This window comes from Ambystoma mexicanum, chromosome 10, assembly GCF_040938575.1.
Source record: "Ambystoma mexicanum isolate Mex_15411 chromosome 10, UKY_AmexF1_1, whole genome shotgun sequence".
NCBI classification, from domain to species: domain Eukaryota; kingdom Metazoa; phylum Chordata; class Amphibia; order Caudata; family Ambystomatidae; genus Ambystoma; species Ambystoma mexicanum.
Genome location: NC_090932.1, coordinates 1,580,689,987 through 1,580,762,075, shown reverse-complemented (window position 1 = coordinate 1,580,762,075; position 72,089 = coordinate 1,580,689,987). Strand labels below are relative to the sequence as shown.

At 45.8% G+C, this 72,089-nt stretch overlaps 1 pseudogene; it reads left to right on the top strand.

Moving 5' to 3' along the window:
• Window positions 1–30,023: 30,023 nt before the first annotated feature.
• LOC138492625 (aminoacyl tRNA synthase complex-interacting multifunctional protein 1 pseudogene) lies at window positions 30,024–30,973 on the top strand (annotated as a pseudogene).
• Window positions 30,974–72,089: the final 41,116 nt, after the last annotated feature.

Genomic DNA, 72,089 nt, shown 5'->3' with positions numbered 1-72,089 from the left:
GGACTACAACCAAAAGAACCGTGGCTATATCCCCCTAAGCCCCCCCATAGCAACGCCTCTGAAGCAGAGTATTGTTGAATGCCAGACCTGGGGGTGAGGAGGGGAAATTATGAGAGGGCAAGTAAGTCCTGAGTAGTTTCCCACAATGTGGTAAGAGAGTTTGCAATCCTGGACACTGGTGCAGTTATTTTCCCATGATTGTTGATGCTTTTCAGCACACTTTCTTCCAAGGGAAAGGTCAAATGAACTACATTTGTATATTTCATTTTAAGATATATGTTCACTTACTGTGCATATATTCATCGTTGCCCGCTTTTGATTTTCCCTATGGGTTCAGATGGTACCTGGGCATATGTTATTCTTGCAGCTGGTCATTTTTGTCCTGTTTCTGTGCTGCTTAAATTTGGTTAGTTGGGGTAGTGTGATGTATCACAACAGTCACCAAGAGACCGGCCACAAAACAAGGGGCTTGGAGCACACTGCTTAACCAAAGTGTAGGGTCCATGGCAAATAATTTTATCTCACTGCGCATTGCCTAAAAAAGCCTGTAATCTTTTATACATAACAATACCACTGTCAAAACAGGACAACATCAGTTTGTGATTGATGAATGTCTTTGAGCGATGGATTGCAAGTGTTTTAAAATATAGAGTGGAAATGCCAATCGGCCATGGCCCAAGGCCATGGCTAGTGGTTTGGTAGTGTTCGGCCGTGGCCACCAGCCATGGCCAAAGGCCATGAGTAGTGGTCTGGTAGCGCTTTAAAATGAAGAAGGGCACAGCCAAAGGCCGTCCTCACTGACCATGGCCGAAGACCAGGCTAGTGGTCTGGAAGCATTCTAAAAATCTATGGAATAACAAAACCCTTTAAATTCAAGGAGAAATCTTTAGTTGCAGGGACATTAAGGTAAGCAATACATTGTAATAAAACTCTTGAAATTCAAGGAAAACAATTTAGGTGTAGGGACGTTAAGGTGAGCACGTAACACAACAAAACCCCTGAAATTCAGCTAAAGCCACCTTAACCTCATGCCCCCTGATGCACAGCCTATGACCGCAATGATGACATTGCAGATCACATCACTGATGACATCACTAATGACATGTTGTATGAGAACACTGATGACATTACAAATCACATCACTGATGCCATTACTAGTGACAACACTAATTACATTGACTATAACGGATTAAATCAATAATGGAATTAGACATAACATCATTTATAAGTTAGCCCATGAAAACTTTGATTAACTTAATAGCAATTTAGGCAATAGACTTGGCCATGACAAAGGCTGGGTTCACTGGCCAGCACCAAAGGCCATAGCTAGTGGTTGGTTAGTGTTAAAAAAAACAATATGCATAGTTGAAAGCCATGCCTAGTAGCCCATCACTGTTTTAAAATATACAGTGGGCAATGATGAAAACTGTAGTCAGGGCCATCGCTAGTGCCCATTAATATGTTACAAGCTAGTATGGTGTTGAATACCATGGATAGTGGCTGGTTAGTGTATATAATATCTAGTGGGCACAGCCGAAGGCCATCGCTTATTGCATTTTATTATTTTAAAATATACAGTGGACATGGCCAAACGATGTACAAACTGCTCAAGGTCAAAGGCCTTGGCTAGTGGCCTATTTATATGTTAGAATATGTAGTGGGCACAGCCAAACATTGTGGCCACTGGCCAGTCATGTGCTTAAGACCATGGCTAGTCCCTGATCAGTGCATATAATATACAGTGGACTCGGTTGAAAGCTGTATTCACTGGTGAAGGACAAAATCTACGGTTGGTAGCCTGTTAGTGTTTTAAAATATTCAGTGCACATGGGTGAAGGTTGTGACCACTGTCCATAACCGAAGGCCATGACTAGAACCCATTCATGTGTTAAAATATATTTGGCCGTGCACACTGACCATGGCTGAAGGCCATGCTTAAAGCCAGTTGTTGTACTGTAATTAGTGATGTCATCAGTGATGTGATCTGTGAAGTCATCATTGTGGTCATATGCTGCGCAACAGGGGGCATGAAGTAAAGGTGGCGTTAGCTGAATTTCAGGGGTTTTGTTGTATAAAGTTCTCACCTTAATGTCCCTGCAACAAAAGTTTTTTCCTTTAATATATACATACATGCCTCATTACAGTTCATTCGATAACTGTAAAATCAATGATTGTTCCAAATCGTTTTATTTAATACTGCCTATTGTGAGCGGTCAGTAATGCGAGGCGGACAACTGCTTGTGTTTTTCTCAAAATCACACATTTTATAGAGCAACAAATTGGCTAATCCTTCTCTATCAGGGAATTCCCTACCTGGTCTAAAGGCTAATGAAATAGCCCGCACGAAACAACAAAACATTCAAACAAAATCATAAACAACATAAAAAGATGAACAGTATTCATCTAGTATTTCGGATGACCTTCACCTGTCCTGGGTAAATCCCTTTCTCCAGGGTTTTTCAGTCAACTCTCCAAATGTTCGAAGGAAAAGAAACGTCTGAACCAGTCCTTATGAGTTTCAAGTCAATACAAAAGTTCATCATGCAAAAATCCACTGACAACAATCATTCAGCTTCCAGTTGAAAATATCCCCAATGGTAATCCTGGATGTACTCTTTACAAGATTAATAACCACAGTTCAAATGACCACTCCTTTCCTGATGCTCATCTGCTGGGAATCCTCTGACAGCGTTCTCAACCGGAGTCGGACCCGCCTTGTATTGTTTTCGGATCATGCATTGGGTGTCCTTCCCGCTCAGCAGACAGTCAGAGCAGTGGTCCTTCCCCCATTCCGTGAGTTGCCCTTCGTCTACTGCTGATCTTGGTACCTCCCTTCAGTCCTCACCCATCCTGGGTCCCGACGGGGAGGCGACAGCTCTGAGTGCCTCCACCCTGCCTCCGGAGCACTCCTCCTCCTCACCGGCTCCTTCTGTCCTGGCGGATTCGCGGCGGTCCGGGGAGCCGACATCTTGACTCGCCTGCTGCAGCTCTTGGAGCCTCCCCTCGGCTCTCACCCATCCTGTTTCCTGGCGGGGACGTGGGGGCTCTGCGTGCCTCCACGCTGACTCCAGTGCACTCCGCCTACACATTGGCTCTTGTTGTCCTGGCGGGATCGCGGCGGTCCTGGGAGCCGCCATCTTGTCTTTAGCCTGCCTCCTGCGGTCCTGTTCGCTCAGCAGCGGGTCCAGCCTCACACGCCCACCGGTTCCAGCCCTGCTCCTGAGTTTGCTCCTCCGGTTTGGGACCAATTGAGGCAGCGGACTGCTCTTCCTGTCTCCTTGGATCGCTCGGCGCTGGGTGCTGGTCCTGTTGGCCCGACGCCACTCTTCGTCCTCTTGGCCTCAGACGTGACTTTGACCTCGCTCTTTATTCTCCCGAGATCGGATGTGGCTGGTTGTGGTCCCGGTGGATTGCAGCTCTGCAGGGCGCCTCTGCGCGGTCTCCAGGCCGCCCCGTCCCCTCGCTGCACTTGCAGTCCCTACAGCGATCCTGCCCGGTTGGGAACAAGAGCCCACATCCAGGAACGCCTTCTCCAGCCTGGCTCCTCCTGCATTCCTTCCCCCTGTGGCCGTGACAGCCGCGGGGCAGCGGTGTACTCTTCTCGCCTATCTTCCTGATGCACTCCTTGCAACACTCCTTGACAGCTGCCGAGGCAGGGGTTTACTCTTCTTGCCTATCTTCCTGGTGCACTCTTTGCAACACTCCTTGCCTTTGCCTTGTGTGACTGTTCGAGATCCTCACCACTACCTGACTGTTCTTGCTGCAAGGTGTCCTGCCTGAAATCCATATTGCCTGTGACAGCGGCGTTTTGTTTCCTCTTGCCACCTGGAGCATTGCTCGCGGCCTCCCTGCCTTTGGCCAACGTGGCTGGCCAGGATCCCCACTACAGCCTTCTGCCTCTGCCGCTTTGTGTCCTCCTGCCGGTACCTCCACACCATCTTCTACGGCTGCCGGCAATCCTCCCCACCCAGGGGTGAACGAAGTCACAGAACTTCACCGCATTGACTCTCCAACTTGACTATCTTATTTTTCCTGGTGCCACTACTCTGATCCCATAACCATTTTCTGTCGCCCCCCCTTGTTCAAACATGTCCGCAGCTTTCTAGGATCCTTCTACTCTTCCCCATACCCTGGCAGCGCCTTCATATTGCACCTTGTGCCACTGCCCTCCCCGTTCAATTGGGGTCGCAGCTGCCTGCGTTCCCTGCTTTTCACCATTCACCTGCCTGCTTGATCCCATCCGCTGACGCCTCCATACTGCACCTATTGCTGCTGCCTACGCCCTCATTTCTTCTTGCTGGTGCGTCCCGAAACCACCGCCCGCCACCCTTCCCTCCCAAGATCTGATACAACAGCTCTAGCTTGCTATTTCTACCCTCCCTCCTTAATTACCTGGTTCTCTTGAGCCTCCTTATTTTGTTGTAATAATCCCACCCACACTCACCCTCTCCCTCTCTCGGGGCGTGATTACTCTGGCCATATCCGTCCAAGAATAAGGGCTGCAGCCCAGCACCCCGTCACCAATTCCTACTTCCTTCACCCGGGTCCCATACCCCTGTGATTCCTTCCAAGTACTAATACCTGCAGCTTCCCCCTACTCAAAACCAGGTGCAGCAGCCCAGAATTGGTACCTCATTCTTCCTGTCTCAACCACCTGATTACCTCTGATTCCAGTTTCGAGTGCCTACTCCCTCTGACTGGCGCCTCCCCACGTTACTCCTATCATGTTACTATCCTCTCCCCATCCCTCACTTAGGTCCGTCCATTGCACACTCCCCTTCTCGTAACTATCACACTGGTCCTATCCCCGCCATCTCTAACACCTTCAGCTACGGCCCTTCTCTACTCGTCCTTTATCTGATACCTCTGTTATGCGATCTTCCAAAACTCTTTTCCACCACCCTCTCCCCCCTCTCTCCACCCTTCCACCTTTCCCTCCTACTCTCCTTTGTCCTACTAATGCCCACTCCTCTCCACTATCCTCGCCCCCACTCCTCCAGTCACACTCCTACCTTCTCTCACCGCCCTAATCTTCTTCACCCCCCTACCGCCAGCCACTCCGCCCTCATGAACATGGCTCTCTGGAACGCCAGATCCATCTGTAATAAAACCACAGCTGTTCTTGACTTATTCTTTCGCCTTAATCTTCACTTCCTCTGCCTAACTGAAACCTGGATTCCCCCTCATAACACCTCTGTCCCTGCTTCTTTAACGACCTCCTCTTCCTCCTTCTTTCACACCCCCTGCCCCTCTGGCCACGGTGAAGGCGTTGGACTCCTCTACCATCCCAAATACATCTCCTTCTCCTCCTCTCCAACTCTCCCTTCTTTCCCTTCCTTTGAATTCCTTTACAAGTCTTTCTCCTCTGCCCACCCTATTTCCTTCCTGATCATCTATCGTCCCCCCGGCCCTCTCTCTACCTTCTATGAAGACCTTGATCACCTCCTCTCACTTATCTCTCCCTCCCCCTCTCCTCTATCAGTACTAGGTGACTTCATTATTCATCTTCCTTCTCGTCTTCAATCTTCTCCCCACTTCTCCATCCTTGACTCCTACCTCCTCTCCACCCTAACTTCCTCCCCCACTCACTCCTCTGGCTCCACCCTTGAACTCATCTTCAATCCTTCCTATCCCTCTTCCCTCGTCTCCTCTCTTCCTGTTTATCTCTCTGATCATGCCTTACTCTGATTCTCCCTTTCCCCTCTCTCCCACTCCTCTTCTGCTAATCTCTCCCCTCCAATCTACTCTCGACGCGACTTTCATAACTTTGACGCTACCCTCTTTTTCGATACTTGCTCTTTTTCTCTTCCATCTCTCCAAGACTTCGCCTTACTCTCTGTGAATGATGCTCTAACCTCCCTTTCCTCCTCTATCTCCTCTGCCCTTGATCAACTTCACCCCCCTTCTCTCTTCCGTCCAACCCGGAAGCTCTCTCAACCTTGGCTTACTCCCCATCTCCGCTCTATGCGGCGCCTTCTCCGACGCCTGGAGAGACTCTGGCTCAAAACTCCCTCACTTTCTAATCGAACCTCTTCTCTTACCACGCACTATATAACTCCTACCTGGCCTCGGCCAAATCTTCCTACTACTCTAATCTTCTCCATTCTCAAGCCTCCCACCCTCGTCGTATCTTCCAACCTCTCTCTCGTCTTCTCTCTCCTCCCACTCCTGATCCCTCATCTAACTCCACACTCTCTCCTTCTGACTTTGCTAACTTCTTCTTCTCCAAAATCCTCACCCTTTGGCAAAAAATCAACTCCCTCTCTGATTCCCCTTCTCCTCCTCCCCTCTCTCCTTCCTCATCCTTCATGTCCATCTTCTCACCCGTTTCCCCTTCCGAAGTTTCCTCCTTTCTATCCAAAGCTCACCCCACGTCCTCCCCATCTGACCCTCTCCCTTCCCTTCTTATCCCTAAGGTCTACCCTCTTCTTATCCCCTACCTTACCTCTTTCTTCAACATCTGCCTCTCCTCATCAACATTTCCCTCTGCGTTCAAGCATGCTACGATTATTTCCATTCTGAAGAAACCCTCTGCTGATCCACTTCTCACTGCTAACTTTAGACCTATCTCTCTTCTACCATTCCTCTGCAAGCTTCTTGAGTGCCTTGCCTACTCTCAGCTCTCATCCTTTGTCAATACTTCCTCTCTCCTTCCTCCCTTCCAATCTGGTTTCCGTCCCAAACATTCCACAGAAACAGCTCTCACCTCTGTCCTTAACTCCCTCCTCTCTGCTCGCCATGCCAAGCAATCCTCTATCCTTATTCTCTTTGATCTCTCGGCAGCCTTTGACACTGTTGATCATCCTCTCCTTCTACATACTCTTTCCTCCTTTGGGTTTCAAGGCCCTGTTCTCAAATGGCTGTCCTCTTATCTCTCTTCCCGTTCCTTAGCTGTATCATGGGGTGGCCGGACCTCTCCTTCCTTTCCTCTTGAATACGGTGTTCCCCAAGGTTCTGTACTTGGTCCTTTCCTCTTCTCTCTTTACACCTCCCTCATTGCCCCTGTTATCTCCTCGTTTGGCATCTCCCACCATTTCTATGCCGACGACACTCAACTCTTTCTCTCTTTCTCCTCCTTCTCACCTGACCTTCACCTAAAACTCTCCTCCTGCCTTACTGCCATTAAGAACCTCCCTCCAATCTCCCCATCTCTCCCCAAGCTTGTTACTTAGGCGTTCTCTTTGACTCCTCTCTCTCCTTCTCCCAGCACATTTCACTCACCTCTCGCACTTGCCGATATCACCTCTACAATATTCGCAAAATCTGTCCCTCCCTCACTTTCCACGCTACCAAACTCCTAATCATCCCTCTCATCTTTTCTCGCCTCTTCTATTGCTCCTCTCTACTCTTTGGACTACCAGCATCTCATCTTGCCCCCCTTAAATCCATCTACCACTCTGCTGTTCGTACCCTCTGTCTCCTCAGCTCCCGTGACTCCATCTCTACTTCACTCTCTTACCTTGGCTGGCTACCATTTCACTCACAGCTAAAATTTTACTTTCTCTGCCTTGTCTTCAAATCCCTCCATGGTCTTGCTCCTCCTTATCTCTCCTCCCTTCTCTCCTTCTACTCCCCCTCCCGGTCCCTTCGTTCCACTGACCACTTCCTTCTCACTGTACCTCCATCCCCCTGTCCTTCCTCCCGTTTCTGCTCCTTCCAACTCCTTGCACCCTTACACTGGAACTCACTCCCTCTCACAATCCACTCCACCACGACCTTCCCCTCTTTCCGCACTTCCCTTAAATCCCTCCTTCTCCATTCTCCTCCTTGAAACCTCCCCCTCTACCCTCTCTGCTTCCCCTCCCCCCTCATTCTTCACCTTGATTTTCTCTCTCCACTCTCCTACCCTCCTCTCCCTCCCTTCAATGCCCTCTTCCAACTCTCCACCACCCCTGCCCCGCCCACCTAATCTCACTCCCCTTTTCCCCCTCCCCTTCAGTTAATTGCTCTTTTCACTGTTTTATCGAATGATTCATGATGTCATTTTGCTTCATCTGTTACACTGTTGATGTTGTTATGTATTATGTTGTTCCACTGTACAGCGCCTTGGTGTAAAGAGCTCTATAAATCAATAAATCAAATCAAAATCAAATCAAATATGCTAACAACTTCTTCTTCGACAACTTTACAATTGATTAAAACCTCTGCAGTACATCAGGCTGCTTCATTTGGGTTGCTGCTTTTCCCTTGACAACCACCCTTCTACTGCTGTTACCATGGGAATGGTCTCCTTTGTTCCACAGTATACTACTACTTCAACCAACTTCATTATGACATCCACTGACAGTTTATACACCACCACAGTTCAGGTACTTCTTCTTCTTCTTATACAATGTAGTACTTCAGAATTATTAGGCATATAAAGACAAGATTCTATGACCGCTACAGGTAGGCAAGGCACTCTTCTTTCCTATACTCCAAGAAAAGGTCAGCCTATTTTCTTCTTCTGTCTGCCTTACTGCCACAAGTATAACCTGCCTCTGCTTCAAGACTGACTTTAACTCAACTTCAGCAGCCTTCAGCATTAGAGATTTTCTTCTTCTGCACAATTCTTTTACAATCACCCAGCTCTCATCCCCAGCTTTGTTCACACCTTCTTGGTTCCAGTAATTACCGGACGCTGTATAGCCAGTCTTCCAACTTCAGGTAACAATGCCACACTTGTATCAGAGGACACTGGCCCTTTAACAACCTTGCCGATCAGATGGATAGTTCTTAATACGACTGGTTTCACCATGGAAAGGGTTCGCCTCTTGGCTTGGGTAATGCTTGTTCTCAGTGCTCCAGATAAGATTTGGCAGTGGGAGTATTTTACTGCCTATTTTTTTAAAGTTGGGAGTAAAAATGTAAGTCCAATTACCAATGGGAGGATTTTAACTGGAAAACAGAAATATTTTTGTCATCATTATTTCTTTGCACCGAGTTATTCATGTACATTAAAAAGATATACAATCAAGTTATAATAGTAGTTTTGTCCTGTGGTCGCACATGCACTAATGGTCCAAACATGTCCACAGAGTTGTGTACGTGAAAACAGGAGCACAAGGTTCTGTGTGTCTGTTTCCTATTTTTTTGTAGGCAGTATTTTTACTCCCTGTTTTTATATTTTGGGAGTATTTTCCTATTTCTAGGGAGTAAAGGTTTCTGATACTCCCCTTATCTGTGGAGCTGCTTGTTCTATTAGTCAGTACAACAACTTCTAGACTTAAAGAATAAATGTTTTGAATACTACAAGGTTCAGTCTTCAAAGGTAAACAGTTTTAAGTATACGCGATCACTCTTTCAGATAGATTTTTAACTTTGAAGAGATGCCAGTGATTGTATTCCTGTTCAATATCACAGAGATGGTTTTAGACGCCTTTAAGGAAATACACTTGGTCACATGCAACCTTCCTTTGATGCTGCATTTCTTGGAACACTTGTGGAAGTCAACGTTATGTTTTCGGAATGGTTTCTATCAGGCGTTCCCCTTTAATGAGAGACAGGTGACCACTCCGGCAACAGCAAACTACTGGACAATGGAAATAATAGGCTTTTCTTCTTACGCAAGTACTATCGCCCTTACTAATAGTTTGTGTGTTACATTTCCATTATTAAAGGGAACTTCCAGAATGCCAAACAGTTCATACTCACTTTTGAACTTACGCAAGTTACTTCTGAGCCCATAAGAGTAACCGGCAAGGCTTTCTGAGTGAACTTGAACGCCGAGCTTCACTCACTGGCTCCAGGAACACTGTGGTTGCCGGCTGCTTCACTTTCCCGACTTTTTCAACAGCTACTACTACTTCGGGAACTCTTGGGACCAACACCCTTCTGCAGTACAGGAATCTCCGGTCTGGCCACGCTATTTGGGAGTCTCTGTCACTCCTCAGTGCCTCAGGTTGCCTTCTTCTATGGGCCTCATGCTTCAGCAGGGTCATAACTCTGCAATCAATGCCACTATCAGAACGTCTTCCTCAGTGCAGCCACGGCAATCCAGGCTTTGAGACCACAGGACCTTCTCAGAACTTGCAGGTGTACTCTGCGGTATCCATGCTCTGGCGTCCTTTCTTTGATCACTTTTCCTTGTCAATTGCCAGCTTTGTGCTCCTCTACTACTGCTTCTACTGCCAGCCTTCCAAGTCCTGTTCCAGCTCCCTCCTTTTCTCCTCTCCTGCTGCAGCCTTTTATGCCTCCCAGGTTTGGCAATTGGCTTCAGGTGTGAGCCATTGGTTTCAATTGCCTGACCTGGGCAAAGGCAGTTAGGCTTACTACATCTACATGCCTCTTCATTCCTCTTCTTCGTCTCAGTCACTATTGAATTCTGGGACATGTAGTTAACTTTATCAAAGTTAAGTTTTTCTACTTCTTTAGGCTGGCCACAAACCATGAAAAGGTCAGGATGATGGGGAAAGTTAAAAAGGGGTTCATCCCCGTCTTCCTGGTCTGTTTCCCCAATCCCCCATGTGATCCTCCCGCAGTACACCACCCCCAGGGTCGGGATCAGAGAGCGCCTGCCTTTCCCGGGCTACATGAGGAGGGCCCCAGATCAGGTTTCTGTGGAGAATCCCATCAGATTCTTCGCACTATTCATACACAGATGAAGACTTACTATCGATATAGCAATAAGCTACTTTTACAGCTTGTGATAAATACAAAGTTGTCATGCTTTATGTATTATGACGATTATAACGTGTGACGTCATCTAGTCTTTAACGCATTGCTCATGATACGATTCACTAGAATACTACAGGTGTTTTGACAGTTGGGAAAATAACATCGCTCAACAACTGGTGGTTCAAACATGACAGTTGAGTATGCACTTGGTGCTCCACCATTGACATGGTAAAATACTAGTATGACGCTTCATTACAAACTTCAATTCTATTTACTTTGATCATCATGATGCTAGCAACAAGTGACGTCATCGTGCCATGCTGATAAATTTGCATTTAAAAAAAGGCAGCGGATCCGTACACATGCGAAATGCCGCTATTTTGAAAAAACAGAGATTCACATGAAAACTGCTGCTATAAGGTTAGTGTGCTGTACAGGCAACATTGGAGCATTTCCCAGAGTACATTTTACAGCGTAATTACGCAATATTTACATAAAAGGACCCATTAGAACTATACCCATAATCCTCTCTTCATAGGAAAATCGCCCAGGAGTATTTGAGAGAAACAATCAGCTTTGATCCAGTCCACCAAGGAAGACAACTATTATCCCTAGCAAAATCACTGCAGACTTTAGGGAACAACATTTAAATAGTAATAAAACCCATATATTTTTCTTCAGATTCAATCGATTGTTCAGTCGACTACATGGGATAACATACTCAAGTACTAAACTTTCTAAACTTTGAACATTGATATAGCATCATTGATAAGGCAGTAACTCGCTCATGGATATCAAACCTACTGACAGCAGAACTCATGTTAATTTCAGTTTTTTCTTCTTCTGTTCCCCTGTTGCTTTCTCCCTGCTTTCCTCAAATGGACATAACTACGCACAGTATCGAAGTTGATCATTTAATTGTATGATACATGCAGAATGTTTCAATTGACATGGTGTTTGAATATCAAAAGTGTTCAGTGATGGTAACTAAGAGCAGTTTTGCCTTGACAAAGCCCACTCATGGCGGAAACATAAGCACGTGCCCCAATTGGTATATGTTGGCATTTTAGCACTATGATTTTTGTGTGATGATTAAAATTCACATTTATTTGTGTGAAAATCACATCAAATTCAGAATCAAAAATACAGTATGTGGTTCTCTCTTACTTGATTCAGTGGAATTATCAATCATAATTAGCTAAATTCAGCGCAATTTGCCTAAATATCTTGCAATACTTTAAGGAATTTCATTTATACTGTCTAATGCAGGGGTCTGAAACCTTTGGCTCTCCAGATGTTTTGGACTACAACTCCCATAATCCTGCACCATTCCTAATGCTGGTGAAGGCTGATGGGAGACGTAGTCCAAAACATCTGGAGAGCCAAAGGTTGCAGACCCCTGGTCCAGTGGAAAACAGTCTCATTTAGGCACCCGCAGCAGGATCTGGACGCTGTATTAAAGAAAAAATAGGCTATAATATTGATTAATGAATTCATGGGTAGGCGCACGGCTTAATATTCAGTTGACTTCCCTTTCACAAAGCAGTCATTTCCCTGCTGCATCCCTCTCTCCCTGTGTTTGTAGCATCTATTTCCCACTTTTCCATCCTCTTCATTTCTCCTCACTCATTTTCTTTCTTCTAGCAGACTAAGGTCTGGATACCCTTGGGCGGGGGGAGGGGTAGTGGGATGGGGGTGGGAAGAGGAACAGTACACCACTCCACGGACAAGCCTAGATGCGCTGAGACTACTACGGTGTTGACTTGGCATGGCATAAAAGAATATTAACATAACATAACATCAAAGTTGCTAGTTTAAAAGGCTTACAACTTTATTTTATTTGTGGAGTTATCCAAAATATAGGTGCCATGTAGGCACAATCATGCTCCATGGCACTCAGAGACACAGCATTCTAGCCCACAGCTTTTCTTTATTAAGTCATTGTATTTGTATATGTCAGGCCTACTGACGTTACCTAGAACTGCAACTCCCAGAATGCATGGGTTTGTTAATTGAAATCCGGGAATGGAAATTCGCTGTCCAAGAGACATGGTGTAGCCTGGTCTAACTATACATCCTCCCAGAGCTGCCAGGAGCTACCTACATTTCCTCATCTCAGTTCCTCTTCCCTCCTTTTGGGAAAACTCTGACGTGATGGCAAGAGTACTCCACATTACCAACTGCTGCTCACAAAGAGTTCCAGCAGCCCTGTGCCCATGCCAGTGAGAGGGATGGTGAAGGCAGGTCCCACTTTCACATGCCCGGGGATGTGATACCACCACAAGCCAACTCGAGTCCAAAATGCTGCTTTGATGTGATATATGACATTTATAACGCTCCTGTTCACAAGTATTTCTAGGCGCTTTCCATTATGATGTCATAAACGCCTGCATGACACATGTTATCTGGGAGAGGTGGTGTTGTATATAGGTTGTGCTCTTTGAATGTATATCTGTGAAAGCCTGTTTCTATATTTATGTTAGTGCCACTTTGGCCTGCTATAGAACTGCATCATTTCATGCTAGAACTTATCTATGTCATCGCCTTCTGAGATGCCAGTGCATTGGAATGTTGTTCTTTGAGTGTGGTCAGTTGGACCCTGGACATTGTTGTGCTGGGGGTCTCTTACTTTCATGCTTAAAATAAAGCTGACATGATACATCGATGGTGTGACTTGTTATCATCTTTACAATGGCGACGAGGATGGGATGAAGTATGAACATTTGTTTGAAGCAGAGACCCCCAGGCTGCAGGATTAGAAGTTTGTCTGCAGGTCCAGTGGAGCCAAAGGAAGGAAGATCGGAGATTCAGAAGGCGGCCGTTTAGGTCGCTGTCGACCACTCTGTAAGCCGTGGTTTTTTTTCGCTTACGGAAAAGTGAAACGCATTAGCTCACGGCCGCAAGTGGGTGCTGGCACCGTTCGTTTCGAGGACTGCATCGCAGAAAAAGGTCCTGAAAGCGGTGAGGAATAACCCTGCACTACGCGGATCAAACCGCGACGCAGGAGACTCTCTGAGACCCATTCCGGAGGGTATGTGCGAAGCGGAACCCGCGGAATCGACGGCGGCTGCAAGGGCGAGTTTCGGCTGCTCCCGAGTGTGCAGTAAGAGGTGCTCTTCCTCCTCATCACGTGGAAGCGGCGTGATTTAACGCGGAGGCAGGCCCCTCAGATCGAAGGCTACTGATAGGGCAGGAAAGGAACACACCACTCCCCACTGTCACGTGGTCGCAACGTAGTAGACAAGGAAATGCGATCCCTCAACGCGGCCTTGGTGCTGAGCTGCTTTCAAGTTTGACGTGATAATTGCTGTCTGGGAAATGAGTTTTTAAATTTGCCCAGGGCCCTTGCGGGAAGGCAAATTAGGCTTGGATCACATAGGTACCACAGGTGAGGAACGCCACATTACCTGGGTGTCAACTGGTCATACGAATATTCAATTACAGGGTGTTGTTACTGTAACCCTGCTCAATATTGCGGCAATATTGTACTTTAGCATTTTGGGAGCGACTTACCTGCTGATATACGTACTATTGTGAAAGAAAGGGGATAGAAACAATGGCACTATCTGGGGTTCCAGGTCCACAGGTGTTCATGCCCTCACCAGGTTCCCCAAGAATTAAATGGGTGCCTTGGAAAAGGGGTTTTCTGCATTACGTTAAGGCTACATGCGGAAATGGCATGTCTGTTGAGCGGAAAGTAGCAATGTTGATGCATTTTCTGGGTTATGAAGGGCAGAGGATATACGACACGTTGCCCGACATTTCGGAATTGGATATGGAAGAAGGCGTAAATGACTTTGATCTTGCTCTGATCAAACTTGATAAACATTTTGAGGCTAAGACAAGTACGGTGTTAGAAAGATATCATTTTGGTATGAGATGCCAACATGAGGGAGAATCTGTTGAGGACTATATAACTGCCTTGAGACATTTATCTTTACATTGTAAATTTGGGAGTGGTTTAGATGAACACATAAGGGATCAGTTTATGATACACTGTGCAAACGATAAGATACGTGAAGAAGTATGGTTGAAAGATGATCCCAATTTAGATGAAGTTATCAGCATTGCAAAGAAAATTGAACACACACTACAATGTGTGGCAAAGCTGACTGTAAAGGAAAATAAGTCGGCGGTAGGAACTGAAGTGTTAAGGGTGAATGAAAGAAAAGATAGAAACAGGCTTTCACAGATATACATTCAAAGAGCACAACCTATATACAACACACCTCCCTCCCCTAAAAAAAAAAACCACGGCTTACAGAGTGGTCGACAGCGACCTAAACGGCCGCCTTCTGAATCTCTGATCTTCCTTCCTTTGGGCGATCGGAGATTCAGAAGGCGGCCGTGAAGGCGATCATGAGGGAGAATCCCTGGTTGGGTAAGGCGAACATAAAAGTACACCCTTATATTATCCGCAAGCTAATGGAATGGTTGAGAGAGTCAACAGATCCATCATGGATGCTATTCGAGGAGCGAGTGTAAGTGGACTTGACAGGAAGGTAGCTGTGAGAGATAGATTGTACGCATTAAGGATGGCTCCGAGGATTGAGACAGGAGTCCGTGCATTTGAGTTGATGAGAGGACGGAAAGCTAATACCTGTGTATCTCCCGCCTGGTTGGGTAAGGCGAGAGATACAGATACAGTGGTGAATGAGGTAAGGAAAAGGATGGATGCCGGCAAAGATAGGCGGGTGAAGAGGGTTAATGAGAAAAACCCAAAAAGGAAAACTGTGGTTGAGGTTGGTGATGTGGTGCGTGTAAGAAGGGCTGTAATTGCTAAGAAAGGGGAACCACTTTATTCGGAACCTGTTACGGTAACAAAAATCTACAAGAATGCTATATGTGTGGAGGGTGGTCAAGTCTGGAGCTTATCTAGAATAGCGAAGGTAAAGAGATGATCACACAATATTGAAAGTTGTTTTGCTCCATAACATAAATGTTGTAATTTTTCCAATGTGTTAACTGACAATGTTAAGTATCAATTTGCAATAAAGAGTTTTTTTTTTAGGGGAGGGAGGTGTGTTGTATATAGGTTGTGCTCTTTGAATGTATATCTGTGAAAGCCTGTTTCTATCTTTATGTTAGTGCCACTTTGGCCTGCTATAGAACTGCATCATTTCATGCTAGAACTTATCTATGTCATCGCCTTCTGAGATGCCAGTGCATTGGAATGTTGTTCTTTGAGTGTGGTCAGTTGGACCCTGGACATTGTTGTGCTGGGGGTCTCTTACTTTCATGCTTAAAATAAAGCTGACATGATACATCAATGGTGTGACTTGTTATCATCTTTACAAGTGCATGCAGTGTAGGACTTGCAGTCCTGGATTTTATCATGGAAAAAAGCAAAACTACAAGTCCTAGATTGCAAAGGAAAGAAAAAGGACTGTATGAGCATTCCACAAACGTCACAAGGCATGTTTACACGCATGGGCTGTTCTGTAGCGTGTGTCCTTTTGGGGTCAGCCATCAGGTGTTGGCGATGCTGTTGCCTTTCTAGCCTGACCATTAGATATCAGCATGGGTGTGGCTTGTCCAGGGACACCATCAGATGTTGGTATGCATGGGGCCAATCAGCAGGCCTGGACTGGCACATAGGGAACACTGGGCCTCTTCACTCTGGGCCCCTTTTGTGTGATTACCTGTTTGATCTGCAAATGTTCTCATTGGACAAGGGTTGGGCTTGCTGAAAATGTGTATTATTGGGTTACTTTGAAAATGATTTCCTGGGGATATTTTGTTTCCCTGTCCGCCGCGGTCAATGAGACTCCGGTGTCAGAAGTCTGCATGGGCCATGCCTGTCGGGTTGCATAATCTGGAGCCTGCTAGCAGTCCTCCTTTTATGGGTGGACTGCCAAAGTCCACCATCAGGCATGTATAGTAAGTTTCATTTGGCAATTTTAACTACATATTTCAGAATGCATTGCGCTGAGCTAGTTGTGAAAGACCTGAAACTGAAACCTGCTTGTTAGATCCTTGCTGATGCTTTTCAATTGGATACTTTGTGTTGGAAAATACATTTTCTGGGTGGTGCAGTGCTGAGCTCCTGGAAGGCCTGCAATCAGATTCTGCATTGTTTTTCCTTCATGCTGTTATTAATGATGGATAGCAGTGAACCTGGCATTGTGTCTTCCAAGAAGCAGTGTGCTGAGCAACTGGAAGATCTGGAGCCGGAATATGCACTTTACGACACCCTGCTGCTCCTATGCGGCCAGTAGCTATGTTTCCAAGATTAATTCTGCTGAGCTATTAGAAGACCTGCTGCTGGAATATGCTCTTTCCAACACCCTGCTGCTCTTTTTGCTTTATACCATTTGACCTGCATGAACTCTGCTGAGCTACTGGGAGACCTGCTGCTGGAATGTGCTCTTTCCAACACCCTCCTGCTCTCTTGCTTGATACCATGTGACCAGGACGAACTCTGCTGAGCTACTGGAAGGCCTGCTGCTGGAATATGCTTTTTCCAACACCCTCCTGCTCTCTTGCTTTATACCATGTGACCAGAATGAACTCTGCTGAGCTACTGGCAGACATGCTGCTAGAATATTCTCTTTCCAACAACCTGCTGCTCTCATGCTTCATACCATGCAGCTAGGAGCTATACTTCTCGGATGAACGCTGCTGAGCTACTGGAAGACCTGCTGCTGGAATATGATCTTTGCAACATCCTACTGCTCTCTTGCTTTATACCATGTGACCAGCATGAACTCTGCTGAGCTACTGGAAGGCCTGCTACTGGAATATTCTCTTTCCAACGCCCTGCTGCTCTCATGCTTGATACCATGCGGCTAGGAGCTATACTTCTCGGATGAACTCTGCTGAGCTACTGGAAGACCTGCTGCTGGAAAAGGCTCTTTCCAACACCCTGCTGCTCTCATGCTTGATACCATGAGGCTAGGAACTTTATTTCTCTGATGAACGCTGCTGAGCTACTGGAAGACCTGCTGCTGAAATATGATCTTTCCAACATCCTACTGCTCTCTTGTTTGACACCATGTGACCAGGAAGAACTCTGCTGAGCTACTGGTAGACCTGCTGCTGGAATATGCTTTTTCCAACACCCTGCTGCTCTCATGCTTAATACAAAGTGGCTAGGAACTATACTTCTCGGATGAACGCTGCTGAGCTACTGGAAGACCTGCTGCTGGAATATGCTCTTTGAATTACCCTGCTGCTCTCTTGCATGATACCATGTGACCAGGATGAACTCTGCTGAGCTACTGGAAGACCTGCAGCTGGAATATGCTCTTTGAATTACCCTGCTGCTCTCTTGCTTGATACCAGGTGACCAGGAGGAACTCTGCTGAGCTACTGGAAGACCTGCTGCTGGAATATGCTCTTTCCAACACCCTGCTGCTCTTTTTGCTTTATACCATTTGACCTGCATGAACTCTGCTGAGCTACTGGGAGACCTGCTGCTGGAATGTGCTCTTTCCAACACCCTCCTGCTCTCTTGCTTGATACCATGTGACCAGGATGAACTCTGCTGAGCTACTGGACAACATGCTGTTGGAATATGCTCTTTCCAACACCCTGCTGCTTTTATGCTTGATACCATGCGACTAGGAACTATACTTCTCAGATGAACGCTGCTGAGCTACTGGAAGACCTGCTGCTGGAATAGCTCTTTCCAACACCCTGATGCTCTCATGCTTGATACCATGTGACCAGGATGAACTCTGCTGAGCTACTGGAAGGCCTGCTGCTGGAATACGCTCTTTCCAACACCCTGCTGCTCTCCTGCTTGATACCATGCAGCTAGAAACTATACTTCTCAGATGAATGCGCTAAGCTGCTGGAAGACCTACTGTTGGAATATGCTCTTTCCAACACCCTGCTGCTTTTATGCTTGATACCATACGACTAGGAACTATACTTCTCAGATGAACGCTGCTGAGCTACTGGAAGACCTGCCGCTGGAATGTGCTCTTTCCAACACCCTTCTGCTCTCTTGCCTGATACCATGTGACCAGGATGAACGCTGCTGAGCTACTGGAAGACCTGCTGCCGGAATATGATCTTTTCAACATCCTGCTGCTCTATTGCTTGATACCATGTGACCAGTAGGAATGCTGCTGAGCTACTGGAAGACCTGCTGCTGGAATATGATATTTTCAACATCCTGCTGCTCTATTGCTTGATACCATGTGACCAGGATGAACTCTGCTGAGCTATTGCAAGACCTGCAGCTGGAATATTCTCTTTGAATTACCCTGCTGCTCTCTTGCTTGATACCATGTGACCAGGACGAACGCTGCTGAGCTACTGGAAGACCTGCTGCCGGAATATGATCTTTTCAACATCCTGCTGCTCTATTGCTTGATACCATGTGACCAGTAGGAATGCTGCTGAGCTACTGGAAGACCTGCTGCTGGAATATGATCTTTTCAACATCCTGCTGCTCTATTGCTTGATACCATGTGACCAGGATGAACTCTGCGAGCTATTGCAAGACCTGCAGCTGGAATATTCTCTTTGAATTACCCTGCTGCTCTCTTGCTTGATACCATGTGACCAGGACGAACTCTGCTGAGCTACTGGAAGACCTGCTGCTGGAATATGCTCTTTGAAACACTCTGTTGCTCTCTTGCTTGATACCATGTGACCAGAATGAACTCTGCTGAGCTACTGGAAGACCTGCTGCTGGAATATGCTATTTCTAACACCCTGCTGCTCTCCTGCTTGATACCATGCAGCTAGTAACTATACTTCTCAGATGAGCACGCTAAGCTGCTGGAAGACCTACTGATGGAATATGCTCTTTCCAACACCCGGCTTCTCTCGTGCTTGATACCATGCAGCTAGGAGCTATACTTCTCGGATGAACGCTGCTGAGCTACTGGAAGAGCTGCTGCTGGAATATGCTCTTGCCAACACCCTGCTGCTCTCATGCTTTATACCATGCGACCAGCATGAACTCTGCTGAGCTACTGGAAGACCTGCTGCTGGAATATGCTCTTTCCAACACTCTGCTACTCTCTTGCTTGGTACCATGTGACCAGGATGAACTCTGCTGAGCTACTGGAAGACCTGCTGCTGAAAAATGCTCTTTCCAACCCCCTGATGCTCTCATGCTTGATATAATACGGCTAGGAACTGTACTTCTCAGGTGGATGCTGCTGAGCGACTGGAAGACCTGCAACTGGAATATGCTCTTTCTAACATCCTTATGCTGTCATGCTGGAACTACTAGCCCCAGAGAAACTGTGCTGAGCTACTGCAAGACGTGGAACAAACATGTGCACTTTCCACCCATCCGGATCCACTCAGACTATGCAGCCAAGATGCACTGTCCTGACCCACTCGAAGACATCGAAGACCTTCAATAGTTTGCACTGTTAAACCTTCCTAATGCCAGATCTATTGACAGCAGAAACTTCATCTCCCAGGATGCATGTTGCTGGGCTTCTGGAAGCTGCAGAGTTGAAATCCTCCCTTCTACAGATTTCCAGAGTAAAGGTTATACAACATCCACTCATACCAAGGACAGAGGTGCAGATTCCTGACTATAGATAATTATTGGAACTGGCCCAGATTTTTTAAAAGCATAGTACTATTTCTTCATGTTTAAAATGTCCAGAGATCTACTCATCAAAACATCTGAGCACTGCTCCACAAGCCCTCCCTTACACAGTAGCAGTCTAGAGCAGCTTTCTTCTCGCTCCGCATTCTAGCATTGGCTAATTGATACGCGCTAGTCTGGGGTCGGGGTCCGGATCCATGACCGTGGCTATCAGTGGGGCATCAGTGTCTGTCTTTTCAGGACTGGGCAGTTTGTATTTGTGGTTTTGTGTAGCGTGAACCTAGCTAGGAAGCAACAGAGAGTTGTACAGTTCGACCAATTCTTCCTCAAAAACATTTAAGCAGTGTCAATCGGCTTGCACAAGATGAAGGCACACCATATCCCACTGTGCATTGCACTGAGCTCTGAAAGACCTGAATCTGGACACAGCTGCAATTAATGATGCAAAAGAAATCAGCTAAGGCAAAGCATAATATTACCCCCACACAAACGGTCGCCATACATATAGTCACCGGGAAAAGGCTGTGGTGACATTATGTATGGTGACCATTTGTAAGGGGAGCAAATAAAAATAATAAATATTAAAAAACAGGAGCTGCTGGAGTATCCCCCGCAGGTTCACAGTGATAATGTCCTCACAAACCACTGCCTTTTTGCTGCAACTTTTTTGCCACACAGCCTTTGGGCAGGGACATTAGTAGACAGGGAAGAGAGACTCCAGCAGACTCCAGCAGACTCAACTCTCCTCCAGCAGACTCAACTCTCCTCCAGCAGACTCAACTCTCCTCCAGCAGACTCAACTGCAGGGACATTATCACATGGAACCCATAGTTTTAAGTCTTCCATTTTCAGGACACACACACACTTTTCATTCTAGAAAAAAAAAAAGAAGACGTATTGTTTGCGATGTGACAAGGTTAAACATCTGGCCCCATCACCAGACTCAAAGGGATCTCTTCCGGCTAGGAGAGCGGGTCCACCAGGGCAATTCAGGGAAAGCCAGGAGCTACCTGTAGACGTTGCAGAGGGGGTCTCTGCCCTGACCTAAGGGATAGGATGAGGTGGAAGGGGATGTGCCATCTGCATTGTGGGACCCAATTACCCCGCCATTTGCCCACATCCAGATGTGGGGATCACGGCCACAGTACTATGGGTTTTATTAGCAGTCCTGGAAGAGACGCTGGAGTAGCCGAACAACTGGAACCTGTGGTCCCTGACACCAGCGTTCACCTCCCCCATACCCGTCTAAGATGCCACCTGGGCATGATCCATGCCAACCAGTAACTAAGGACCTGCAGTAACACCATTGTGAGATCAGTCCCCCAAACTTGTCAACATTATCCATTCCATTCGGGAGACGCTAGTCCAGTCTTGGTATTAACTTTGCATTCTGTGAAAAGTAGTCCTTCATTTATAATGGGGAACTCAAGGTCTACAAGTGAGATGCCAGTCCCAGGAGTGGACTGGCATCACACAAATGAAATGGGTAATGTTAGCATGTATGATCCCCCATGGGAAGAAAGACAGAGAGAGAGCAAAAGACATAAAGAGAGAGAGAGAGAGAGAGAGAGAGTGTGTGTGTGTGTGTGTGTGTGTGTGTGTGAGAGAGAGAGAGAGAGAGAGAGAGAGAGAGAGAGAGAGAGAGAGAGAGAGAGAGAGAGAGAGAGAGAGAGATCTCAGTGGCTTATGATGCTCGCATTGTGAAGGTGGTCACAAATGGGGGGAGTGGGGTTCACAAGAACTTAGCAGTGAGAGCCGGCATGGTGAAAGGGTGGGACTCCCACCTATTCCAGACATGGCTAGTGGGCTATTATGGTTTCACTGTGTTGCAAACACACAGAAAGGGAGCAAAGAGGGATTGACATACAGTCACACTACTCACACAGGACCAGACAAGAGGGAAGAGATAGTGTGGGGCCATTGGGGTGCCGGGATGAAGGGGGGCTAACTCCTTCACTTGAACTGAGCACACCTCTACACCTGTTATGAGAAGGGAACCATGCTACTTGGAGCACAGAGTGGGCGGGCACTGTTAAATTCTCAGTCAACATGGTCTCAGAGGGTCCTGTGCATAAATTATGGGGCGCGGTCTGTGTTTTAACGAGGAGTGCCCCAAGGATGGTAGGGAGCGTGTCAAAAGCCTTGGTGGCCCCGAATTCAGCGGACTCTTGTAGAATGTAAGGGCGGGTTTCTCCCTCAGGAGCAGATTCTGGTTATCCCAGAGTCATGCACCCAACGCATTGACATTCCCACTCCCCATGCTTCTTGCGATTGGATCCGGGTCGCAGGACTTGATTACTGCTGCCCAATCTGAGAATTCAACTGAAGACCTAATCTGATACCTGCTTACATAGGAATGATCAGCCCAAGGGATGTATCCACTGGACAAAGGATTTGGAATGTCTTTCTTTTCCCGCTGGGAGTCAGTGGAGCTCTCTATGTGCAGGAGTGATACAGTCCGAAAATTGCAGGCATACCTTGGAGGAATGATTTCAGGTTCTCTGGACTTGCTGCATATCTTTCCATGGTGCCCCTGAAAAGATCAATTTGCAGAACATCAGCAGGATTGTACAAGGTACTGGTGACTATCAAATAATCAGTGGACTCAATTGGTTTGTCCTTATAAGGGCATCTCTGTGTACCTTTATGACAGAGGGCACCAACAGATGGACAGAGACCCTGGTTAAGGGCTCAAAGGTTGCCTTGCTACTAGTCATTCCCCAATGATAAGTCATTAATGACGAGTAGAAAAGGGTATGCTGAGTGCATGTGGAGAACTGGCCTTCATGTCAGGGGGGTGGGGGAGTGACCTCTATGCCTGGATAGCATCATGCAATGTAATTTATTTTACCCTTCAGAAAGGATGGTTTGCCTGAACCAGCAGTGATGGGGTTAGCGTATGTACAATCCTGAGTCGGATATCCTGTTGGTTCCTCCACTTCCTTTAGGAGCGTGGTCCTCACTCCTTCCCTCTCTCCCTTAAATCAGAACACCTCCTTAGACAGGTCAGTCATTCAGAGTCGGAGGGATTTTATAATGCCTCGAACACTTATTTCTTGACTGCTTTAGGAGTCGGCCATGCGTTGGTCCTACTGGGCTCCGCTACCAGGTGCCACCATCCCGGTGCCTATGGGTATTTTGGCATGGTTAGGTGTCAGACATTTCATGATCAGTTGAACCCCCAGGGTACTTCTACCTTTCCCTCCTCTTCAGTCTTAAGAATGCAGCCTCTCGCCATCAGATGCTCAAATAATTACTGTAATTAACCCCTTCTATCTCCATCTTATTGTTTCCCCCCTGACTTGACCCTTCGCCACGAGTGTAGGTCTGCCTTTCTGTCTCAAGTCTTAAATGTATCTACTCCATTTTCCTTCACATTTGTGATGTCATCTTTGATGTCCTGGGTTTTAGTCTTTGCAGTGCACAGTGGTGGTGCGAGTTATGGTTGCTTAGCTTACCATAACTGGTGAATTTCTGGGGGTTTTGGATTTTACTTGTAATCATAATATCCTTTTAATACACTTTTTCCACTGATTTTGATAGGTTTTTACCAAAGTAACCACAATGTCCCTTTAACAAAGTTTTCTCACTGACTTTGATAGATTTTTATTAGCGCAACTTAACCATAACGTCCCTTCAACAACATTTTTTCACAGAATTTTATACGTTTTTATTAGCACAACCTAACCATAACACCACTGAATTGTACAGGTTTTTACCAGGATACCCTTAATGTGTGTACATGTACCATACAACATACTGATCCCCCTGGCCCAATGTGATAGCCACAGAGTCTGCGGACTGTGCAACTGTCCACGGACGTCGGGCAGCATCCACACTGCCTAAAAGCTCAGGGGTTGTCTTGCATTGTAGTAGCGTGCCGCAAACAAACAGAGCATGTTTAAAGGGCAACGTATATGTATACTACAAAGAAAAATGAAGTAGGTCTACAAACTCTGTACTTATAAAAGCAGCAGTGAAATTACATAGGTTGTGCAACACAATCAAATGCACCAAGCAGAAAAATAACCTGTGCATCCAACAATAGTACCTCAGTGTTGCTTTGCATACACAGTGAGAAGCAACTGTCACAAGGAAGTGAAACATACTAAGAGGAGAACCATACAAAAAAAGTAGTAAGCAAACTATATTTCTTCCTGTAACTGTGGAGTTTGATCTGTGTGCATGACTAGTAAAAAGCATTATTTAAATGGCAAGCACCCTGGAGTGGCTTGAGGAAAATTTCCCTCATGATGAAATGAATGACGATAGCAACTCCAATGGTACACAGTACAATTTTTGAAGTAGGAAAATTAATGCACATTGCTTCACATGTAACTGAACTTTGCTTCTTTTTTAACAGTACTTACTGCAAATGAAGGCAATCAGCTGGAAGCACCAGCTAATGTACAAGAGGATGGGCCCAAACACACCCAAAGTGTAAATGTGGAAAATTACCTGAGAAGCCTGTATGCAAAAATGGATCAGTTGAACAGCAAGTTTGCAGAGTTAAAGACATTTGTAGAAAGGCATATGATGGACAATATTAAGTACCACTGGCCCACTTGTACCTGCACCCTTTCCCCCGTCCCAGCCAACCATCCCCACAAATTCCCTTTAGTCAAAGACGCTATGATGAGACCTCAATCCCGTCCTCCCCTCATGACCAGCCTGTGCAAAACCCCAATTTCCCTGTACATGTTTCCCATTCTGCTACCCCTTCCCTTTACTAATTGTAAACCCCACATTCCAGCATGGGCGTATCATTGTTGTGTATGGATGGTGTGCTTACATTCATATTACTCAGTCCTGTTTTTATGACTGTGATTCTTCTTCTTCCTGAGAGCCCAGGACTTGGTATAGCCCGCCCGCAGGGGGAATGAGAGAATAGTGAGGTGATTTCAAAACAAATCCTGTCACCGGTTCCCCGCATCTGGGTGACAGGTGGACAGGACCAGGGATTTTATATAGCCACACTGAGAGGCACGGTGGTCGGCTTATCTTCAGGAACACGCAGGGCGGCCAGGCCCTCCGGTGTGGAGGGTTCTGCCGTGGGCCATGTTGCTGGGCAGGCTCATGCTCTCCCCTCTCCACGGTTGAGGTAGCGAGCAAATGTGTGAGGGAGATAGTCCAACGTGAGCTGATAGTGCCTGTGTGTGCGCGCTATTTATGAGAGACAATCGGTAGCTGACTCAAATTGTTTTTCTCCTCTCCGTGACTTGAGGCAGGAGTGGAAAAATTTAAGGAGCGGTCCGCATAGTGCGGTGCATTGGAAAGAGAGAAGTATGTTGTTGGGTCGCCTACAGCCGTTGGCTGCAGTGTCATTTATCTTTGCAACATGAGGAATTAAAATGCAGGGGAGTGTATTGGAATATGTGATAGCCGGGTTGGTCCCCTATGACAGCCAGCTGCGGGCGCAAGTAAGCAGAGTCAGAGAAGGGGGATTACGCTGGGTTTTGTCCCATTTGCTATTTGGCCATCGGGCACGCCCTTAAAGAGAGGAGGGGTGGGAGGTGGCAAGCCGCCAAGGCAGAGAGGGAGAAAGAGAGAGACCCTTATAGGTAGGGACGTCTCAATAGGCATCACTACATTTCCTGCTAAGTGGGGAGGGAAACTAGCGCATGGTGTCTGATCAGGAAAGAGCGAGGTCAAGGCACTCTGCCGGAAATTTCTACTTAGATCAAACCCTGCAGAGAACCTAAACTGCGGTTACGCTCTGCACGATTGCTGCAGCGGGTATTACTGTAATGGGCAGTACCTGCCTGGAGAACGGTGTTGCTCTCGTTAGGGATGTTTTCCCTCAGGGCATCGGGGTACGGCATGTGTGGTATCCACGCTGTCTGTTGTGTGTCATGTGGTAGCCTGCAGCTGCGGGGGTGGGGGTCTACAACAAGTAAATGAGTATTTATTTATCAAATCTGAATGATCTCGCCCAAAGAAAGGTTTTCCCCCTTAGGTGAAATGCATATTTATTTATCAAATGTCAATGATCTCGCCCAAAGGTGCTCCCCCTGAGGTGAAATACGTATTTATTTATCAAATGTGAATTATCTCGCTCAACGGTGCTCACTTGAGGTGAAATAAGTATATATTTATCAAACGTGAATGATCTCGTTCAATGGTGCTCCCCCTGAGGTGAAATAAGCATATATTTATCAAATGTGAATGATCTCGCTCAAAAGTGCTCCCACTGAAGGAACTACAGTTATTTATTCGTCAAATGTGAATGATCTTGCTCACAAGTGATCCCACTCAGGTGAAACAGTTGGTTACTTATCAAATGTGAAGGATCGTGTCCGCAGGTGCTCCCACTGAAGGGACAACAGTTATTTATTTATCAAATGTGAATGATCTTACTCACCAGTGGTCCCACTGAGATATTTATTTATTTGTTTATCAACTTTGAATGGTCTTGTCCCCCAAGTGACCCCACATGGGTTAGAGAGGGTAACCAAGGAGAGGAAATGTAAGGAGGACCTTTAAAGGTCCATGTAGCACCTGAATTAGGGGTAATGTAAATGTCAAATTACTCAAACATACCAGGAGCTGGTTGGTTTTGTTTTCTATGTACTGTTATACAAATAAGGAGTTTTACTCCTACCAAATGACACTAGGCTGTGACTGTTTATTTAACCTGGTTCAACCAAACGACAGCTAACCCCCAGGGCGGGGCTGGCCAACAGGGAAGGGTCCACCCACCTTTCCCCCCTGGGTTCACGTTCGCACATGTGTGCGGTGAGGTGTAGTATCCCTGGCTCAGGACTCCTACAGGTTGCTGCTTCCCCTCCTCTTGGGGCCCCATAAGGAAATACACCTTACATAATGCAATGTGTTTAGTGTGTGTTAATAAAGTTATGTGTGTTTACTGTTGCTGTGTGTGTGCGTGTGTATTTTTTTTTTAGAAAGACCCTTTAGGAGTTCGCAGACAGCGCGACTGTCTGGCCTGTCTGTAATCAAAATGGAGGTGTCCTACGGACACTGTGCCTGTCCTTAGGAAACCTCCATTATAAATTATAAATTATAATTTATACATTTTCAAAATCGTCCAGTATAAATTATAAATTATAATTTATAATTTGGACACCTTCAAATTATAAAACAACAAAAATCAAACAATGTCAACAAGGCTGTTTGCGTATTTTTGAGAGATGGTGGCATGGCATCCTTCCACAATGAAAACATTACATTTCGTAGCACCAATATTTTTCGGAAAGATGGAGTCCATCTTACTGATGCTGGCAATGAGCTTTTTTTGTGAAATATCCAAAACGCTTTGCAGCCCGTTTTGCAACGATAGCAAACATTTTTGCAGTAGGTGTTGCCCACTTCAAACCTTTCAAAAACAAAAAAACAACACAAAGCTGATTTTTTCAGAGACAACTTTCACAGTTAAAAAATAGAAATACCCAAAAAAGTGCAGGACCCTGCTCAGTCTGCGAAGTCCATGGCGAGCACAATAGTCTGCAGACTTCTATAAAATTTAGGTGGTGGCACCATCAAAAACATTGCACTCTTTTCCGGGAGAAAATGGTGGCTCTGAAAAGAGCCATTTTGTGTTGTTTTTTTGTTTTTGAAAGGTGGCACAAAGGGGAACCAGGTCCACCCACTTCATGCTGCACACTCCATACCAGTGCACATCCACATGATGAAAACAGTATTACCCTCTCTTCCCGAACACCTGATTGGCTAATCCACACAGTCTCATTTCCATGCCAGGCATGTCGAGAAGCCACACATGTGGCACACCCTGTCCAGAGATTACCACGCTCTTCGTGGACCCTGTAACACCAGGGCAGCCATTCTTCCCTTTCCACTTCACGCTTTGCAGCACTCCCTCATTGGCTACAACTCTACATCTAACTCTGTCATCACAGTTCAACATTTTAGATGTACTGTTCAACACTCAGAGTACAGGTTTCCTGTTATTCCAAAGCACCTCCATCAAAAAGTACTGCACAACCCTCCAAGATTTCTACTTCCAGATTCATCCACATCTGCATACATCAACACAAACTATAGGTATGCATATATTTTTTCGAGTACATTTGCATCTCTTTTACAAATGCATGTGAACATGGTGCCTGCCACTTACGCTGCATAACCTACTCAATAATCATACTCTCATTTTTCTTATCTCCTTACATCAAGTGGCAGTTACTTACAATGCTGTGTGCTTTCAAAGTTTTCTTTTAATGCCCACTTGCGTAACAGTTGCAAACCACATATTTCAATTTTAGCAGCACACTCTGTGATTTTTTTGTAAAACAAAAAAAGAAAACCACATTGGGAACTTTTGCACAGCATTTTCAATATATTACCATGACATGCATACTTGCCCATATCACCTATTCTAATGTGCAAACTGTTATTTTCTTCTTTCCTTCTGTCACTTTTACAACCACTTCTCCCACTAACACACATGCTGTAAAATGCCCAGAATGCACACAGAAAACGAAAACTGCATGTATGTTATCAAAGCATGGCAAGTACATAGATTGCAAAATTAACAAAATGCACTGCGCTTACAACTACTAATTTCAGCACCATTTGAAGGAAAGCAAATAAATACATGTGTACATTGGCAGCAGTGCTATCTGCAAATGTTGATCAATAAATTGAAGGAACAGGAAGGATTTATGCAACATACTGCAATGGCAGTCATGTAGGAAGCATCTATGTGTGGGAAAGTTAATACAATTCCACACACTACCATTCTTCTTTCTAATCTGTACATCTTTCTGGGCGTCCGCCTTTTTCTCATCCTACTAGGACTTGCACTACTCCATTTCCAATGCAAATAGTGCAAAAAATACAGCCCCATACGGCATACTTATCACAGCACCACCGGCCCCCATACCAACAATGCTGATGCTCCCAAGTCCCGCTTCTTATACAGTGCTGTACAATTGTACACACATACAGACTAGCATTTTCCAACACTTGACTTTCCAGTCCACCATGCCGGTAATATCCTAGTGACACTGGGAAGCTTCCTGCCAAACAAGTACTAAGAATCTAGTGGCAACCTGTCTGCACCAACAGCAGTGTTACAACCATATTCGTAATCATGTGCAATGTTACTAACTCTTCTTCCCAACAAATCCTCCTACAATGTAAAATATTGTTTTCTCCTAGTACAATTATTGTGCCATCAACACACATACCCACTAACTTTCTTCTTTCGCAATTGCAGTGAAGACCAGCCTCCTGAAAGACAGAAACGTCTCTACTGGAAGATAAAACCCAGAAGAAACCTACTCTTCACAACCAAAAAAGTAAAACAGTACTGTAGTATTGTTCTTCCTGTTACACATACAGTGCAGTGTTGCTGTATAGTAGCCTACAAAATTCTATCCAACCCAACAGCATTTGCTTCACTCTTACTCATTGAATCTCAGCAGGTTCACTCCTTGTATTCTCATCTCAACTCCAGTATCGTAACACCCACTGGTTTCGTGAAAACATCATAATGTCCTTACTTAGTCATGCACAGTACACTGTCATGCACACTGAAGCAAACCTTTCACATGTCAACACACATAGCTACTAGTAGAACCTTCCCAACCAGAAGTAACAGCCCGTTGAATAATGTGAATATTATGATGCACTCAGTCATCTACCAGAGTTTCTCCCCTTGAGATATTATATGGAAGGGAACCCAGGGATGTGTTGGACATGTTACATGAGACCTGGGAAGAAAGGGAAAGGGCTACTATTCCATTGTCACAAACAGCCTAAAGATTAAAAGAACATATGACTGCAGAAAGGAATATAGTACAAACCAACACGACTCAAGCTCAAGAACATCAGAAATAATGTTATAATAAAAAGGTGGTGATGAGATTTTTTCCGTATGCCAAAAAGTGTTGGTTCTCCACCCATCCTCTGACAATAAAATGCTTTCTTAAAAGAGAAAGCAATTTTGCAGGCATCTCAGCGAGAGAAAAAAAAGCTGCGGGTGGAGAATGCTAAACTGAAGAAAGAAATCGAAGCACTGAAAGAGCAACTGACACAAACAGAAGTTCAGAATGGAATGAAACAGGTCCCTCTTCCAATAAATGGCTCAATTTCCTTGATTCGCACCGCTGTGGCATCGGAGCAAAAAAAGTGTCTGGAATCCATTGCACCCTCGATCCCATCTACCAAAGAGCACAACAAAGGTGGTGGTGAAGAGAAGAAAAAGAAAGAAAAAACTGAAAAAAAAGTAGAGAAAAAGGAAAAGAAACCACCAACTCCTTCGGATGAGGATTCGAAACCCGTGGATGTCTCTAGGCTGGATCTTCGAGTTGTTTGCATTGTTACAGCCAAAAACATCCTGACGCAGACTCTTTGTATGTAGAAGAGGTGGACGTTGGTGAATCTGCCCCCAGAACGGTTGTCAGCGGCTTGGTGAAGCATGTACCTCTAGAACAGATGCAGAACCGGATGGCTGTGATGCTCTGTAACCTAAAGCCTGCCAAAATGAGGGGAGTGGTGTCGCAAGCAATGGTGATGTGTGCAAGTTCGCCAGACAAGGTGGAAATCTTGGATCCCCCCAGCGGGTCAGTGCCTGGTGACAGAGTCACTTTTCAGGCATTTCCTGGAGAGCCTGCTAAGGAGCTGAATCCTAAAAAGAAAATCTGGGAGCAGATCCAGCCTGATCTCCGCACTGATGAGCATTGTGTAGCTACGTACAAAGGAGCACCATTTGAGGTGAAGGGTAAAGGAGTCTGCAAGGCTCAAACCATGTTCAAAAGTGGAATCAAATAACTGTCTGCCATCAAAGGAACACAACTGGAAGAGTTCAGAAAGATTTTAACTTGGAGAAACAACCAGCACAATAAAGGCATCCAAATATCAAAAAAAAAAAAAAAAAAATAAGATGCTTTCTAGGTGGCATGGAAAATATACAGCTCTCGAACAAATGGGACCTTATAATTATAAAATCTCCCAGCCAGATCGGAAAATTAAAACCCATATTTATCATGTAAATCTACTTACATAATGGAAGGAAGACCCTGAGAGAAATACATCAATTATGCTAACAAGCTTGTTATCCAAAGAGAGTGAAGCCAATCGGTTAATCTCTCCTGTGTTATCTCAGAACCATAAACGAGATCTATTAGACCTTCTACAGCAATTCGTTGATGTGTTTAGAATGGAGGAAGAGTGAAAGGAGAGTACGCACGTACTGGCATGCTGGTAACGACCCTCAAACCCCCAGATAGCGGCATCATCAAATGCCATCGGCAACCCCCAAATAGCAGTACCGGTATTAACATAGTCCCAGTTGCCAAACCAGACAATTCTTGGAGGCTCTGTATTGATTTCAGGAAAGTTAATGAAGTGTCACAGTTTGACAGCTATCCAATGCCCAGGGTAGATGACTTGATTGACAGGTTAGGGTATGCTCTACACCTTTCCACCATCGACCTAACTAAAGGTTATTGGCAGGTGCCTGTCAATCCACGGGATAAACCAAAGACCGCTTTTGCATTCCTTTCTGTTTATTCCAATTTAAAGTGCTACCCTTGGGTATGCCAGGGGCCGCTGCTACTTTTCAGAGACTAATGGATCAAGTTTTGAGACCTCTGTCATCATTTTGTGGGGCTTATATTGATGACATTATTATCCTTTAACAGTAACACACAGGAGTTAATTCGTCGACATAACTACGTTTATCCATCTTTCCGTCGCCTCTTGTTGTGTTCTACTTTTAGACTTGTTTGCACTTGGAGAGAAGTGAAGCTCGCTAAATTTAACTTTTGTAAAAATCACTAATGTGATTCAATCAAAATAAATAAAAATAAAAAAATATATCCATAGCAAAACCTAGCCTGAACATATGCCTCATTTGTACCAAGTCACCTGGCATTAAGAAAAGCGGGACTCACTGCAAACCCAAAGCAATGTCATCTAGCTAGATCTGCTGTTAAATACTTGGGGTTCTTTGTAGGGAACAGGTTAATTCAACCTCAGATGGATAAAGTTAAAGCAATTTTGGAAACTCCAGCCCCAAAGACTAACAAAGGCACATACAAGCTTTTTGTAGGCCTTGTTGGTTATTATTGCAGATGTATTCCAAATGTGTCTCCTAGTTCTGCCCCTCTTATTGATCAACTGAACCACAGAAACTTAGAGGGCAGCCGAAAGACAAAAAGTGTTTTGATCAATTAAAACATATACCTCCACAGCACCTGCTTCTTTCTCCCCAGCTGGCTGCCCTCATTTCACTGTGTCTCTGCCACCTACTACACCAATGACGGTTCTGCAATAAATCACACAGCGTGTTCGGTCCTACCTACTAAAGTCGGATGCCTCGTGTGGCACATCAGCTTATTCACTGGAGAGACCGCCTACGACCCTGCTCATGAACAATAACACTTACCGGCTCACTGTCTGCAGAAAGGGTGCCGGTTCTCAGACCATTGACAATCATTGCCTGCCTTCGACCACTACCACATGTATACCACTGCCTGCCTCACATGTTACTCGCACGCTCGCCTATGCCTCTGAAGCTATTATTGTGCTTGTGCCTGTGCCCAGTGGAGCGCCATGCCCATACCTGCCTGTGATGTTGATACTATGCCTACTGTGCCTGCGCCTGTGCCCTTTGGTGCGCCCATGCCCCTACTTGCCTGTGATGTTGATACTTTGCCTACTGTGCCTGCGCCTGTGCCCATTGGTGCAGCCATGCCCCTACCTGCCTGTGATGTTGATACTATGCCTACTTTGCCTGTGCCCATTGATACGCCCATGCCCCTACCTGCCTGTTATATTGATACTATGCCTACTGTGCCTGCGCCTGTGTCCCTTGTTGGTCCATTCCCGTCACCCACTCATAACAACACAACTATGCCCGCCTCTGCTTCACAGCGACAAACCTCGGTCGCCAATAGCCCAGAGCTGCCCACACCACCTGAGACCCTAGGGGGTACTCCCTGACCTACTGCCATTCTCAACTGTGCACTGGTCAATACCCGATCGCTTCCAGCCCATGCCCTAGATGTACATGACCTAATTATCTAGGATAAGAATGACCTCCTGATAATTACAGAAACTTGTCTGTATGATGCCTCGGGACCTGCCCTCTCACTAGCCATCCCAGCTTGGTACACGATCTTTAGACAAGACTGTACTCACCAGAGAGGTGGTGGAGTGGCCCTAATGGCCAGAGAAACCTTTGTTATTAGGGAGGTCGAAGGAGTGCACGGTCATAACTGTGACTACCTCCTACTCAAAATAAATGTCTCCCATAACTGCACCATTACCGTTCATATTGTCTATCGGCCTTCGGGTCCTGTGGCTGAATTCCATGAGACCCTCATCCTCTCCTTATCTGACAACCTGGAAAATACCTCTCAAGTCCTGCTCCTGGGTGATTTAAATCTAGGCCTTAACGACCCTAAAGATTCCCATGCTACCACCTTGAATAAAGCCCTAACCACCCTAGGGTTCTCTCAAATCATCTCTGAGCCTACTCACATCAAAGGACGCACCCTAGACTGGATCAGTCACCATAACTGTGCTGTTCCAATCACTGCAAACACTCCTATTCCATGGTCTGTCCACCACTATGTTCAATTTGACCTCGATACTAGCACCTTAAGCCTACGATCCCGTGTCCAGCGGCACTCACCAGAAGCTCACGTCAACTTACCTCAGAAAAGATTGCACCTTTCCTCATGGTGCCTGCTCTCCATCCTCCGTTTTCCAAAGACCCTAACACTCTCGCGAGTGCTTTTAAACTCACCATTACCCAAGCTGTAGACGCTATCGCTCCTCTTACACTAAAGAAATCCAAGAAGGTTAAACATTCCAAAGCCTGGTTCTCCCAGGAGCTGCTGGAACTACGCTCTAAGAAAAGGCTTGCACTCAGCCTGGAAAATGAACCCCTCTGACGCCACCAGGAGGGCCTTTAAGGCTCTCTCTAAAGACTACAAAGCAAATATAATCCATGCTAAAGCCACCTCATTCAATTCTAGGACAGACAATGCTAAATCATGGATGAAAGACATCTTCACCATCTTTAGAGAGTTGGAAAGAACGTCCCCTCCAGCCCCCATCCTACTGAAGGACGAAAAGTGGTGCAATAGCATTCAGTCTGCCATGCTAGATAAGCTTACTACCATGCAAACTAAAATCCTAGGCCATCAAAAGGCGTTGAGGCACCTTATAGCCAACCTGCACAGCAACCCGTCTACGGCCACCAAGTCGAATCCATCCACGCCTTTTGACTTTAAAGATATGAGTGAGCCCAAAGTCATTGCCCTGACCAAATCAATTAAACCATCAAACTGCAAGGGCGATGCCTGTCCGGCCCAACTTATTAAAGATTCTGCACCCATCCTTGCCCCGTTCCTAACAGCATTCATTAATGCATGCTTCCAGTCTGGCTATGTCCCAACTGGACTTAAGGAAGCCTGGGTACACCCGCTCCTTAAAAAAACGTCCCTTAACCCAATGGTTCAGGGAAACTACAGGCCCATTACCACTATCCCATTTCTACTAAACATTTTGGACAAAGCAGCCTACCTGCAAGTCCAAAAATTCCTTGAAGACAACTGTCTCCTCGGCCTTCGGCAGTCTGGTTTCTGCCTGTGACACAGCACTGAAACAGCTCTCTTAGACCGTAAAAACCAAATGGACGACCTCAGAGACGCAGGCAAACCAGCACTCTTTCTGCTCATCGATTTATCCGCAGCATTCGACCTGGTGGATCACAACACACTTTGCCACCATCTTTCTACTGCGGCTAACTTCTCCCCTAAGGCATGTGCCTGGATCCCATCCTTTCTACAAGAGAGGGCCATGAAAGTCTTCTCTGACGCAGCATGTGCCACGCCAAGCCACATCAAATGCGGAGTCCCACAGGGCTCCTGCATTGCGCCCACTCTCTATAACCTGTTCACGAGGCCCCTGTTCAGCATTCTTGGCGCCCAGTGTATCTCATATACCAATTATGCAGATGACACACAGGTGCTTATGTCACTTACAGGTGATAACAATGCCGCCATGAACAACTTCACTACTATTTATTCCACAATCCAATCATGGATGGCAGATAATTGGTTATGCCTTAACAGCGAGAAAACCTAACTTCTGTTAATCAGATCACCCACCACCTTGGGCAATTTGGACAAGCAATACATGTCCTTCACCATCGATAATATACCAATCACGGTATCCCAAAATGTCAAGACCTTGGGCGTCTACCTTGACCCTAATCTGACTATGGATAGACAGGTCAATGCTATTGCCTCCTCATCAGCCTATTACTCCAAAGTACTCTATGCAGCTAGACCCTTCTTATCTCGACAGAACTGCCTCACCATTGCTAGGGCAATAATCGGATGAAGACTAGATTACTGCAATGCCCTCCTAGCAGGGACCTCATGTAAAACTTGGCCAAGCTCCAACTCATTCAGAACAACGCCCCTAGGGCTGCCACAGGAACATGAAGGAAAGACCACATCTCTGAAGTTAGAAGGCCGGCTCACTGGCTCCCCGTCAAAGAGAGGATTGTCTTTAAAACCCTAGCCCTCACTCATAAATGCCTCCATGATCTGGCACCCCCCTATCTGGTCCAAAGAATTGCCAAGCACACCTCTTCTAGTCCTATGAGAAAGGTCTACACTAACATGATCACCACTCCCAAGACATGAAGAATCCGTGCTGGGGGCACCAGCTTCCCCACTATGGCCGCCTCACACGGGAATGCTCTTCCCACTCACCTTCGGATGATGGACTCCGCAAAGCTATCAAAACAAAGCTTTTTGTTTGACCATGTACTCTGTACATCTCACCGTATTGTGGCCGGATACTAGCACCTTTCTGAGAACGATCTCACACATTTTTGTAATGTATGCTAACCATGAATCTCTTCTTTTCACTTCTGTTTATTACCTATGTATCTGCAATTAAGAGACCACCTGTGTCATATGTAACCTTGAATCAAGCTTAGGTACAACTTCCTGTAACAGCGCCTCAATGCCTCTGAACTGCTAGTGCGCTATATAAATACAAATAAATAAATAAAATAAATAAATAAGCTTCAAGGTTTTTGACAGAACAAGATCAAATGTTTTAACGACGACTTCTGTGTATTACAGATGCTGCATTTGGAATGCGCAGCTAGACCGTATCTCTGGAGTGTTGTTATGAAGAATGTTTAGTCAAAATCTCATGAACAAATTTCAATGTTTCACACATGAAAACTTTCCCTGTTTTTTGTTGCTGATTGTTTGCTTTGTTTAAGCTATGTTATTGTGGCTATGCGCTGCTAATTGCTTGAAAGTACTCAAACCTTCTCTTGGTTGTAAACTATGCTATCCTGATGTGAGTTACTTTCACCACCTCCCTCCCACCCCTATGCACTCACACAATTCCCACAACACGTCAACCACTAGTTCACCTTCAAATATGAATGAACCCAACCTCTACTAATAAGTAATCCTTGCCCAACCTTAGCTAGGAACTCAAGACGTAGAGCCAGATTAGCCAAAATGTATGAACCTCCCATCCGCTCAATGCCCACTACATCCAGATTAAAGACCATGCCAACCTGGCCCGGCCAAACTAACCTAAACTCAAACCCAATTCATAACTTTGACTCCAGACTTCCAAATAGTCCACCTAAGCATAGCAAACCTAAAAAGATACACAAGTCCACCACTGCAGATTCCAATCAAAAGTGCAAAGTCCATCCCAGGGGGTTGTACCCATGCTCCTAAACCTGGTGTTGACCGGCCATCTATTACGCCCATGGGCCTGATGCGTCCTAGTTTTAGGAGTACCTGTTCTCCAGGTGATGTGACCCCCCCTTCACCCCTAGACAGGACCTAACCTACTGCCTTTGGGAAAAACACAGGGACCCAAAGGGGTGGAAAAAGCTCACAACTTTGCTGTCACTGATTCTTGGCCATCAGTTGTTATGCTTAAGGCACCCTGGCTAGATCCCTATGCCCATGAAGACCCAGAAACACAAAGAAATAAATGCATTCATTGGATCCGGAACGTCAAGGGATGCCTCTCAATTATCAGAGAGGACATTATCCAGGGGCATTATACCCATTTCTAACAAGTATTCCTTCAGTCAAGGTTGCAAGCGGAGGAGCTTTTGAGCATTTATTGCGGGTCTTATACCCCAGGGAATGTCAAGATCATGTTAAGGTCCCAGGATCATCCCCAGATATTATTATTGGGTCATGTCTATTTGAATAAACATGAGACAATAACCCCTGATGAGCAGTGTGTAAAAGATTGTGCTCTAATTGGCCAGTGTCCAATTAGAAGAAAGGATAACCATCCTAGTGACCGAGAAGAAGTGGACTGACTGGACATGGAGAATGGTTGTACTGTGGAGGGTGATTTTGGTTATAATTAGCTATCATGGAACATAGCGCGAGTAAACAGACTTTTGGGGTTTCCCGATTGGTGTTCCTTTGTTCGCCAATTTCAAATTATAGTGTTGCAGGAGACTTGTTCTTCTGAACCAACTTTATCAGAAGGATTCCAGACTTTTTGCATTCATCCAAATGCCCTAAAGGCAGACCTAGTGGTGGTTTGCTGGTATGTATTGATTCATCACTTGGCTAGAGGATAGAGAGTATCCACACAAATTCTCCGGACTTCCAATTGCTGGTAATTTGGGTAGGTGAATATGGATTGTTTAGTCTTTTTAACATATACAACAGGCCTCTGACCCAGAAAGGTATGGTAACCCTTGTTAGACTTCAAGAGCTTTTTAGCTCAAAGACTCCTCATTGCCCACATAATTATACACTTGTGGCTGGGGACCTTTATCTTCAGATTGAGCCCTTGAAGGATCTATTAGGGCTGTGGGATGACCAGGATCAGACTTGGGAATGCCTGCTCCTGATTGCTGTTCCCCCATTGAGAATCCATCATTTGGCCACAGCTGCCACTAGCATTGTTTTTAACCTAATATTGAGGGCTTACAATGGGCGTTTTGCTAAAGACCAAACCAGACTTTTATTGGTCACTATGGGAGCTCATTGATTGATTATATTTTTAACACTGGGACGGATTGGACAAGGTTTGCAAATTTTGAAGTGTGTATAAGATCAGAAAGTGACTATTTTCGTTTGTCCAATACCGTTGGGAGGCGCAAGTTGGGGATGGGCTTCACCCTAGGTCACTTGAATAACCAGCTAGTTGAATTTCACAGCCATGCCCGCAAATTGGTGAAATGGGTTCATCTATTGAAGCATGACACTAAGCCTTATATTTACGCTGCTATTTTAGATAACCTTAAAGTTATCTGTGATCAGGAACCCAGCGCCTCAGTTATACTAGATGAGTATGGGAAACTGGCGGACAGTCTGATCCACCACATTTCTGTATCCACAGGGGTAATAAAGAAAAAAACTATAAGTAAGCCCATTTGGTACGATGGTGAGTGCCGTACTGCTAAAAATAAAATGTTGCTCTGTTTACTCTCCCAATTAGGGGTGGGCAGAATGAAATTGCGTATCCAAAGGCAGCAGTAGAAGTTTTCAACTTACTCTAAAAAGAACACATTTTCCTGGGAGAAATGGCATGCTCTCCATAGCGCCCTTGAATTTGTGGATCAACCCCTTTTATGAAAATTGGGGAGAGATGGAGATTTGAAAGGGGATCAGATTCTCCAATGTTATATCAGCGAGGAGGACTGGTGGTTGCATTACTCTAGGTTGTACGATGACTCCACCTGCCCTCCCTCTGATCGGAGATTTGTGAGCCCTTCCGCTCTCAATTGTCTCTCAATCCAGGTGAATGAGCTAGTACTAGTCCTTAATTCTCCAATTTGTGGCAAAGCTGCTGACCCTAACCTGATTCCTGTATATCTGTTGAAGGATGAGGTGGAAATCGGGCTCCAGTTTTGTGTAAGATATATAATGCAATTTTAAGCAAGGGGGAAATCCCCAAATCTTAGCGTTTGGCAGTAATTGTGCCAGTATAAAGAAAGGGGGCAGGGATTTCCTGGTCAATTATCAGCCCATCTCGCTTTTGGACGGTGCGGGAATACTATTTGGGAAAGTTATCCTTAAACACCTGCAGGGTTGGGCAGATAAGGAAAATGTCATCAGTACCCTCCAAGCAGGTTTTATAACAAACAAGTGTATCCTGGATCCATGCTTTATGTTTTTTATGTTAATTGAAGTATACACTGTCCTGACGAAGATGTATCTATACGTGATTTTTAGGGATTTAAAGACCTCATTTGATTCTGTATCTAAAATGACTCTTTGATAGATACTTCTAGCTCGCAAAGCCCCTCTAGACTTGATTACCATTATACGTCAGTTATAGTCTTAAAACAAAGCCTGTGTGCGTTACGACATAGGTGGTGAGTTGACGCGAACATTTGGCGTTAATATGGGTGTTGGGCAGTGCTGCGTCCTGTCCCTCCTTCATTTTATTATTTACATTCAACAGATAACAGATGCAATATTGAGGGGGTGCCAGTACTGTCCAAAGCTGGACTCTGACAAATATCCTGCCTTATTCTACGTGGATGAAGCCGTCTTGACTGCTACAACACCATAAGGTCTGAGTAACTCCCTATCTATCTTTTTGGCAAAATGTGATGAGTTGCACTTAAGCTTAAACATCGATAAATCTAAGGGAATGGGGTTTCAAACCTCAATTTCACAAGCACAGATAAATATCGCTGAAAGTAAGGGGCTCCCCAATTGCACAGGTCAGCCACTATGACTCTTTGGGAGTGAGGTTTCATGACAGTTGACAGTTGAGTTGCTCAGATTGTTAGACCGTATATGCAAATGCATAGCCCGAATGATATGAATAGTATGTTGGCCAGAAGAAAATTGCATCATGTGACAAACACTGCAAACCATGAAACCTGAAGGTGACCATTGGGAGTCCATTTTGTAGATGACGGCCATTTTCTTTTCTGTAACACTTTGCAAATATATTCTATGATTCAGATCCACATACAGTGCGAGGCCACAGCTTGAACTCTGAAATGCTAACGTAGACAGGAATGTAGAGCTGTGCAGAAATGCATTGTCTTGAAGCTGTGCAAGAGCCACACCTAATCAGTAGCCCTGGTTCCGGGTTGTCTTGCAAGCGCTGTTGTAAAAGGCCATTAAATGTGAATTATATGCAACTAACGGTGCTCCTTCATGAAGGATGGTATTTTCTCTGCCTCAGAACTGTCTGACTCAGGGAACAGATAACGTTGGTTGGAATGTCTCCCTGTTAGAACATGATATCTTCCCCTGCGCAAGTGCCCTGTGTTCCCCATAACAGAAAACTATCTCTGCAGTCTCTGCTAGAATACTAATGTTTAGACTGAAAGAAGACTTGTCATAACTGTCAATTACTGAACCCTAGCTTGTTCATTATGTATAAGGGCGGGCCGAATGGTACTCTAAAGGATAATGTATTATGTGTATATATGACTGCTTTAGCGCTGCTTGCTCTCTCTCTCATCTCACGGTGTCTGGGAACACATGTCGTGAGGCATTGAGACCTGGTCGGCCAACTGAGACACTTTATGAATAAACCAGACTTGTTTGGAATCCGAACCTCATGACTGGTGTGTCATTTAGTATATGGTTATTGTGCCTTTATTCCATATATGGTCTAACAAAGATGGCGCCCGAAGAGGGACCCTCCCTGTGATGCTCCATCGCATACGTTGAAGGCAAGGATGAGTCGAGGACGAAGCTATCGGACTGGGATCGAAAGGTGTTCGGAAGGTGTCCGGGGCACCCCTGCAGAAGTGATTAGAGACTCCTCTGCAGATCTGTACACAGCCGATCCCTGATCAATGAGCAGCGGCTAGAGAGCATCGAGGCGAGGGTCCTGGAAGTGAGGCAAATTGTGCCAGACACGTTGTCGTGATGATTCTTGGTTGCGCCTGTATACGGGCGATTTGCGTCCTGAGAGACAAATTGATTGATTAGGTGAGTCGGGCCAGAGTCTTAAACGTCCTGATACTTGCAAGTATAAATGCCCAGGGCAAGAAGAAGTAAGAGAACACACGTCGTGAGACATTGAGACCTGGTCGGCCGACTGAGACACTTTATGAATAAACCAGACTTGTTTGGAATCCGAACCTCATGACTGGTGTGTCATTTAGTATATGGTTATTGTGCCTTTATTCCATATATGGTCTAACAAAGATGGCGCCCGAAGAGGGACCCTCCCTGTGATGCTCCATCGCATACGTTGAAGGCAAGGATGAGTCGAGGACGAAGCTATCATACCGGGATCGAAAGGTGTTCGGAAGGTGTCCGGGGCGCCCCTGCAGAAGTGATTAGAGACTCCTCTGCAGATCTGTACACAGCCGATCCCTGATCAATGAGCAGCGGCTAGAGAGCATCGAGGCGAGGGTCCTGGAAGTGAGGCAAATTGTGCCAGACACGTCGTCGTGATGATTCTTGGTTGCGCCTGTATACAGGCAATTTGCGTCCTGAGAGACAAATTGATTGATTAGGTGAGTCGGGCCAGAGTCTTAAACGTCCTGATACTTGCAAGTATAAATGCCCAGGGCAAGAAGAGGTAAGAGTTAACCATGCCTGGGAAATTGTCTTCCTATCTAGCGAGATTTTTTCTCTGCGGTAGACAATCTTTGGAAACTGGCCAGGCCGCGCCACCCGAGGGGTCGTCGACACATGATATGTACATTAAATACGGAATAGGGGCAATAGTGTTTAATGCGGTTTGGCATAGGCAGACCAGACATTTATCAGACTTTCAGTGGCCGAATAATTGGAGCTTCGAACTAGCACGTATAGAACATTTAGAATCAGTTTTGCTACAGAAAAAGGCCAGACCTGCAGCATTCGACGTAGTAAGGGACTGGAGAAAGGAAGCGAATCAATGCTTGAAAAGTAGAGAGAAACATGCACATTGACATAAATCACCCGTAGAGAAAGGCTAGAGCATGATCAGCAGAAGCAGACAGAAGCCATTAGGAACATGGATAGGGCCTTCCAGTTAGACATACAGAAAATATATCCTTCACAAGATTTGCATACATCAGAGGAACTGATAAATTAGATACTAAATGAGCGAGAACTGATCATCCAAGTACTGACCCAGTTGCACCACCTCCGTATGTATCTCCTCCTGTTGATATTCCCATGATTCCATCTGCACCGGCAGTAGCCGTCCCATCTGCGCCCATGACATCATCCACTCCACCTCCTTCAGAGCATGAGTTATACGCTTTAGCTGGCAGTTCTTCATCAATGGGGCCCGAAAGAGGAAGTATTAGACTGACTCATAGTACAATTAGCAAGGAGCGGAAAGAAGAACTGAAACAGTGGGCTGAGACGTATATTGACGATGGTAATGAAGTGGCTGTGCAAAGTTCTATACCTGATCATAGAGGCGTTGGTGAACAGCAGGTATTGTTAGAATGTATGGGAGATTATCTTGTTAAAATATGGAATGATTTGACTCATAAAGTGGTACCGCAAGAGTTGCATGATTTGATTGTCCTTTCTAATTTGAGAGATAATGTGGTGAAAATACGAGAACATGTAGGGCTAATATTTGTGTTTAAGCGAGAACTTGATTGATTGCATAAAGAGATAATGTGTAAGCATGAACCGCATATGTCATATGTCCAGAAACAATTTCTTCCGCCATTGAAACCTGTTAGTGAAGATATGCAAATGTGTATGCGAGATAGATAGAAGTGCATGATATGTTTAGTCAATACACACCTGAAATGCAGAGAAAAGTGTTACAGGTTATGGTTGAGAATTTACAGGATTAATGCACGAAGAAGAAGGTTTGTTGTCCTGTTGATTTGATGACGATTTATAAAAGAGCATTTTCGCCTGACACCGGAACGACTGTTTTTTCTCTTGATTTGGCTTTGTTGCTTAATAAACGAACAGATGTAGAATTCCCTACTTTGCAATTATCTATGAGGGAGGTGCCACCCACGTTTGTCCCGAAAGTAGAGGTTGCTGCTAATGGAGTGATTCCAGCGTGAACGATAGAAGCCCATTATATTGCACAGTTTGTACATGTTCCCTTTTCTAGAAAAGAAGTGAACACTATAAAGAAGACGGTCCCTGACATTAGGGAAAATCCTGCGGGTTTCTATAAGGAAATTGAATTTGTTTTGAATTCATCTGTTTCTACACTAAGTGACATTGATTTATTGTTCCCTGTGATTTTTCCTGCTGAGATATGTAAAGCAAATTAGAAGTATAAATGATGTGCTGATGTTAGGCGATACGTGGGAAACTTTGATCAGAATTGATAGTGAGCGAAAGGCTGGGGAGAAACCTCTGCAAGTAATTTTAACTTTGCCTTCACAAATAGTAGAGAAATTGAAAACTTTAGTGCCTGAGAAGAGAATAGTTTGGGATAAATTGACTGCTTGTCTACAAGGCAAATCGGAAGGAGCAACAGATTATTTTAACCGGTTTGAAGATGTTTTTGCATATTTTAGTGGTCAAGATCTAAGTGCCGACCCTGGGAAGAGATTATGTATTGATAAGTTTGTGCGAGGATGCTTACCGGAAATTCAGACATTGAAAATGACATCTGAAAGTGCATGCCAAGCAAAATCACAAAGTGAAGTATTACATATGGCCCAATATTATCATCCAACATGCAAGTTGGTCCAATAGGTATAAACCATTGTGCCTATTGTAGACAAGAAGGCCATTGGCGAGCACAGTGCCCACACTTACAGAATAGAACTGGGGCTGTTTCGACAAGACCGTTTAGAGATCGTCCAGGAATAGCGGGCCAGAATAGAAATCAGATGCAGCCACAATTTCAGGATAATCAGGTTAATCAGAATCAACAACAGAACTCCATGAATTGTGGAAATGTTTTTTATAATCCCTTGAATGCATTTTACTCTGGAGACTTTACATCTGATGATGTACTGTTCCCCTAGGACAGCCCGAAACAGGGTTTGGAGCCAGTGCCTATTTCTGTTAATCAGAAAGGGCCCTATGTAGAAATGAAGGTTGGGAATAGAGAGCACATTTTTCTACTACACCCAGGTGCACAGAAATGTTCGATTGACCATCAGCGGGTTCCAAATATACCACTGTCAGGGCATAGAAATGTCTCAGTTGGGTTATTAGGTACACCAGTAATTAGTCCAGTTTCACAACCAGTGGCAATCACACTGAGTCCATTTACTGAATCTTGTCCGTTACTTTTGATGACAAATTGCAGGAAAAATTTGTTAGGATTGAATCTATTGAAGAAATTGAATGTGGTAATATATTGTTCTCCTGATGGAGTATACTTGACGATTTCGCCACAACAAATTCCTGTATCGCAATTTGTATCTCTGCCATTACCGACTGAATTGAGTGAAGTGCCGACTTGCATATGGGAAGTGAACGATAATGATATAGGATGTTTGAAAGTAGAACCAGTAAAAATTATTTTGAAGGAAGGAATTACATTACCGCGTATTCCGCAATACAAAATTTAGAGTGAAGGTGAAAGAGCGTTGAGACGTTGTGTCAGATTTCATTGCTAGAAATGTAATTGAAGAGATTTCTGGTAGCATTAGCAACAGCCCGATTCTTCCAGTTTACAAGAAAGGTGGGAATGAAATCCCTTATGGTTTTATAATTGATTTACATGCGGTGAACAAAGTAGTAGATCCCCAATTCCCATTAGTCCCCGATGTGACCACGATTTTAACTATGATTCCAGTTTCTGCATCACACTTCAGCGTCATTGACTTGAAACACGTGTTCTTTAGTATTCCTGTTCATCCAGATAGCAGATATTTGTTTGCATTTACATTAGGAGGGCGCTTATTCACATTTACATTTACACGTATTCCACAAGGTTACACTGACAGTCCAAGTATTTACACTAGAGCATTGAAAGAACAGCTAGATATGCTTGAATGACCGCCAGGGTGCATATTATTGCAGTATATTGACAATCTGCTTACAGCAGCAGATTCAGAGGACATTTGCAAAGAAAGCACTGTCGCACTATTGACACATTTAGCGGCACATGGTCACAAGGCTTCACAGAAGAAATTCCAGTATTGTCGAGAGGAGGGGGCCTGATTGGGCTACCTCCTATCGAACGAGGGAAGAAGATTTGCACCAGAACGTAAGAAAATCATATCTGATATGCCTATTCCAAACACGCAAAAGGAAGTCAGGGCTTTAATTGGCATGGCTTCATATTGTAGGAAGTGGATTGCTAATTTGTCTATGATTGTGAAACCCATAGTGGCATTGACAAAGAAAGGATGTTACCTTACCTTTGCCATGGAACATGGAGTGTCAAGAAGCATTTGACCTGCTCAGAGCTGCGTTATGCTCAGCTCCGGTTTTGGGCACGCCAAATTATGAGAAGTGTTTTATGTTATTTGTACATGAAAATGAAGGATGTGCTTTGGCTGTTTTGACTCAGGAACACAGGGGCAGAACTAGACCATGCAATTATTTCTCTTCCACGTTGGATCCTGTTGTATGTGCTTTGCCACGATGCTTGCGATCTGTTGCTGCAGTTGCCGCGTCAGTAAAACAAACTGAGGGGATGGTTCTAGGTCACTCTTTAACTGTGATGGAACCCCATTCAGTAGACGTTCTTCTAAATAGAACGCAGACGCAACATTTCACCTCCGCCTGACTAACGAGGTATGAAATCATCCTATTTGCACCGCATATTCAAATTAATCCGGCTGAGTTATTGCCTCCTCCCAGTGAAAAAGGGAGTGAGAAAAGATTATCACATGATTGCTTAATTATTATAGAGCAAGAGACAAAAGGAAGAATTGATTTAACTGATACACCCCTGAAAGAGCCAGATAGAGAACTGTTTTGTGACGGCTCTTGTTTTAAATTGCCAAATGGCATATCAACTGCTGCTTATGCCATTACCACACTAAAGGCTATTGTAGAGAGCAAACAAATTCCATATAACTCACCACAAGCTGATGAAATAATAGTGTTAGCCAGAGCATGTGAAATTGCTGAAAACCTTAAGGTGAACATATACACTGATAGCCAATACGCCTTTGGGTGGTCCACAATTTTGGCCAATTATGGTCTGAAAGGGGCTTTCTGATGTCAGATGGAACTAAGATTCAACATGGTACTTTGATAGTGAGACTGTTGTGAGCACCTGCTCTTCCCAAGCGGTTAGCAATAATGAAATGCGACACACATAAAAAATAACGTGTAACGTAGGAAAGGGAAACGCATTTGCAGACCGAATCGCGAAACAAAATGCCACTGATTTGCACACAAAAATGTATGTTGAAACAACAGAGAGAGTGTCCTGCATGATAGAGGATGGAATTGAGACAGTTAAAGAGATACAAGCAGAAGCTACTACTGAGGAAATAAAACAATGGTTCAAGGGTCCAGCAGAATTACATCCCGAGGGTTGTTGGGTAGACAAAGAAAATAATAGATGGATGTTGCCAAATGCATATGTTATGGCAATGGTTACCATGGCCCATAGTCCAACACATATATGCGCGAAAAAGATGTCTCAGCACCTTGATTCTGTATGGTACAATGGCAACATTAAGGAAACTGCCGAGAGATTGGTTCAGAATTACATGACTTGCTTACAACATAACATTGGAAAAGAGACAGTGACACCAGTAGGAAGTTTTGGTCCTCCCTCTCTACCATTTGAGGTCATCCATTTTGACTTCAAAGAAATGGAGAGATGCCACAACTATAAATATGTCCTTGTATTGGTCTGTGCATTTAGTAAATGCGTGGAGGCCTGTACCCTGAAAGATTGTTCAGTTATGTCAACAGTGAAATCCATGTTAAAGGAGTATTTTCCCAGGTTCGGGCTGCCTCGTGTCATAGAGTCAGACAATGGCCAACATTTTATAGAGGCCAGATTTGTGTAGGCCTCCGAATCGATAAACGATTCCATTCAGCTAGACACCCGATGAGTGCCGGTCTGGTAGAACGCCAAAACGGTATCTTGAAAAATAAGTTGGCCAAGATATGTGCCGAAAGCAATTTGAAATGGGCTGATGCATTACCACTAGCTTTGTTGTGTATGCGCATGTCTGTGCAGGCAAAGACTGGTCTCTCACCATACGAAATAGCTATGGGGAGACCAGCCAATGTCTGGAATGTGCCACGTCCGAGAAAACTGAAGGATGTTACCTGAATACCCGTTACTCACTGACTATTGTAGACAGTTGACTCAAAATGTGCGTTTGATTCATCAGCAGGTGCAGGAGGCTCTTCCTGTCAGTTATACAGTCCCAGGACATTGTCTGCAATCTGGAAATTGGGCCCGCGTGGTAAGCTTTAAAAGAAAATCTTCGCTTTCACTGCGTTGGAAGGGACTGTACCAGGTGCTTCTGACCACGCAGACTGCAGTCCGAGTGAACGGTCGAAAGCACTGGATCCACTTAATGCACATGAAAAGAATCCTGTTTCCTTTGCCACATGGGAAAGAGACCGATTATCCTGATGTGCAGAGAAAACCAGCCCTGATCGATCACAAGGACATCGCCGAAATTCAGCCTGAACTACTTCCTAAGCCTGAGAAGGGGCCTGGGAGATTGCAACAAACATTGAAACATCAGGTTTACCTCAACTTTGCTTGTCTACTGAATCATCATCACTGATTACATCACCGGCTGGCACTGTTTCTGCATCCACTGCAAACAACAACAGTGCATTGTTCATCGATCACACTGTACCTGGTGCTTTAAGGTACAATCTGTGTCCACGAAATCCGAAGTAATCAGCAGCCTTTGTTTCTAGCTCACGGACAAAGCTGGAAACTGAGGTCTAGGGAAAGGGAGCGTATGAGCTATATTGGATTTATTTATTTATTTATTTTTTACATTTATAAAGCGCTCACACAGCCCGCAGGCATCGAGGCGCTGTTACAGGAATTGTTAGTTTTTTTTTTTTTTTTTTTTTTTTCTTAGTTGTGTAATTGTGTTTTTTTTTTTTTCTTTGTCTTAGTTACGATTTTATAACGCGCTTAAACACTCAGAGGTTTCTAAGCGCGGACCCGGGGATCGAACCTGTTGTTGCTTTGTGTCGTCTTGCTTCCAAGACGCGCACGCTGCCGCTGTGCTATCCTCCCGGGACTGGATGAGAGCTCTGACACACAATTTCTCGGTGCTATCTTTGAAAGTGAAGGGCTTTGCAACCTAGCTTGAACAAGCGGGGGCAAAAGGTACCGGCACTATGAAAAATTGATATTGATACTTGCTCCTGCTTTTTGGAGCTGTTGAGGTAAACACCAGCTTGCTACCATTTTAAGTAGGCTGAACTGAACTTGTTTGAACGTTGCTAACTACATGTGTGTTGCCGTAGAGAACTTTTCCGACGGACGCTGAGAAACTTTTCTTGAAATAAACTTTATAGATCATGCCTGTATTCCCTCCTGCTGCCACCTGTACTGATGCTGCCATTGATAGAACAATAGACACTAACATTGAATCTGCTCCAAGAAGGAATTGGTCTACAAAGACTAGCCTGCTCCTGATCGGTATATCTATCTGTATCATATCTACACTAATCCCAATATTTTGGTACTTGGAAACTATTCATCCCATGAACACCCTATTGCCAAATGTCAATGCTCCCACTATGAAAACCCCTGCCTATGTGCTTTCTTACAGTCTTCCATCACGAGATGTGAAACACAGAAAAGGTTATGATAACAATACTCTATTACTGATTATGAATATGACCCATGCTATCTTGAATAGATCCAATTGATGGGTGTGTTCGCATTTACCCCAGCACGGGGAAACAGGAATGGGTTGGTATATACATCATCAACCACTTAGTACTGCCTGTTATGCATCATTAAAAGCGCTATTTTTTGGAAGATGGAATGATAGTGTCACTGGAAATTTGACGGAACGAACATAAATGAATTTGAAAGATTGGTATTAACACCACTTGGTTGTTCCGTGTTTACAAATAAGAGCAAAATTAACACTATATCGACCAGTCCCATTGATAGACTCTCTAGGCCTTACCAGTCCCTAATTAATTTCAAAATGACTCTGGTTGGTAACAAAGATGCCATGCCCCCCTCCTATACTAATAATCATAGACCACATTCTGTTCCATTTTGCTTACGGAAAAAAGGCTCCCACCCAGTGGGAACATTTACTAGATGCATGAATACTGCTGTACTTGAACACGAAGAGAAACCATTATATATAGGAGGTTCTGTCTATTTTGTGTGTGGAGATAAAGCTTATCCATGGTTACCTAGAAACTGGGAAGGTACCTGTTATTTAGGGATACTTTTACCTGCTGTATTCCTCGCCAAAACATCTGAAATAGTAGGAATGTCTAGATCTTGGCCACAATGAGATGCTACTGCTGGGCACATTTTTGGAGACATAGCAAAATCTTATATACCTTTTTGGGGACAGGCAATAAACTCATGGAATATTAGAAAACTGGCCAGGGTGTTAGAAAAAACAATTAATGTAATCACTGACATACTTTACAACATGACAATGGAACAAAAAAGCAATCAGGCTAGTTGCACTTCAAAATAGAATGGTTCTTGACATTATTTTGGCTGACCTTGGAGGTGTATGCAAATTAGTGGGATCAGCATGCTGTGTATTTGTAAGTGACTCCTCCCCTACAATATTTGAAGCAATAAAGAAATTACATATCCTAAGTTCTGAAATTCATGTTCCCACAGGTGGCTGGAATCTAAACGTAAGTTCATGGTTCTGGGAACTGTTACGATCCTGGGAATGGAAACTAATTGCGATTTTTGTTATGATACATACAATGTTTGCCAGCCATTTGCTCCACAATTACAAGTGAATGGGCCTCATTCCGAGTATGGCGGTAAGGGATAGCGGCCACCGGTAACGAGACCGGTGGCGGTGATTCCTTACCGCCATACTCCGAGTTCCCTTTGCGCCCTCGCCCTTAACGCCTGCTTTGAGCAGGTGTTAAAGTCGAGGGCGCAAAGGGGCCTCCAAGCCAATAACGGTGACCGTAATGAACGGTCACCGTTATTTGCAACTCCCCATTCCCATTGCGCCCTATGGGGGCTCATTTGGGAATGGGGAAGAGCCTTGGTGAATGGGGAATTACCGCCCCGCCAACCTTGGAATGGGGCGGTAATTCCGCCATCCACCAAGGCGCTGCCGGTCCGGGTACGGCGTCAACCAAGGCATTAATAGCGCCATTGGTTAGCGCCGTACTCGGAATGAGGCCAAATGTGTACAGACAATTAGTACACAGATGGTGAAGCCCACACCTCATATGATAAATGGTGGTCTCAAACATGAAAATGAAATAATCAAAGAGTTTCTGTCAATCAATATTTCTTATGATGATGGTGATAGCGACATGGGTAGTTCGGAAAGTGACACATGGTCTGATAAAGACGCAATGTTTGGATGTTGATGCTATTGGTTTAAGGCCCAAAGGAGGGTTTGTTAGACCCTAAATGCAAATGCATAGACCGAATGATATGAATAGTATGTTGGCCAGAAGCAAATCGCATCATGTGACAAACATTGCAAACCGTGATGGTTTGACTCCATTGGGAGTCCATTTTGTAGATGACGGCCATTTTCTTTTCTGTAACGCTTTGCTAATATATTCTATGATTCAGATCTACATACGGTGCAAGGCCACAGCATGAACTCTGAAATTCTAACGTAGACAGGAATGTAGAGCTGTGCAGAAATACATTGTTTTCCTCTCACTGAGGACTGGAAGCTGTGCAAGAGCCGTGCCTAATCAGTAGCCCAGGTGCCGGTTTGTCTTGCAAGTGCTGTTGTAAAAGGCAGTTAAATGTGAATTATATGCAACTAATGGTGCTCCTTCACGAAGGATGGTATTTTCTCTGCCTCAGAACTGTCTGACCCTCAGATCATGAGCCGCGGCGAACAGATAACGTTGGTTGGAATGTCTCCCTGCTAGAACATGAGATCTTCCCCTGCGCCAGTGCCCTGTGTTAACCGTAACAGAAAACTGTCTCTGCAGCCTCTGCTAGAATACTAATGTTTAGACTGAACGAAGACTTGTCATAACTTTCAATTACTGAACCCTAGCTTGTTCGTCATGTATAAGGACGGGCCAAATGGTATTGTAAAGGATGATGTATTTTGTCTGGGAACACACGTTATGAGGTGTTGAGACCCGGTCTGTCGACTGAGCTACTTTATGAATAAACCAGACTTGTTTGGAATCTGAACCTCATGACTGGTGTGTCATTTACTATATGGTTATTGTGCCTTTATTATGGTCTAACAAGATCAATGAATCGACAATTAGGTCAGAGAAACTGAGTGGGGCTATTATGTCTTACTATTTTAGAGATGGTAGTGGCGCGATACCTCTGGTAATGGATTTATATCAAAACCGGTTTTATCTGCCACTATGTATGGATCAGAATTATGGGGATGTGCAAATGTTATTAAGATGAATATTTATGGACAGGAATTTTTAAAAAATGTGTTATCAATCCCCTCTACTGCCCTGTCAGCATTTAGTTTACCTGGAACATGATATGTTACCAGTGGTCTCGCAGGTCACACTTAAACCAATTATTTTCTGGGTTAGATTATGAAAATCACCTAATTTCGAAAACTATCTGGCTACATTGTCTCATATCATTACTTTTGATGGGGGAAAGAGTTTGAAATGGTTCAGTCATTTAAAATAAACTCTCCAGTGCCTAGACACTCTTGAATTTCTGGAAGACCCACATTGCCTGACCTGCTCAGTGATAAAGAAATTAAAATTTATAGCAAAATCCAATGCCTGTGAAATTCTTAAAGTTGGGTTCAGATTATCTCGAATTAAGGATGCAGTCTGGGTTCAAAACGTATTTGGACACAATCACTCCCTCATTTGAAAAATCTTTGTATTTGCGTTTTAGGCTGGGCATACTCGCAGTAGCCTCTTTTACTTATTCATGGAGGGATTTGCAGACAGATTTGCAGACAGAATTGTGTCTGATGTGTGGGGGGGGGGCAATGAAATGATTTAGCATTTTCTGTTTATCTCAATAAGACCATAAAGTTGAGACGTATATATCGTAGACCAATTTTGATGGAGTCAAAGATTCCTTATTCTACTTATGCTGTGAGGCTTCTGAATCAGTCTCTGCTCCCCATGTAATCTTTGCATCTGCCTGTTATCTCCATCAGCTGTGGTGGCAAAGCTCTAAAGCCCTGGAACAAATATGCCATGTGTCTGATGATGGTTGAATTTTTATCAAGGCTGCGAGCAGTGCTCTCATTGTCTCCATTCTTTTAATGATTATATATCTCATGATGGATTCATGGAGTTTATGTGGATTGTTTAGGCTTGATTATATTTAATGAGTGTATTGTCCCTCATTTTTATGTAATTGTATACTTTTTTTTAACAGATTATTTTTTGTATGATTGACTTGAAGGTTTAAACCAAATAAATGCTTGAAAATGGAAACAGCATATACTGTGCAGCAAGCCTATTTTGATGTTTTCCTGGAGAGCGGATCTGGAGACCTCCATTAGCGAGTCCAAAGTTATTGTGCTTTCTTCCCCTTCTGAGGGTCTCTCCCCTGCCTGTCGCTCTGGTCCATCCTGTCTATGCGCCCTGTCCTTCGTTTCTGTATACTTTTCCATTCGCTGCTGGCTTTTGCCCATGTTGGACGTGTCTTATGGATTCAGGTTCTCTAACTCCTTGCACCTCCGGTATCCCTAAGTCTGTTCTCGCGTGCTGCCTTCCCCGCCTTCTATCTGCTAATGAAGGAATGCCTCAGGGCGGGCTAGTCTCTGCTGGTATCGCAGCCCACTGCTGTAGGCCCCTTCAGACCTCCTGTTGGGTCCCCTCCGTTATCTGGGGTCCACCTCCCGAAACATGCTCCTTGAGCCACAAGTTCACAAGTCGTAGAGGGGCCTCCAGCCCCCAGGAGCCAGAGCACCCACTTAGACCTCCGGTGTAGGGCCACCAGGCTATCCCTCAGCCCGGCTCACCAGGCTCCAGTGACCGTGCTGGGGGCGCATTCTGCCCTCTCTTCTCTTCTCCCCCGGCCTTTCAGTCCACTCAGGCCCCTGGGGGCATCCACTGCACCAGGCCCAGTGTGTCTTTACCATTCGCCCCTGCTCACATACTCTGCGCACGAAAGGGGCGATTCACTCCGGCTCCCACACAATAACTGCACCCGGCGTCCAGGCTCAATGTCCACTCTCTACTCCTCCTCACACCGGCACTCCTCACTGCCCGGCCATCTTGGGAGCGACTCCCCCCACCAACCCCCAAGCCTAGGCTCGGATGTCTCTGGGGGGCACAAAGGGGTAGTTCCCCTTTTCTTCTGCCTCAGTGTCCGCTCGCCCCCAGTCCTTCCATAGACACCGGTCCTCCATGGCAGCCCCCCCCCCGTGTACACGTCTCCTAGGCGCGCCTCTCTCCCATCCCCTCACTTCCCGCAATCCACGCTGCTATGCCAGCATTGCTCCCCGCTCCGTCTCCGGCTCACCTGTGGTATTCGCCAGCCTCCCGGGGTCGTCGGCCTCTGTCCCGGGGGAGGGAGAGCCACGTCCTGGCCGATGCTACTCCCTGCTGTCTCTCTCCTCATGGCCGGACTCTCAATACCTCACCAGGAGGGCTGCATCCGCTTCCCTCATCGCCGTACCAGCTCCAAAGCCCCCGGGGTCCACTGCCACAGTGGGGCCAGCCCAATGTATCCGCTTCTCTCTGTCACCATATAGGCGCGTAGTGTGGCTCCCTCTCATCCAGGCGCCCAACGATCCGCCTCACTAACCTTCAGTCAGTTTCAGGGGCCATCTTGGATGCGCTTCTTCCCGCCGACCGCCAAGACTTTTGGCAGGGATTAAAGCCGTTTCCCCATCGCGTTCACTTCCCAGAGTGAACCATTCAGATCTCAAGCATTTCGGCTTCGTTACCGATTAATATAATCGTGACCCATGGGGGTTATCATGCAGGATTTCAGCAGGATTCATACAGTGGCACGGGAGCTCCAAAGACCTACATGCTCATCGCTCGGCAGTTGGCCACGCCCCCGAGTGGTCAGTTACTTAATGTAGCACACCAGAGGGAGACAGAGAAGCATAAAAGGTCCCCTCAGGTGCAGGCCATTAAAGAGCACAAGAGGAGCAGAGGAAGCAAGAAGCAAACGCAGTGTGGTTCGTGCAGGCAGCCCAGGCAGAAGCTGAAGGCGAGAGAAGACACCAGGACCACTATTTGGCAGCTATCAGCTGCGGTTGTGAGAGCATCTGTGTCTCTCAAAACATGAAGTGCAGTGTTAGCACAGCGGGACGTGTGCAAGAGGGAGGTTTGATTTCTGGGGACCTGTTCTGCAGAGGCTGCTCAGCTGGAAGCGAAAGTGAGGGAAGCTTTTCTTCCCTGGAGGCTGTCTCCAGTGGCTGGTGTGCACCCGAGGGCCTCAGAGCTATCTCCGGTGGCTGGCGTGCACCAGAGGGCCTCAGGAGAAAGAAGAGCTCCCATTACAGGTGGCATGGGCAAAGGCGGACTAACAGAAGCAGTCTGCTGGGTTGCGAGTAGCCACAGAAGCAGAAGTCCTGCGAGCGGTGTGCGAAACCAGAAGGTGTCTCACCCACTGGTCCCCGCAGATCTCTCTCTCAGGTGGCCAGGGCACGGCCATCGCCTCTGGATCCAGACCCTGGGGGTGGACCAGTGCGGAAGGATCACCTGGGTGAAGGGTCCTCTGAGAGTGGGAGTGGGACACCGGATGTGAGATGCTGTTTCTCGCTCTTTCCTGTAACACCTCTACCCCATCCTATCAGCTAGGATATGTAGGAATTCTACCCCCCTCCCCTTTTCTTGCACAAACACTTTCACACGGACAGCCTGCTCTGGGAGAACACAGACTAACACCCGCGCAGTATACCGGACATGTCCCAACACAATGGTCAGGCGAGGCCAGGCAATTACTGACCATCACTCGCACCTGACTTCCATTAAGCTTCCCCACACAGATAAAAGGCGGAGCTCGAAAGCACACTCTGAGTGAAGCAAAACACATGAGGAAACAGCAGTTTCAAGACAGCAGCTGAACGAGAGAAGAAAGACGGCAAAACAGGAGGGGATCGCAAGGAGGGAAGTTCCCTTGACTTTTCCGACAGGGAACTGTTTCTTTCAAGAGCCCTCAAGATCAGAAAGCATAAGACCCGGAAACCATGCTGAGGAATCCTGCATTTTTATTATTGTATGTTGGAGATACCCAGGGCTCTCCCGCATCAGTAATCAAGGCGGGGAGAAGCAGTAGCTGCTGTGGTACCAGTGACTTGGGGAGACTGATGCAAGACCGGTCTCTGTTGAAGCCAAGGTTGCAAGCAGCAACATTGTATGGCAAGCGCTGAAATGAACATTGTTAAAATGCATGTGATAAAAGACGTAAGTAAAGTGGAACTGCTGATGAGTGTCTGAACTTTGAAAAGAAAAATACGATACCTTTGGCGGAGATGTCTGGCACTGTGTGGGTGCTCAATCGAAGGTCTTTGTAAGGTATCCAACTAAGAAGTGGCAGAAGTGAAAGTTAAAGGGTTGTATTAAGAAGAGAACAAAGAATTTTGAATCAAAGTGGTCCTGCAACAGGTCAAGCAAAATCCCATGCACAGTCTAAAGTCTTAGATTTTGATACAGTTGTCATCCGCAATCGCTACCGCGGGTGGCGGCTCCTTCCACGTTGGAGGCTAACCGGCAGGTAGAGAGGTTTAGTCCCTTCTTTGTGTCTGGTATCAAGTCATGGCCAATCACAACACTGCCGGGAGTTTATCTGCCCTTCAAGCCCGGCAGTCGCTGCGTTTCAACCTATTGCTGGTTCTCGCTCCAGCGGCTCTGGTTTTTGCGCTTCCAGCGTTTGCCCTCTGCTCGCCTCGGCGTGCGGCGGGTTTTCTCTGCTTGCTTTTCCCTTCTCCTTGGGATAAAGTTCCTTCTACTTACCTGACGGCCGTTTAAGTTTCAGCGGTGGCCTTCTTTTCTGCAGCCTCTTCCTTGCCGATCCCTCAGCATTTTTTTCGCTTTCTCCTTCTTGTCTCGCCGCTCCGGCGGCGGGCGTTTTTTTTTTCCCTCCTCTTTGCCGCTCTTTTCACTCGCGGCTCTCCAGTTTTCCCTTTTTTCTCTGTCCGTTGTTTTCTCTCCTGTATTTTCTCTCTTTCTTACCGCGCCTGTTAAGTCCTTGGGCCGGTTGTGGCTTCGGCTTCCTTCACCTCATATTGGTGTCGCTTTGGACTTCCCTCCTGTGTTGAACCGTGTGGACCTTGCATCTGCTTCCAGTCCTACTGGTTACAAGCTTGGATCTTCACCTACCTCATTGCCAGAAGTATCCTAAGGGTTTTTCCCACGTGTGGGTTTTTTCCCTTTTGTCCGGCCTGTTCCCGGTAAAGGGGCCCCAGGACGGCTGTCTATTCAGTTGTCACTGTGGCTTCTCACCGAGACAGGCAAGTGCTACCTAAAAAAGAACGGGACTACCTGAGCCGGCGGAATCTACAGAATGCAGGCAACTCTGAAGACTCAGGTGAGGAGAGTGTGGAGGGACGGGAAGACGAAGGGGTTCTACAGCTTACGCAGTCACAGATTGAAATGCCATTAAGGACCAAGATGTCAGCCGAAGAACAAGTTCAGGAGTTATGGAAGGCTTTTCAGGCCATGTCACTGGAATTACAGGGGGTCAAGACGGAGAATGCCCTTCTAAAACAGATGGTAGCGGTCCGGGAACCCTCACATCCCCCGGAATTGCCTCCTATGGCTCTTTCGTCAGGAAGATTTGATGGCTCACCTAAGAGGGTAAAAGAATTCCTGGAGGCCTGCAATGTGTACTTCACCTTCAGACCACACACCTTCTCCACGGACCAAGCCAGAGTAGGGTTTATGATCTCAAATATGACAGGGAATGCTTTAGCCTGGGCTACTCCGCTAGTTACTAACAGTAATGCCATTCTACAGGATTTCTCGGGGTTTCAGAACCTACTGAAACAGACTTTCGAGCGACCCGAACTATCTTTTACTGCAGGTGAGGACCTGCTGGATGCACGACAGGGTGCTCTAGATGTGCTGTCGTACATCTCCTCCTTTAAGACGCTGGCAGCAGGAGCGGGATGGTCCGAACAAGCACAATATGCTGTATTCCGGAGAGGGTTGGGAGATGAGATCAAGGATGAGCTAGCCAGATCTCCACGCTCTCCCACATTTCCGGACTTACTTGCTGCCGCTCTCCACATCGAGTACCGTCTCCAAGAGAGAAGGACAGAACGCAGGAAGCAAAGAGGATCAGGAAATCCCATGAACCCTCCTTCACACTCTCCCTCTGGACGTTTCTCCTCTACTCAGAGCGAAGAACCGATGCAAATCGGAGCTACCAGAGCACCTCTGTCATCAGCGGAGAGAAGGCGAAGAAGAGAAAAAGGGTTGTGCGCCTATTGTGGTTCCGATCAACATGTACTGAAGGATTGCTCTGAAGTACCGGAGAGGAAGGCGGGAAACGACTACCCTCGGCGTCAATAGGGACGGGCAGCCGGGGGTACTCCGATCTTTTTCAGCGTCCCTATGTCACACTTTCGGTGTCGGCTTCAGAATCCCAAGAGGATTCCAGATTGATGGTACTATCTGTTACCTTGAATCTAAATGGAAGACCGGTGGAAACATTAGCCTTATTGGATTGTGGAGCGGCAGGGAATTTTGTGGACACTCTGTGGGCTGACAAGATGGGGCTCACTCGGATAGTTCGGAAGGTGGGTCAGAAGGTGGAAGGAGTGGACGGTACACCTTTGTCGTCTGGACTAATCACTCATACCACTGAACAACTCTCTGTGGTCATCAACCAACACACAGAGGCCCTGCAGTTCGACATTATTAGAGCCGCACTTTTCCCCATAATCCTAGGCATTCCTTGGCTGCGCAGGCATAACCCGTATATCAACTGGACGGAAAATCGACTAAGTTTTTGTTCCACGTACTGTTCGGTCAACTGTCTTCCTCCCGATACCAGGGAAGATCAACAGTCAGTTAGAGTTCTCTCCAAAGATCTTGTAGGTATTCACGCGCTTCCTAATTTTTGTGCAAAATTCTCCGGGGTATTCCAAGAGAATCTTCACGCTCAGCTACCTCCTCATCGGCCAGAAGACTGCTCAATCAATCTCGAACCTAATGCACTGGTTCCATTTGGGCGCATGTTCTCTCTCTCTCAGGCCGAAAAGAAGGTATTAAGAGTCTATCTGGATACCAACTTGGAGAATGGTCTTATTCGACCTTCGAAGTCACCAGCTGGCGCCTCCCTGTTCTTCATCAAGAAAAAAGACACGACTGATCTCAGACCATGTATCGATTACCGGGGCCTCAATAAGGTTACAATCCGTGATCGGTATCCCATGCCACTCATAACCGACATTATTGAGGCGGTACAAGGGGCTCGAATCTTCACCAAATTGGCTCTCAGGAACTCATATCATCTGCTTCGCATCGCTGAGGGGGACGAATGGAAGACGGCTTTTCGAACTCCATACGGTCTTTTTGAGTACAGAGTGATGCCGTTCGGCTTAGTGAGCGCACCGGCTGCATTCCAGAGATTCATGGATAGGCTATTTTCAGATCTGCTGTCGGTCTCGGTTATAATATACCTCGACGACATTCTGATTTTCTCCCCTAACATGGAGGAACATATACAACACATCACACAGGTTCTGTCTCGTCTTCAGGAAAATCAGTTGCTGGTCAAGGGCGGGAAGTGCAAATTTGCAATATCCTCGGTTCACTATCTCGGATTCATTCTTTCCGAAGAAGGGGTAGCCATGGACCAAACCAAGGTTGATGCTATTCTTGATTGGCCAGCTCCTACTTCAGTCCGAGAAGTCCAGAGATTCTTGGGATTAGCAAATTACTACCGCAGATTTATCTCAAACTTTTCGGAGGTAGTATACCCGATTACGCGCCTACTCAAGAAGGAGGCTGTTCCATTTTTTTGGTCTGATGAGGCAGAGAAGAGTTTCGATTTTCTCAAGAGATTGTTCTGTACTGCCCCCATTCTCCAGCATCCTGATCAATCACAACCATTTGTTTTGGAGACCGACGCTTCTGCGGTAGCTGTAGGAGCAGTATTGCTCCAGATCATCCTAGGAGTGGAACACCCCGTGGCATACATGTCAAAAACTCTTTCTCCTAGCCAGCTCAACTATTCGGTACTGGAGAAAGAACTCCTGGCCATGAAACTTGCCTGTGAAGAGTGGCGCCATCTCCTACTAGGAGCCAGACATCCATTTCTGATTAGGACCGACCATAAGAACCTCAAGGTACTACAAGAATTGGAGTGTTCAAATTCCAGGCAGGCCAGATGGGCCCATCATTTTGCACAGTTTGAATTCCAAGTCTCGTATATCCCAGGATCACAGAATAGTCTGGCGGATGCCTTATCCCGCAAAGACTCCACCAAGGAACACCTGGAAATCAAGAGGGAGTCCATGTTCAAACGCAACCAAATCCTAGCCTTTGTTGGCTCTTTCCTTAAAGAGGTGAAAACTGCCCTCATTCAGGAAAAGCCCCAACTACCCCCACGTATTACCTCTCCTTTTCAACAAAGAGGTGACTGGCTTTTCTACAAACAGAAATTGTACATTCCCAAAGGTCCTCTTCGTTCTAGAATCCTGAAGTGGAGTCACGACTCTCGCTCGGCCGGACATAGAGGGGCCGAGAATACCTTTGAGCTTCTCTCTAGAACGTTTCTTTGGCCAAACGCTAGAAAGGAGACATACGAGTATGTCAAGGCTTGTCCAATTTGTGCCAGAGCCAAATATCGCCTGGGAAAACCGTTGGGTCTACTCACTCAGGTCGAACTTCCAACGCGCCCCTGGGGTCTCATATCTACCGATTTCATTGTCTATCTGCCGGTATCGGAATCCTGTACCTGCATTATGGTCACGGTAGACGCCTTTTCTAAGTTGGCACATTTTTCTCCTCTTCCAGGTCTGCCCACTGCGGCTAAGATGGCGGAGGTTTTCTCTCGAGATATATTCAAGCTACACGGTCTCCCCGATAAGATAATCTCGGATCGGGGAAGTCAGTATATCTCGAAGTTTTGGACTGCCTTCTGCAACCGTTTGGGCATTGAAAGAGCTCTGTCTTCAGGGTTTCACCCGGAGACCAATGGTCAGACGGAACGCCTGAATGCGACCCTGGAACAATACCTAAGGTGTTATATATCTCAACATCAAGACAACTGGGTCTCGCTGCTACCCACGGCAGAGTTCTCGTACAACAATACCAGGCATTCCGCCACAGGACTCTCTCCTTTCTTCTGTACTTACGGGGTTCACCCTCGTGCCGTGTTTCCGGAGGTTCCCAGCTACACCAACTCCCCGACGGTAGAAGAGGTATTAGGGAATATTAAGGAAGCCCAGACTTCAGCTATGCAGAGTTTAGAGGTCAGCAGAAGACGGACAAAATCCTGTGCCGATCAACATCGGAAAGAATGTCCAGTATGGAAGCCAGGGGATCAGGTGTGGTTGTCCACCCGGTTTCTGCCCAGATGGACAAGGCCTTCTAAACTGTCTCCTCGTTTTCTGGGACCTTTCACTATTCTCTCTAAAGTCAATCCTGTAGTTTTTCGCCTTCGGCTTCCCTCCTCTCTTCGCCGCACTCACCCGGTTTTTCATTCCTCTCTTCTCAAACCTTACTGTCCCGATCTTCACCATAGAATCATTCCCAGATCTATCCTAGCACGGTCCTCGGAGCCTGATGAGTATGAGGTATCTAAGGTCCGTGATTCCAGGTATTATCGCGGACGTCTTGAGTACCTCCTGTCTTGGAAGGGATACCCTGAGTCGGAGGACTCATGGGAACCGGCTTCTCAGGTTCATGCACCAAGGTTGTTGGCTACTTTTCACCGCCGCTATCCAGGGAAGCCTGGGGCGGTTAGGTGGGGAGGGGGTCATACTGTCATCCGCAATCGCTATCGCGGGTGGCGGCTCCTTCCACGTTGGAGGCTAACCGGCAGGTAGAGAGGTTTAGTCCCTTCTTTGTGTCTGGTATCAAGTCATGGCCAATCACAGCACTGCCGGGAGTTTATCTGCCCTTCAAGCCCGGCAGTCGCTGCGTTTCAACCTATTGCTGGTTCTCGCTCCAGCGGCTCTGGTTTTTGCGCTTCCAGCGTTTGCCCTCTGCTCGCCTCGGCGTGCAGCGGGTTTTCTCTGCTTGCTTTTCCCTTCTCCTTGGGATAAAGTTCCTTCTACTTACCTGACGGCCGTTTAAGTTTCAGCGGTGGCCTTCTTTTCTGCAGCCTCTTCCTTGCCGATCCCTCGGCACTTTTTTCGCTTTCTCCTTCTTGTCTCGCCGCTCCGGCGGCGGGCGTTTTTTTTTTCCTCCTCTTTGCCGCTCTTTTCACTCGCGGCTCTCCAGTTTTTCCTTTTTTCTCTGTCCGTTGTTTTCTCTCCTGTATTTTCTCTCTTTCTTACCGCGCCTGTTAAGTCCTTGGGCTGGTTGTGGCTTCGGCTTCCTTCACCTCATATTGGTGTCGCTTTGGACTTCCCTCCTGTGTTCAACCCTGTGGACCTCGCATCTGCTTCCAGTCCTACTGGTTACAAGCTTGGATCTTCACCTACCTCATTGCCAGAAGTATCCTAAGGGTTTTTCCCACGTGTGGGTTTTTTCCCTTTTGTCCGGCCTGTTCCCGGTAAAGGGGCCCCAGGACGGCTGTCTATTCAGTTGTCACTGTGGCTTCTCACCGAGACAGGCAAGTGCTACCTAAAAAAGAACGGGACTACCTGAGCCGGCGGAATCTACAGAACGCAGGCAACTCTGAAGACTCAGGTGAGGAGAGTGTGGAGGGACGGGAAGACATGGGGTTCTACAGCTTACGCAGTCACAACAGTAAAGAAAGTTTGGAAAATGAGATTAATTTGGTCCAAGTCGGGCGGAGGGAGACCGATTGAATGTTTTGTGTTAAAGTGGGTCTGAGCCCGGCGGGCGAGTCACCCGGGGGAACAGTAAATCACTAGATAAGTTGTGCATATGAGAATCCTGAGAAGAAAGGAACTTTGAATGTTTGTTTGTCGCATCAGGCCCTCTGAAATAAGAGACTTTGAATGGCAAAGAGACTTTGACACAGGGGTTCCTCATACTGAGATCCTGAACTGCATCCTTGTGCTAGTAAAGCCAGGGTATGTGCTAAACTCGAGTGTGCCACCTTGGCCCGTGCTGAAAACACGGGGAAGGAAAGCTAACAGCTCAACTATCCTGACATATCATTTCTTGAACACTTTTCTTATATATAACATTGCTTCCCACACCATTTGTATTTAGAAGGATTGGCAATAGGTTTATTAGTATAGGCCCTTTTATTTTGACAAGACACCACTAGGACTGCCTTCATTATTATTTGATAATCATAGCTTGCTCCCATCTTAAGATTTAGGATTAGTTAGGCGTTGTTCAAACCCAATTGAAGTTCAATAAACACCTGTGAACTGTTGTCACTTGTGTCTGCCTTACTGTTTGATACCATGCCTTCTTTACAGCGGTGAGGGGAATGGAGGCGCATGTCTTACCTGGTGAGTTTACAAGCTGATAGTGACTTCAGAGTTCTCTGTACCCACTTGAATGTCCCAAGCAGGCATTCGGCGAGTGAGCAACGCTCGCATAGAAGTGAAAGTAGTTCAGCAGACAGTTTTGAATACCAAACTATTGAAAATCAGCAGAAGCAGCACTTGCGTACAAGTGAAAGTGGTTCCCATGGTAATTTTGAATACTGAAATGGGGAAAAGCAGCGAAAACCTATAGTAACAAAGTCAAATGACTGTAACCTTAAATGTGTGTGTCTATGGAAAACCCAGCAACCTGAGGGGTGACTTTGTTAAGAGTTAAGAACTACAAGACTTGCCCAAGCCAAGAGAGATTAAAACCAAGGCAAGCACAATCTAGAAAATATTGCCAACAGAAGGGGGCTAATGAAACGGCCATAAACTGTGAAACTGGTTGCCCATACTTTGTACAACATATGGTATAAACTGGAATAAACTCACATTGCCAAAGCCAAGTAAGATGCAAGAAAAGACCCTATCCATGTCAGTGTTTGGTTACTTGTGTAGTGGGCAAACAAGAGTGGCAAAAAGGCTGCCCTTCTGAAAAAGGAGATCCAGAAGGAGAGAAGCATTTTTTACAGAACAGTGTTAAAGAGCACCAATGTGACTCTTATTTTCCCTGAAGATTTGTTGAAGGTTTTGAAGCTGCAGTTTGTTGAATACTGTGAAGCTGTTGTGAACCTCTTGTCAGTTGATCTGAACCACAAAAGCACTGTGGTTGTAAAACGCTGTTCAATCAGGGGAGTATACCCGGATGGCAAACCTTTAGAGAAATAAGCCTAGCATGGGCGTAAACCAGGTGTGAACTGAGGTAGATGGCCTGGCTTTGAAGTAACCAGGTGGAAGTTGAAGTGCTACAAAGTGATCCTGACAGAGACAACTTATGTTGTTTATAGTGCTACAGAAAGAGATTTGTAAAGCTGTTACAAAGAAGATATATTTCTTTGGAATTTATTCATAACAGCAAATTATCCTGGCAAAGGCAATTATTGTTGCTATTGATGAACTGAGAACGTGTTCAAGGAAGAGGAAGAGCCTTCAATTTTCTCTGTTAGAGCTTTCTGTTGACAACATTTCTATGTTGGAACTGTTGTTGCGAATCAGGATTTCCTTATTTTCTTTTCTTGAACTGTGAAGCAGAGTCCTGTTTAAACCTCGGAAAGTGAATTTGACCAGGTTATAAAGAGTGACTGTGGTTACATTACAAATTCACTCACTGTTGTTTTGAACTGCCATGTATTTCCTTGTTTATTTATTGTATTTATAAACTCACAGAACACATCGCCAGCCAACATACTCCCCTTACTTCTCCCACTAACAGCACACACACAAACACAGACCAAACCTCCATGCTCAACCTTTATAACCAAACCCTCCTCAAAGCCATCAACAAAGTAGCGCAACTGAGCGTACACAAGCCCAAACCAATTGCCCACCTCAACTCATGGTACACCCCCACCCTAAAAATCCTACATTCCTCTATAAGAGCAGCAGAGAAACAATGGACAAAAACACCCTCCATCGAGAACAAACAGCTCTTCACTGCCCTTTCCAAGAAATACAAAAAAGACATTCTGCAAACCAAAAGTTCAATTTAAAACAAGAGAATAGAAGAAGGCAACTCTGGCACATGAGAGCTCTTCACCATTCCACATGAGCTAGAAAAAACAGTTCCCCCTCTGAACAACGCCAACAAAGATCTCAGTTGGTGCAGAAATATTCAGAACGCACTCCTAGAAAAAATCGCCCTATTTGAAAATAAAATCATCACCCAAAATAAAACTCCCAACACCTATCCAGTCCCCTGACCAACACCCCCTCCTTCCAACACCTGACTCAAATTACCCTGATCACAATTACTGAAACCACCAAGCTCATCAAAGGACTGAAAACTTCAAAATGCTAAGGAGTCATCTTCCCGGCCACCCTCATAAAGGACTGCGCCGAAGAGCTCGCCCCCTTCATTACAACACTAATTAACATCTTCTTCTCCACTCGCAAAGTCCTAGAGAATCTAAAAGAAGACTGGGTACTCCCCCCACCTCAAGAAGCCCACACTTGATGCCAACATACCCACCAACTTCTGTCCCATCACATTCGTACCCTTCCTCCAGAAATTTCTTGACAGAACAGCTTACCTGCAAATCCAAAACCATCTTGAAACCCACAAACTCCTTGGCAATCGCCAATCAGGCTTCCACCCTGGCCACGGAACGGAATCCTCCCTCCTAGACTTAAAAATCCAAATGGACGAAATCAAAGTTAACGGCAACTTGGCCATCCTCCTCCTCCTCGACCTCTCTGCAGCCTTTGATCTGGTTGATCATAAGATTATCTGCTAACACCTCTCCTCAGCTGGCCACTATTCATCAGAATCCATCGCCTGGATCGAGTCCTTCCTTACCAACCGCACTATGAGAGTATTCTCAGCCTCTGCGGCAGCCCCACCCTCACCTCACCTGTGAAGGGCCGCAAAGCTCTTGTGTCTCACTGACCTTGTACAACATTTTCACCAAACCGCTCTTTGACTGCTTTAATGCCCTGGGCATCACGTAAACAAACTACGCTGATGACTCCCAAATCCTCCTACCCATCTCTGGAAACTACAACACAGACTCCATCGCACTCAGCAAACTTTACCATACCATCCAGGCCTGGATGGCTCAACATGGCCTAAGCCTCAACGTTGGAAAAACTGAGCTACTCCTCTTTGGCACACCATCACGCCTAAAGACACTCAACAACTCCTACAAAACATTCAACATCGACTGTGACACCGTTACTGTCACAAAAGAGGTAAAGACCCTAGGAGTATATTTAGACTCCACTGTTTCCTTAACCAGACAAGTTAACTCCATCGCATCAGCAGCAACATACTCAGCTAAACTAATCAACACATGCAGACCCTTCCTGTCTACTGACAGTTACATTACCTTTGCCAGAGCCCGCATCCTATCCAGAATCGACTTCTGCAACTCCCTTTTTTGCAGGTACCAATACCTGCAATATAAAAAAAAACTGCAGATTATTCAAAATAACACTGTAAGCAGCTCTAAACATTTCCAAAAATGACCGCATCTCCACAGCCAGAGGTAACTTACACTGGCTCCCGGTCTGAGAACGCATCACATTCTAAACATTAGCCCTGACCAACAAATGTATTTCCAACACGCACCTACCTACTTTTCCAGGAAAGTCACTAAGGCCGAGTCAACCAGACCCACCCGTGACGCCTATTCCCACTCACTTGTCATCCCCAGATACAAGCGGCAGAAAGCAGGGGGAAGTAGCGTCCCAGTGATTGCTCCCAAGCTATGGAATACTCTCCCAATAGCCTTGCGGTCTGATCCTTCCCATTGGTCTTTTCGCGAAGGCCTTAAAACCTGGCTGTTCTCACAAGACTTCCAAATCTAATTCAACTCAAGCTAGATATGTTGAGGTAGACAAAATGTATGCACAATTTACTTTACCATCTCCTGCAACCATTACCGTAAATAACGCTATCAATGTAAATGTAATTATCTAATGTACACAAATTAGTTAAAGTACCTATTGCCTGTCCTGCCTGTAACCTACGCTTAACAAATGTCAAAATAAAAAATAAAAATAAATAAATAAAATAAAATAACATAAGTGTGAGAGACAGATATGCTTTGTTAGAGTATTTCCTTTAGTTTATTTTAGGCAGCGAAATCGTGAGACGTTCAGGGTAGGGAGAGTGAGGCATTCATTCAACCTTCTAATATAATAAAATGGCATCTGTTGAGAAACCTTCGCAATGTTGTCCACCTCACATTTCTGACCCCTCACAACCACCACTGCACCAATCTACACCACCACTCCAGGCCACCCTGACACCCCTAAACATCTACACTCTTACACCATAAAATGCACAACCGCCAAAATCCAACCATCAATCAAAACCACCACTCAATACTACCAAACCAGTCCACACCACTACTACTCTTCACCTCCACTCCACACCACTACACCCCCATGTCACCACACCACTCCATGTCACCAAACACCACTACCACTGCAAACCAAACGCCTACATCTCTACACCCTTGACCACTACACCACCACACTACTCCACACCACTCCACACCAACACCACACTTCCAAAACCCCACACCTCCCCAATGCACTCCATAGCACTGCTCCATCACTCCACACCACCACTCCACACCACCACCACAATCCTGTACTCCGACACCTCCAAACCCTTGACAACCACACTCCAATGACCACAACACCACTCAGCAATCAACACACCACACCAGTACCCACCCCACACTAAAACTCCACTACTCCACCACCACAACCACACCTCCACCACAAAAAACCTAGACCACCTCATCCCCATGCCACCAGACCACTCCATGCCACAACACTCCCACTCCATACTACCATTCCACATCCCAACACACTGACACTCCCATTCTGTGGGGTGTCGCTACACCCCCACACCACCACTCTGCACTGACCACTCCAAACCACCACCACTTCCCACCACACCACTCCACACCACCACATCAATCCACGCCACTAGTCTACACCACCCCACCATTTCACACCACAACTCTATGCCACCACTCCATATCACCACACTTCTATATCTCCACACTGCAACCACCACACCCACAATTACCACACCACTCCACACCACCACTCTAAACCACCACTCCACACCACTGCTCTACATCACCACCACACCTCCACCACAACCAATCTACACCCCACTTCATACTACCATTCCACACACCTACACACATACACTCCAACATCCCTGCACCTCCATACCACACCACCACATAACAGCTCTGCACTGATGACCACACACCACCAAACCACAACCACTCCCCATCACTACACCAGCATACCACTCCACACTACCAGAGTACACCACCACAACCCTACACATCACCACTCTACACCACTCCACCATTCCACACCAACACCCACATCACAACTCTATATCACCATGCCACACTACCAAAACACCATGCCACTCCGCTACCAATCTACACCAACACTTCACACCACCAAGCCACCACCATTCTTCACCACTACAACACCACACCATCAACACGGTATTCCATGCCAAAATTGTTCACCACCCCACCACACCACCACCACACCACCACTCTACACCACAACTCACACCCCAACCTCTCACCATCACTCCATGCCACCACATCGCTCCATTCCACCACGTTTCTGATGTATACCACCACTCCATACCACAGCACCACCATCACAACCCCACACACCTAAACCCTGAACTCCTTCACCTCCACTCCAGACCCTCACGCCACACCCCACGCCATACCACCACCATCCACAGCATCACCAATCTAAACCTCTACACCACTACATGCCAACACTCCACTCCATCACCACACCATAGCTCCAGAGCCCAACAACTACACCACCACCCAATACCACTACACCAGTCCACACCACGCCACCGCCAGCACCACACCAATCCACATTACAATTTCACACCACAACCACACCACTCCACAACACCCTTTCTCACCACCACTTCCACCACACCACAGCACCCCTGACCATACAATCACCACTCCACAGCTCCACATGCCACCACTCCATTTCATGCCTCCACACTATGCCAAGATGCAACACCACAAAACTCCATGCCAACACACACCTGTACCATACCATACCACTCCACCCCACACACTACGGTAAACGTGTTCCCATTCAAACCTGCCCCACTCCCACCTGTGCTGCTGCTCTACTCATCAACCCTACTCTACCCCCATTGCACACACTCTACCCACTGCGCACTCTACCCTCATCCACACTCTTACCCTGCCCCATCCACCCCGCCTCTCATCACCAATTCTGCCCCACCCCACACTACCCCAACCAACCTTCCTCACCAGTCCCTGCCCCCACCAACCTTTCTCACACCACTCTCCCCCGCCCACGCTTTCACACCCTTTTATCACACCCACGCACCCATCCTCATCCATCTCTACTGCCACTGTACTTTACCCTGCCACTCTCAAGCTTCCACTGTGCCTTACTCCTCTTTACACACTACAGGTTTGTGTTTGCTGACATGTAATATTAGTAACACACATAGTAAAAAGACTTCTGTACCCCGCTGTTAAGAGTAGGCTTTCTACTACCATTACCAATGTTATTTGTCTGCAAATAGTAACTTAAAATACATTTCTGAAATTACTGGCTAGTTAAAGCTCAAGTTTTTACTGCATTCTTACTTATGAATGTAAACAAAACAACTGAAAACGTCAACACTATTGCCTTTGCGAATGCTTGTTTTTCCCTGCTTATGTGTAGTTCGTTTGGGGCTGTGAGCTGTGGTCCACACTGGGGCTTCTGTACCTGTTGTCAGGGCCCAATGCCGGCTATAGTTCTCTGTACCGAGAACTCTGCCAGACCAACGGTCCCCCTTAGAATTCCCACCTCAACATTCCACATAGTCAGAGCTGGTGACGTCACAGCTAGAATGTGGAGTGTTCGGGTGTGGGAGTTCTAACTGGGACCGTTGGTCTGGCAGTTAAAAGAAGAGCTGGCTCAAGGGTGTGGGGGTCCAGTGTTTTCTGTTGCCTACTATCTGTCTAAGTGTATGCCTTCCGTGTAGCCATCCCATGCATCGTGGTGGACCTAGTGCCGGTAAAGCTACACTGTGATTGCACTTACCTGGTGGCTGTCATCTGTGCAAGGGTAGCGGCACTACTACAGTTTGGCAACGAGTGGCCTCGAGTGGTTATGGACTGAAGACTGCTGGTGGAGGGAGCAGCAGACCTGAACAGACACTGTGCCCCGAGGCGAGTCCCCCACACCCATGAGATTGAAGCCAGTAGTTGCGGTCCCAGAGTTCCCCTGTGGGGGCTTGTGGTCATCTGGCAGTCCTTGTCCAGGAGGTCTTCTGACTTTTTGACTGAGCGGTGCAGGCAGACAGGCCCGGGGGAGCTGGAGGAGAGGGTTCATTGGTTGTGGCTGGAGGGTCGGTCGGAGCCAGCCGGAGGGGGACCGCTGCTAGCGGAGAGCTGTTCTGCCATGTCTGGAGACTGGCAGAGCCGGCCGGATGTTGGTGCCAGGTCAACCAGGCTGGGGTGGAGTCAACCGCCATTTATCGGCAGGTGGAGGTTTGTGTCCCTTCGCTGCTGTTGGAGGAATGATGATGTTGTGCAGCGTGGGTGGAGCGTTCACTGGAGTAACGGAGGTCCCCAAAAGCCCCCGTGGTGCAGACCCGCCACTTCATGGCCTGAAAAAAAATGAAGAAAAAAAAGTAACTTTTTTTTCAGTAAAGAAATAATTTCTGTTACAGGGCAGAGTAACAGAAATAATTTCATTATGAAAGCAGAGTGACTACAAAAGGAAACTTTATTTTTGAAGTCCGAAGGCTCCCTCCACCCCATGACATGCAAGCCCCCAAGCTGGAGGCCTCCATGTCATGGGATGGGGGAGCCCTAGGACCTCAGTAAATAGTTTCTTTTTGTAGTCACTCTGCCTTCATAAAGATATTATTTCTGTTACGTTCGGTCCTTTAACCTTTAATGACATTTGTTATGTCATCTTTGATTTCCTGGGTGTTAGTCTTAGCAGTGCACGGTGGTGGCGCGAGTTATGGTTGCTTAGCTTACCATAACTGGCGAATTTCAAGGGTTTTTCGGTTTTACTTGGAACCATAACGTCCCTTTAACAAAGTTTTTTTCACTGAATTTCATAGGTTTTTAGTAGCGCAACTTAACCATAACGTCCCTTTAAAAAAGTTTTTTCACTGAATTTCATAGTTTTTTAGTAGCACAACTTAACAATAATGACTTTGACTTTATATACATGTCATATGGAACTGACTAGATCTCTTCTTATGAACTTGATGTCCGCGAACTTATTTAATGTTCGCGGACATGTTCGGAGAACAGTACCACTACCTAAAACTGTGGGGGGTGGGGGGTATGTTTGATTGTTATATCATAATATAGGAACATTTAACAAATTCAAAAAGCAGCACACAAACACATTATATATAGTAATACATAAGAAATGTAACCCATATATGTAACACACTAACCATTCATTTAAATACAATATGTTCTGAAATGGAATATACCACAAGAAGATAAATTGGCTTCCAACATAATTACCTCACAGACACAACAGAACTGAGAACAAGACCAGACCCACTGAATACATAGGATTTATCTTAGCAGAAATAGTAAGTGTACTTCATTTTACTCATATATTTATAAACTTTCTGTATTAGATAAAAAAAATATATTATCTTTTTTTTTTCTCACAGAAATGTCTAGTACTCTGGAATGGCTAGAGGACAATTTCCCACATGAAGAAATGTCACAAGATAGTGAAACTAATGGTAAACACTTTATAATATAAACCATTTATTTATTATTTTTTAATATACATTTAACATATATATTATTTTTTTGTACAGAGCATACCAAAATAGAAAAAACTTCAGAAAACCCTGTTATGGATAACAGTCTTCACAATATAGAAGAAAAAATGGATGTATTGTTGGCTAATTTTAATAATTTAAAAACACCCCCATTTTGTTTATTTGCGAACATTTCAGGACACCGCAGGTGTTCTTAGAACACATTCAACTTGACAGAGAACAATACGGACAGCGTCCTCAGGACACCCCCTACGAACACTCCCCGGACACCGCGAGTGTTCTTAGAAGCGTCTTCAGAACACCACCATCTTGCTTATTTGCGAACATTTCAAGACACCGCGAGTGTTCTTAGGACACATTCAACTTGACAGAGAACAATACGGACAGCGTCCTCAGGACACCCCCTACGAACACTCCCCGGACACCGCGAGTGTTCTTAGAAGCGTCTTCAGAACACCACCATCTTGTTTATTTGCGAACATTTCAGGACACCGCAAGTGTTCTTAGGACACATTCAACTTGACAGAGAACCATACATTTGTTTTTCACCCAAAGTTATAAGCAAATATGAATGTGATATGCTGCGGTGGTTGTTGCCAGGGCATAAAGTCTTGGGTGCCAAATGGCCATGCACCCAAGACTCTATGCCCTGGCAACAACCACCGCAGCATATCACATCCATAGAGTCAAACATTTCAACTATGATCTATGGGAAACTTTTAATGTCCGCGAACAATGTGAGTGTTCTTAGAACACTTTGAACTTGCCAGCGAACAATACGGACACCGTTTTCAGGACCCCCCCTACGAACATTTCAGAACAATGCAATAGTTCTTAGAACACTTTCAACTTAACAACGAACAATACGGACAGCGTCCTAAGGACACCCCTTACGAACATTCCAGGACACCGGGAGTGTTCTCAAAAACGTCTTCAGAACACCCCCATTTTGTTTATTTGCAAACATTTCAGGACACTGCGGGTGTTCTTAGAACACATTCAACTTGACAGAGGACAATACGGACAGCGTCCTCAGGACACCCCCTACGAAC